This window comes from Rhinolophus ferrumequinum, chromosome 11 (assembly GCF_004115265.2).
Source record: "Rhinolophus ferrumequinum isolate MPI-CBG mRhiFer1 chromosome 11, mRhiFer1_v1.p, whole genome shotgun sequence".
NCBI lineage: Eukaryota > Metazoa > Chordata > Mammalia > Chiroptera > Rhinolophidae > Rhinolophus > Rhinolophus ferrumequinum.
The window spans coordinates 716,073-776,459 of NC_046294.1; the positions used below are offsets into that span (position 1 = coordinate 716,073).

Below are 60,387 nucleotides of genomic sequence, written 5' to 3' on the forward strand. Positions count from 1 at the left end.
AATAAAGATGCAGAAAGAAATGAATGTCTTCAACAATACTCTTGGATAAATCCCAGGATATCATTCACCTTTGCCTTCTGCCTCAGCAAAGGGACATGCGCCATCAGCCTGCTTCCCAGAGTGAGAACGATGGACACCAGCCCACAGTCAGCCCATGACAGACACTTGCAGGCCTTTGCCAGGTGAAGCCTCAGACATTTAAGTAAGTGACTGACACACGAATCATCTGGTGAGCCCAGAACCCATGGCCCTGTCAACAGAGAGAACTAGAGGAGCCATTTCAGAGCCAGCCAACAACAAACCAAGAAAACCAACTGGATCAGGGCAGACAGAAAGATTCATGAGCTATTAGAAAAGAAACATTTCCCCTGAGAGTCAGAGGGGACACAGTTTTGTAAAAGACAGACAAACAAACAAAAATAACAAAAATAAAACAACTGTTACAGGGACATGAAATATATTTTAGAAGTTATCTGTTAATTCAAGTGAAAACAGGAAGTGAAAGATGGATGAAAAAGGTAACAGACTGAGATGACCGAGGCGTGGACCAACATTGGGCAGACGTGACAGAGAAACAAGGGGACGGGTAACATCTGCACTAACAGCACAAACAGCAGGACAGCACGACATAACATTGAATAAGTTGTGCAAGACATGGAACATTCTCTGAGAATAAAGAGGAAAAGGACAGAGATCACGCTGGCGTGAGTGGCTCCTAACAGAACAGCACACCTGCCAGTTAGGATCATAAACTCAGGACAACTGTTTTAACGACTAGAGAGCAGTCACATGGGTGCACCACTTGAGAAAGATGCAGATAAGGCGTGGTCCACATTCAGGGGGCTTCTGCCTGAAGATCTGCTCAGTTTGTGAGCTTGTGGGATAGACCTCAGGCAGAGCAGAGCACGTTCACCATGCTCAGGAGTCAGAGGTCGAAACCCCAGGTTACCTGAGACACTGGAAATTAGGAAGGAAGTTACAGAAAGGATGGAGCCACAGTTATTGGCTGACATCTTAAAAACGGACATAGTAGGTATGAGACTCTAGCTTTGCAGTGGAAAGAAACAGTGGAAGGCTGAAAGACATAAGTGTGGGGCACAGAGTCTGGAGTTCAAGTTGGCCACGTGAGAGCCACCTGATAACCACCTTGGGCTTTCCATCAAAACTCTGTAAGTGCTTCAAGAGGAGGGACCATGTCCCAGGACTAAGTGCAATGCCTGGGAATAACTGAAGCCCGAGGCAAAACTGAAAGAGACCCAGAAAACAAAGTCTAAAAATAATCCTTCTCGGGAGCAAGTCGATCTACAAGTCATTTGACAAAATAAACACTCTCCTGAGGGTGATAACAGAATCTCAAGTCTTTGCTGTGTATCATGCACAAGGTCCAGGGTACAATAAGTCACTGACGTGATTCTGTGACCTACAACCCAGAGGGAGAAGATGACACACACCCACAGATCCATGTGTTGGAATTAGTACAAAACATTGTAAAGTAACCAGTATAAACACGTTAAACAACTTATGGGGGGAAATGGATGTAATGGAAAAGAAGTGGGGGAACTTTAGGAGAGCTGTGGAAACTCTGAAAAACAGCCAAGTGGAAATCCTGAAACTGAAAATAATAAAACAACATCTGAAATAAAATAACCATTAAATGGCTAATGAATGATTATTAACGAATAGTCATTACCACAGAGGGAGGGATTGATGAACTGGAAGACAGGTCAATAGAAATTATCCACACTGAAGAACAAAAAGAAAAGAGTTGTTTAAAAAAGTCACAGTGCCCTGTGAGATAATATTAAGTTGTCTGAGAAGAAGAAGAAAGGAAAAAGAGGGTAGAAAAAAATATCTGAAGAAAAAAATGGCCAAGTGTTTTCAAATTTGACCAAAAATGTCAACTCTTAGTTCCAAGAAACAAAGCCCAAGGAGAATAAATATAAAGAAAATCACACCTATACACACAAACTGCTAAAAAGAAAAAGAAAATCTTTAAGGCAGCCAGGAAAAAAAAATAAAAATTTTATATATATATATATATATATATATATATATATATATATATATACACACACACACACACACACACACACACACACACACACATATATGTGAAACAAATAATAAAATGGATAAATGAAATCATGTAAAATTTATATTAAATGTAAGCAGACTAAACACTCCAATTAAAGGCAGAGATTTTCAGATTGGATACCAAAAAAGCACAACCCAATTCTATGCTGCTCACAAAAGATACATTGTAAATATAAAGATACAGACAAGTTAAAAGTAAAAGGATGGAAAAATGAATGCCATGTGATCAGCAATCATTATGAAGTTAGAGTGGCTATATTAATACCAGACAAAGTAAAGTTCAAGACAGGAATATTACCAGAGATAGAAAGGGAAATTTTAAAATGATAAAAGGGTCAATTCATCAAGAAAGTTAAACAATGTTAAATGTGTACGTAGCTAATAAGAAAGCAAAATAAACAAAGCAAAAATTGATAAAACTTAAGAGAGAAACAGAGACATCCACAAGACTTGGTGAGTTTAACATCTTTTCTCAGTTATTGATAAAGCAAATGAACAGAAATTCAGTAAGGCTGTGGAAAATCTGAAAAACACTACCAACAGACCTAACTGGTGTTTTAAACACTGCAAAAGAACTCCGGAGTACACACCATTTACAAGCCCACCTGGACTGCTCACCAACATAGAACAATGCCAGCTGTCAGCAGTCTCAGTAATCTTCTAAGCATTGAAACATCAAAGTATATTCTCTCACTAAAATAGAAATTAACTAAAAACAAATAACAGTAAGATAGCAAGAAAATCCTGAAATATTTGAAAATCAAGCAGCATAGTGAGTTCTAAATTACCTGCATTCAAAGATGTCACAATCAGAATGGCAGCTAACTTCTCATTAGAAATAATGGTGTCCTAAAGATGATCAAAAGGCATCTTTCCAATGTGGAAATGAAAAACCTTTCTACAGGAAGGATCTACAGGAAAGAATGAAGAGTCCTAGAAATGGTAAATACGGGGGGGTAAATATAAATGAAAACTTTTAAAATTTTTTTCACCACTTTAAAGGACTATGAACTGTTTAAAGCCAAAAAAAAATTAATTGTGGGAGTTTGTGACACATGTAGTAGTTAAATACATACCACAACACCACCAATGATGGGGGTAAATGAAATTAGACTGTTCCGGAGTTCTTACATTTCACATTAAGTGGTGTGATATTAATTCAAGATAGACTGTGATATGTTAAGGGTGAATACGATAATCTAAAGAGAATCCACTAAAAATATATATATATATAGATGAAAGCCTGTTGAGGTATCAAATATCAGGAAGTCCCTGACCTAGGTTAACTGGCTGCTGTGGGCCAGGACGTGCAGCGACGGGAACTCTCAAAACACTACACGTGAGTGTTCAAATGGGCAATAACGTTGGAAAACTGCCTGGAAGTTTCTCATAAAATTAAACATACGCTTAACATAAGACCCAGCAATTCTACTCCTAGACATCTACTCAAAATAAATTTAAAAGTGTTGTGGGGAGAGAGCCAGGAGTGCAGTTTCCAGGCTCTCGGCCTCACGTGGAAAGGTGCTGACTCAGGTAGTAAATGGCCACCAACTGTGATTGGATGGCCATCAGCTGTGGCTAGTTGGCCGTCAGCTGTAACCAGTGAGCCGTTGGCCACTAATGTAACTGCCATGGCTACGCTAGCAGCAAATGGGGGCTAGCAAGAGGATGGTGGCTGAGCTAGCAAGAGCGGATTGCAGTTAGCAAGTGAGGTGGGTTGGCAGAGAAGCGGACGGTAGGTTGTGGATCGTGTGGCTCCTGCTTCCTGTGTCTCCAACCCAGCCGCCAGCGAGACTATAGCAGTATGACTCCCCTATCTATGGTTCCTTTTTGGCCTCAGCATATCCTGCATTCTTATGTGGGGAGTGGGACCAGAGACCCCGCATGACGCCCTGCATGACAAGTGTGTTTACAGGAGAGATCAAAGATGGCAGAGTAGATAAACACTGCCTGAATCATTCCATGAACACATTAAAATTACAACTAAATTATAGAACAATCAACCTGGAGAACCATCTGAAGTCTGGAGAACAGAAGTTTTACAACTAAAGATATAAAGAAGAAGCCACCTTGAGACCAGTAGGAGAGACGGATACACAGAACAGGCTCAAAACCTCTTTGTGGCGGATGAAAATTGGGAGGGATATCTCGGCCACGGAGCTTCCTCCCTGAGGAGTGAGGGACCCCAGCCCCACACCAGGCTCCCCAGCCCAGAGTACTGGTGCCAGGAAGAGAAGCTCCCACAACATCTGGCTGTGAAAAACAGTGGGACTGGGTGGGACAGAAGGTGGGAAACCCAGCTGTCCTCTTAAATGGCCTGCACACAGATTCACTTGCTCTCAGGCACTGACCTTGGGCTCCGACTGAGGGATGGTGACTCGGGGAACGTCAGAGGCATGCCGGGGGCAGACTGAAGTGTGGCTTCAGGGTGTGGGCTGGAGGACAGTTGGCATTTTCCCTGTGAGAGGTCTTCCTTCTGTGCAGCCGGCAGGCGGGCGCCATCTTTCCTCTGTTGAGCCCGCCCCCAACGCCTACACTGCTCTGCCCTGCTGACGCTCTGAGACCCCACCCCACCAACGTCAAACCGCACAAGGCTTTATCAGTGGCTGAACCTTATGGGAGCGGGCAGGTGGCAGCAGGCCTTGGGGTGTCCTGGCTTTTTGTGGAGCTACCCTACACCCAGTACCAGTGGCAGACGCCCTCAGTTCACAGTGTGTCTTCTCCCACACACCTCCAGGCAGGGGCCAAATGCGGTTCACTTTGTAGTTCCTACCAGGTAGCCTCCAGCCACTCACAGGCAGTGGGTGACCTTGGCCTGCACCAGGGCCCCTCCCAAGAGGCCCCAGAACCAACATACTTGGAAGTTGTTTTCAGCTATAGCAGAGCACTGCCTAATTAGCCCCACAAGTGGCGCACACAAAGGGTGGTCTCAACAGGCACCAGAGCCTGCTGGGGCAACTATGTATGGTGTTAGGTGGGTACTGGATTCATTGGGGTGATAGATGGGAGGGGCTTTGGGGGGCAGGGTGAAAAAGGTGAAAGAATTAAGAAGTACAAATTGGTAGTTACAAGATAGTCATGGGGATGTAAATTAAAACACAGGGAACATAGTCAACAATATGGTAATAACTATGCTTAGTGCCAGGTGGGGGCTAGACTAGTCAGGGGGGTCACTTCTTAAATTATATAAATGCCTATCCACTATGCTGTTCACCTGAAATTAATATGAAATAATATTGAATGTCAACTGTATTTGAAAAATTAAAAAGGGGGAGAAAAGGTGAAGGGGACTAGAGGCCCATATTTCCAGGTGTAAAACAAAAATGAGTCATGGGGATGTAACGTAGCTTAGGAAATATAGTCAGTAATATTGTGACAGCGTGGGACAGAGGTTGCTGGACTTCTCACGGTGATCAGTTGATCAGACTTCTCACGGATATCGTTCAAGAATAAAAAGAAAAACGTGATGGACGCACTCCACAGCAGAGATAAATCTCAAACCATGTTGCATGAAAAAGGCCAGACACAAAAGAGTTAATACTTTATGACTCCATCTGTATGAAGCTCCAGAACGGATAGAAGTAAGGTGTAGTGACAGAACTCAGACTAGCAGCTGCCTGAGTCAGGAACAAGGATGGAGTTGGCTGGAAAGGGACACACAGGAGCTTTTTTGGGGTGATGCAAATGTCTGTTGCTTGTGGTGGTGGCTCTGTGGGTATACACATTTGCCCAAACTCACTGACTATTAACATGAAATGAGTTATTTTTATTGTATGTAAATTATATCTCAAAAAAGTCTCTTTTAAAAGAAAATGAAAATATTGATTAGCTGAAAAGAAATCAGGAAAGATGGACAAAGAACCGATGGGTGAAACAGAAAACAAATGGCAAGATGGTAGGTGTAAACCCAGCGGTACCACTTCCATAACAGGATTGAAGATACAAGAAAATACAACACTTATGAGTTGAAGCAAGACTTCAGTCTTGCTTATTCATTTAGCTACTTGAGAATCTCCCCCTTTTCATGGACCAAAGTGCACAAAAACAGACAGAAAAAACAGACAGAATCCTTGCTGTCATGGGGATTAGAGTTTAGCGGGATCATTGTTTTTTGGCCATATAATCTCATGAATCAGTATGTAATTGCAATAGGAACATTATCCTGTGGGAATATTCACGAGGAGGTGACTCAGCCCAAAAGGTGGGGCTCAGCAGCTGGCGTGTGGTCAGTGGGGGGGAGACGGGGGGCTGTGTTCGGACTCAGGAGGCTGCATGTGAAGCCTGAAGTGGGAGGGGACGGCCCTCTGAAGATGATGAAATCAAAGGATTAGGAAGAACACTTCCCATATTCCTTTTCTGGAAACGGAAAGGACAAGAAGACGCACTTCAGCCAATCGAGATAAAATCTCAGTAGAAAATTCAGGAATGGAAGCCGTAATGGACGCCCGGGATGATCTAGTTCAGAGGTCATTTCAGATAATTGTGCCTTAGGGCAACAACATAGACACAAACACCACAAATAATTCTAGAAAGACAACACAAGGGGTGAATTTGTCGTTTCCATACAGAGTGAGCGTTCCAGAACAAAGCCATACTCAGAGGTAGGTCAATAGTGCCAATAGAACTGTAGAGTCAGTGTTGAAAAAAAGATACTCTCTATGATCATTTTTTAAAATTATTCTTTTCTTTTTAAATTTTATTGGGGAGCATTGGGGAACAGTGTGTTTCTCTAGGGCCCATCAGCTCCAAGTCGTTGTCCTTCAATCTAGTCGTGGAGGGCGCAGCTCAGCTCCAAGTCCAGTCGCCGTTTTCAATCTTTAGTTGCAGGGGGTGCAGCCCACCATCCCATGAGGGAATTGAACTGGCAACCTTGTTGTTGAGAGCTCGCACTCTGACCAACTGAGCCATCCGGCCGCCCCTCCAGAAGCTCAGCGGCAGCTCGTTGTCTTCATTCTAGCTGTGGAGAGCGCAGCTCATTGGCTCATGTTGGAATCGAACTGGCAGCCCTGTTGTTCAGAACTTGTGCTCTAACCAACCGAGCCATCCAGCCACCCTCTCTATGATAATTTAAAACAGAGTGAACATCCACAAGAGGAAAAAGGCAAAGCAAACACGAACCAACCGCAAAAAAATAGAAGGCCAAAGGAAAATGCAGCGACGCGTCAGAGTAACTGGAGACCCCTCCCTCAGTTGTGAGAACAAATGCACACTGGACGTCCCTATAAGAATGAAGCTGGAGTTTGGGCTAATGAGAAAAACAAAACCCCAGAGTTATTTACAAGAGATGGGTCTAAAAATTGTGCCACAGGAAAGTTAAAAGTGAGAGACGGTGACACGATACTGGAGAAAACTGAGCAGATGTGAACAGTGGCAAAGGTATCAGTAAAGAAAAGACTAGAATTAAAACAAGAAATCAAATGGGACAAAGGGGGTCATTTAGTACAACTGAAAATTCTGAACGTTATTTATAAAATAAACGCAAGATTCTGAAAGATGGAGAGAAGAAGGCAGGTTGGTTGGAGCATTGGGACCCAAGACGCTGCTTGGTGGTGACTTCCCTGGCTTTTATTTTCGTCTCATATATCCTAGACTCAGGGCCAAAGTGATCAAGAAAGGGGAAGCCTTGCAAAACAGGAAACTTTTAGCTGATAACTTAATAAATGCCCTACTCCAGCCAAACACCACAGCAAACTCTGCCCCAGCCCTCAGACCCTAACGCCCAGCCCCCGGCCCCCAGCCACCAGCCCCTAGCCCCCAGGCACAAGCCCCCAGCTGCCAGACCCCAGCCCCCAGCCCCCAGCCCATGCCCCCAGCTGCCAAAGTCCCTAGGTGTTCTCATGAGGTGGTATCAGAGGCAGGCAGGGAGCGGGATTTCATCTCTGCTGGTGGTAACAAGGCTAACTTCCCCCAGAATGTCAGGGAAGGATGCATGGGGAGCCAGACTCCTACCCCTCCCAGCAATAGCGAGGGGACCCTTGGGTCAGCAGAGGGCTGGATCTCCACATGTGCCCCTTCCCTTGTTGAATTGTGCTAGAGAAAGCCAACTGAACAGGTTTAAATAACACCCAGAGTCTCACGACAAGATCCAAAATCTCAGGTTTCAATAAAATATCGCTCATCATGTCAAGAACCAGGAAGATTTCAAACTGAAGAAAGAAACAACCATTACACTGAAGACAGAGATGTTAGAATTATCCAGAAAGGATTTTTTTTTAAGTGTGTTTTTCCAGGACCCATCAGCTCCAGATCAAGTAGTCAGTTGTTTCAATCTAGTTGTGGAGGGCGCAGCTCACAGTGGCCCATGTGCTGATCGAACCAGCAAACTTGGTGTTAAGAGCATCACGTTCTAACTAACTAAGCGAACCAGCCATCCCTCCAGAAAGGATTTTAAAGCAGAGAGAGAGAGAGAGAGAGAGAGAGAGAGAGAGAGAGAGAGAGAGAAGGGTTCAATTATGAACACATTGAGACAAGTGGGAAAATAGAAAGTCCCAGCAAAGAAATAAAAGATATAAAGGAGAACCAGCAACAATGTTAGAACTGAAAATTACAGTAACTGAAATAAAAACAACTATAACCCTCAATGGATGTGCTCACCAGCAAATGGAGGGAAAGGGTCAGTGCACTGATGATAAGACGATAGAAATTGTCCAAACTGATAAATGGAGAGAAAGTGGACTGAAAAAAAATGAACAGAGCCTCAGAGACCTGAGGGGCTATAACAAAAGATCTAATATGCTCGTCACTAGGGATCTGGAAAAGAAGTAGAAGAGAATGGTCTGAAAAGTACTGAAAGAAAGAAGGGTTGCCAACTTCCCAAATTCAGCAAAAGACCTACAGATTCAAGAAGCAGAGTATGTGAGCTGGAAACAGAAATCTGAGAGGACAAATATACAGATGTATAATTATAGATGAAACTGTAGCGTCAATGTCCCTCTCTTGACAACTGATAGAAAACTGGAGAGAAAATCAACACGGACGTGGGAGAACTTGATACCGTCCGCAGGGTGTGACCAACATTCGCAGGACACATACTCCTCAGTGCCCACAGGACATGTGCCCACATGGACCACACCCCAGGCCAGGGAATGCTCCACAAGTTCAATACAACTGAAATCACATAGCTTGTTCTCTGACAACAAGGGAATCAAATTAGAAACCGATAACAGAAGTTAATAGAAAATGTCCAAATGCTCAGAAACACATTTCTAACCCTAATGCCCACCCACTGGGGGCAGAGCAGAGGACATGGCCGAGGAGAGGGGCCCAGCCCTAGGGCTGAGCAGGAGTGGAGTAGATCACAACAGCGGCCAGTGGAGACCAGGTTTCGGGATGAGCTCCTGGGTGGGAAGGGCGCAGGGGGTCTCAGTGGCCCTGTCTCTGCTCGCTGAACCTCCTCGGCTCGAGGACGTGTGGTCTCGGGTCCCTGCCATCCCTCCATCTGTGCTGCTCTGTCTGTAGCCCAGGGCTCAGAGAGGGTGTCTGTCCTCAGGAGTGGGGCCCAGACGTGCTGGGGGCCTCAGGTGCCCCCAGGGCTCCTGAAAGCTCCCTGCTCAACCTCCGGCCAGAGACCCAGGGTCAGTCTGGGGAGGATGGCAGGGGCCCCCAGCACCCCTCTGTGCACCCCAACTCTACTGAGCAGGTGAGGGCCTGGAGGGCTGGGGAGAGACAGCCACTCAGTGGAAGACTGGGCAGAGGTGGGGACCCCAGTGCAGGGGCCACGGGCCAGGCGCACACTGCAGTGGCACCCGTCATTGTCTGGTGAGCATTCTCTGCCAGGGTCACGGCCTGACGGTCGGGGTCCCTGGCTTTTACGTCCCCGGTCCCTCTGGGTAGACATGGCATTGCCCTGCCCCTCTCGGGCCCGAACACACTGCAGCCTTGTCCTGCTGGTCCTGGGCGGCCGGGGGAGATGGGATGCCAGAGTCCAGGCACCCCGTGGCGCTGGGGGCCTGATTCAGGTGTGCACGGGGCACCCGGGGCTGCTCACCTGCTCATTCCTCAGAGGTTCCAGGTGTGAAAGTGAGCACACAACACGCCCCTGTGTTTGCCAAGTGGGAGCCCCAGGCAGGGCGGTTCCCAGCACTTGGGTTTCTAGACCCACAGTGGGTCCTGGCTCCTGTGCTCTTAGAGCTGGCCCCCGCCCCGCCCGGGACGACTGGCCCCCCAGGCTCAGATCCCTTCTAAGCCATCACTTTTGTGAGCATCCCTAGAAATGTGGCTGGTCTGTACTTTATATGAACCAGGAGCTTGGATGGAAGGGTCCTTGGGGCGAGTCTGGGCTGGGCTGTGGAATCGGAAGGACCCTGAACGGGACACAGGAGAGAGAGCTGCCGACGCCCCCTCAGGTCTGCCAGCACCACATCACGCGGTTTACGGGTATTCTCTCAAGGTGGGGGTGAAATCGTTTGCTTCAATTCTTTTTCCAATTTAAAAAATTGTGGCAAAATACAAGTAACAAAATGTTACCATCTTAACAGTGTTTAAGCCCACAGCTCAGTGGCCCTAAGCATATCACGTTGTTGAGACACCGTCACCTCCAGGACTTCATGGTCCAAACTGAAGCTGTCCCTCCCCGTGAAACACTCATCCCCCTCCCCAGCCCCATGCAGCCATTCAATTCCTGTCTCTACAAATTGACTATTGTAGACCCTCATGGAAGTGAGATCACACACACAGGATTCTCCTTCTGTGTCTGGCTCTTTTCACTCAGCACAGTGTCCTCCAGGTCCGTCCACGCTGTAGCAGGTGTCAGGATGTCCTCCTTTTAAGGCCGGGTGACACTCCAGTGTGCGGAGGGACCGCGGCTTCTGTAACCGTTCCCCCATCCACAGACCCCAGGGTTGTGTCCACCTTCTGGCTGCAGTGAATGCTGCTGCCATGGACGTGGGTGTGCAAATATCTCTTCAAAACCTTGTTTTTAGGGCCGGCCCGGTGGCTCAGGTGGTTAGAGCTCCGTGCTCCTAACTCCGAAGGCTGCTGGTTTGATTCCCACATGGGCCAGTGGGCTCTCAACCACAAGGTTGCCGGTTCAATTCCTTGAGTCCCGCAAGGGATGGTGAGCAGCGCCCCCTGCTACTAAGATTGAACACGGCACCTTGAGCTGAGCTGCCGGTGAGCTCCCGGATGGCTCAGTTGGTTGGAGCGCGTCCTCTCAACCACAAGGTTGCCACTTCCACTCCCACAAGGGATGGTGGGCTGCACCCCCTGCAACTAACAATGGCAACTGGACCTGGAGCTGAGCTGTGCCCTCCACAACTAAGATTGAAAGAACAACTTGACTTGCAAAAAAGGCCTGGAAGTACACACTGTTCCCCAATAAAGTCCTGTTCCCCTTCCCCAATAAAACCTTTTTTTTTTTAAAAAAGTTAAATCTTAAAAAAGAAAAACGAAAAACCTTGTTTTTAGTTCTTTTGGGGATGTGCCCAGAATTAGTGCTTTAATTTTTACCAGTATGATTTCATACTGAGAAAAATACTTTTAAAGGAGCTGATAGTATTAGATAGTCCCCCGTCCATCCCCACTGATGTTCCTTTTGTCCTGGGGTCAGAGGGACAACTTGTGCCCTCATTCCCTGTCAGACCCATGTGCCCTGGGGAGCCACCATGAGGGACGTGCCTCAGCCCCCTCTCCACCCCCCCAGGCTGACTGGACGGTGATTGGTGACTTTCTCTTCCTAATGCAGGCTAAGGACAGCAGTCCCCCACAGCCCAGGGCAGTAAACAACCCACATACGGCTGTGCTTGGGGACTGGCCCCGTGACAATGGCCCCTTAAGGGGCAGAGGAGGGGGGATTCTGAGTGGCACGAGAGCTACTCCCTGACCCCTTGGTCCCACGAGGGACAAAAATGTGCTCAGCTTCAGGCCCCACCCCCCACTGTCACAGACCCTTAGGACTTTGAGGGTCAGGGGTGAGAGGAAACTGGGGGCCATCCCTTGGAGGGGGATCTGGGTCTGCAGATGTGCCCCCGAGTCTGTGAACACCTGCCACTCCAAAATTAACAGCAGATTTAGAGCACTTGGGGGACACTGTGGCCTCCATGAGGCTCTCTGAAGGTGGGTGGGGCCGGGAGCTGGGAGGGTGACTGAAGAAGGAGGTGTGGGGGAGGGGACTGAGGGGCCTTTGTGTTTCCTGAGGTTCAAGGAGTTGAGGAGCGGGTGCAGAGCTTCCAGGAGCCTGAGCCCTGTAGGGGAAGGGACCCCAGCCCAGCGCTGCCCTGGAGGGAGCCGCTGTGGCAGCAGCCCGGCCCTCCCTGGGGACAGGACCTGGTGGGGTGGGCAGAACCCTGGGTCTTAGGGCCTCAGCAGCCAGGCGACCTTGGAGGAATTCTGTTTGCCCAGTGATTCAGAGAATAAACACGCACACGAGAGTTCCCATCAGCACGCCCTGCCGTGAAACCAAATTTACCTCCCCTCCCTTTATCCGCTGCTGGGAGGGCACACCCCGGCCCGTGGGGGTTTCGGCCCCTCAGGCCCGGGGACTGATCCCGCCGTGGACACCCAATGGCTCTCTCTTGCTCCCAAAGCAAAGCAGAAGGGACTAAGGCGCCTTCCTCCTTCTCAGGGAAGTTCCCGGCTTGGAGAGAGTGGCAGCCCACTCAGCCCTCTGTCGACACGGAGGTAATTCCTGTCTCAGGCACACTTCCTCTTCACAGGTGTGGGGGGCCCGGCCCCTCTTCATAATGAAATCAGCACAGGGAGACATGGTGACCCGTCCCCAAACTGCCGGTTCCTCATCTGTGACGTCAGCAGTCAGAGCAGCTGCTTGTTGGTGGGTGGTCCCGACCCACACGTGGGCAGAAGGGTGCCCCCAGGACAGACAGGTGCTGCCCATTTAACTGTCAAGAGAGACGTGGGAGGCACTGCAATTCCAGACACGTTAAAATGTGCAAGAAGCAGTGTTAAGTGACTACCCCTTCTCTCAGATAAGGAAGCAGGAGCCTCAGCTCGCCCAGGCCCAGGGTCTGGGCTGAGGGGTGAGGACCCGCGAGAGAGGTGGGGGCACTTCCCGGGCCCAGACACAGCTCAGAGGACGCTTGGTTGATTCATCACTTTGTCCCTGCATCAAGCGGTGCCATGATCACTTTTCCAGCGGAGCCTGAGGCTCAGAGAATGATGCACTGGCCACTGAACACACAGCTTGTGGGTGCTCGGGTCAGGATACCACCGTTTCCCATAGTCTGGGGACCCAGGCCTGGGTTCGAATCCCGCTGGCCCCGCCCTGGCCAGGAGCCTCCTGCCTGTGTCATCAGCAAAGTGAGGATAACAGTTCCTCCCACACACGGGGTCTCGGGGTTTTAAGGACAGAATTAATCAGACAATGGAAGCCTCCCCAAGGTGTGCCTGGCCTGCCAGATGCTCCCACCAGGGCTGGTTGTGGTAAAGCATCCAAGCAGCTGGCGCCGTATGCAGGGCCGCCAAGACGGGTGGCAATCAGGGGCCGGTGGGGCCTGGGGACAGCCGTCCACCCCACCGTATTTGTGAAGAGTGGGAGCCACATCTGACGGTCCACTTCAGGTGTGTGGCTGGTCCAGGCCTTGCCAGGTCTGGGCAGGTGGCAGGTGTTGACCTCTGGGTTAAAAGTACCCAGAGTAGGGGTGGAATTCAAGACTCTCTCCACCGCCCTCCAGCCCCCTTGAGCAGGAGGCCTGGCCACTCCAGCAGGATGATCTGGGCAAGTGGCTGGATCATGCTGTGCCCACCTCCTTACCCTGGAGGAAGAATGCCAGCCCCACGGAGCCCAGAGGGCAAGGGCCACCTAGCTGCCCCCTTGTCCTGCCCCAAAGCCACAAGGGGCCCGCCAGGACAGAGCCCCACCCTCAGCCTCAGCCTTGTGGGGGAAAGAAAGGCTGGGGAAGCAGCTGGCCGGCCTGAGAGCCGCTGCAGAGAGGGCTCAGAGCCCCCCTTCCGCTCCTGCCGGCCAGAACCGAGTGACCCAACAACCCTATAGGTCCCCAGCGTCAAGACTGCAGCTGTGCCCAGAAGCTGGACCGGAAGTCAGAAGCTGGGGGAGACTCTGCCCTGGAGCAGGAGAGGTGGTGCTACCAGTGTGAGACCCTGGCACGTCAGCCAGAAACAGCCATGCCGGGGTCATGCCGGGGGGGTCTGGCCGGGGTCAGGCCAGGCTCAGGCCAGGGTGAGGCTGGGCTCAGGCCAGGGCCGGGCTGAGCCAGCCCCGTGTTCCTGGCCAGTGTTGGGGGAGCAGGAGTGGGTGGGACACCTTGGTAGCATTGAGTGGGTGGCAGCCCCATGGCTTTGCCTAAGGACAGGAGACCCCCAAGGGAGCTGGGGCTGCTTCATCATCACACTTCTGAAGAGAGAGCTGTGAGGACCCCAGGGCCCTGGCCATGTCTTCTCCCACCCCCGAGAGGGGGCCTCTGGACTGGAGGAGCAGCCACAATGCAGGGACAAGTGGGGTCCCCTCACTCCAGCGCCCAGGCCGTACCCCACCTGCGAGGTCCTTGCCCCCCAAGGAGGCTGGTTCCTGGGCTGGCAGGCATTTCATCCTCGCCTGGTTCAGTGTTGGGCCGGTCACCCACGACAAACAGAACTATCAGGTACCCGCTTCCTGTCCCCAATCAGAGTGGCCGAAGTGAGTCAGAGGCCGGTGATAGCGTGACAGCAAGAGTGACACTCTGGGGTGCAGCCAAGGCCTCCACCCCGTTCCCCACATCCCTCCACTGTCCTCCCGTCTCCATGGCAACACCTGGCAGATCCTGTAGGGCGGACCCCAGCCCTCTCACTGGACTGCAGCCAACCCAGGAGCTTATTGGGTCCAGGTGGAGGGCTGGGCAGCCACAGGGGACCCAGGGGAGCAATGCCTCTTGGGCCGCCACCCTGGGCCAAGCAGGTCCCCACGTGTGCCCCCTGCTCCCTGTACTCAGCCCCCCTGTGAGTCCCCTGCCTGTGTGACCCTCTCTCTGTAAGGATTTTCACGGACCCCCTTTCCAGATGAGAAAACTGAGCTCAGAGCCTCGCCCTTCCCCTGGACCACACGTCCCTGAGAGTAAAGCCCCCCAGAGCTTTAAGGGACACTTTTGCCCCCAATTCAGAGTCCCCACTGGGCTTGGGGAGGTCATGGGGAAGGACCCTAATTTTTGAGGTCAGGTCACAGGCCCCACACCTGTCCTGACTCTGGACCCCCTCCCCATCGGCCCCTCCAGAGCCAGGAGCCTTCAGACATGAGCAGGTGCCAGGCCAGGGTCTCCCGGGGCGTCCAGCCTGGGTTGGACTTTCAGGACGCAGGAGGGCAGCCTGGTGGCCTGTGTCAGGTGGTTCAGGTGGGGCCCCAGGAGGAAGCCCAGCACAACCAGGGCAGTGCCAGGCCCTCCTGGGCAGTGACAGCCACCCTGGACCCCAGCAGTAGCCTGGGCAGCATCCTCGTGGGGGACGTGCCTGTGTAGGGACGTGACAGCCGGGGCCTGGAGCTGCTGGGCTGCCAGCTCTGGGCAGCCGACCACGCTCGCTGCCTGGGTGGGTGAGCCCAGCCTTGGGTGGGTAGGACGTGACCCCTCTGAGGGGCAGGCTGGTGACTCAGAACGGTCAGGGGTTGTGGTGTGGACTCAGACCTGTGCCCCGTGCCGGCAGCGTGGACCCTGGTGGAACTATCACCACCCTGCCTTTCGGGGCCGTGTGGGGGCAGGCCCGTGTCACTCACACGCCCCTTGGCCTGGGTCCTGGCCCCGACTTCAAGCTTCCTCCCAGGCCACCGGTTCCCACCATCTGCTGGACAACCAAGACTGTCCACCCTGCCTACCTCTGGGTGGGGACCGTTCTCAGCCCTGCTCATCACCAGCTGACCTGGTGCCTAGCTCCAAGGCCGGGCGGGGAGCCCCAGCTCTGCCGGTGAGGGTCAGGACGTGTGAAGCAGCAGTCTGTTGGGGGGCCCACTCACTCACCGTATCCACTCCTTTGCCTGCGTGATCACTCATTCCTTCACCTATTCACTCACTCACTCACTCACTCCACTCACTCACCGGCCGACATTCCCGCACACTGTGTGAGGTGCTCTCTCTCTTCCAGGTTCCAGGGCCAGGTCAGGGCATAGGGAAGGGAAGGCTCAGAGACAGAAAACCCGGTGACTAGAGGAGCTTGGGACAGGCCCTAAGAGAGTGGGGAGCACATTCTCAGAACAGCTTTGAGGCCCCTCAGATCCCAGACTCCTCCTCAGCAGGAGGGGGGCCCAGCACAGCGGCTCCCACCCCCTTTGCTGCCACCCCTCCCAGGTAGGGCCTCCTGGTCAGGCCCAGCTTCGTTGGGGATGTGGGGGGCGGTGGGCGGTGTGGCCGCTAGGGAAGGAGAGGCTGAGTGCAGCCTCGGTGCCGTCACCCAGGGCCCTTCGTTCACACCCTGTGGTCTGGGCCAGGTGTCCATTCCTCTCTGGTGCCTTCTGTGCTGGAGCCCAGCAGGGCAAAGATGGCTTCTAGACTGGGGCCAGTTGGCATCACCCCAGCCCGGGGGGCACAGACACTCCCGCCCCTCCCTCAAGGCCAGGCCCACTTGGGAATTGAGCTTGTAGCCGCCTACGGCCTGCGTGGGGCCAGGAGCCGGAGGCATAGCCAGGATCCCAGGCAACACTGGGCTGGGGGCTGCACGGTGGGGAAAGGTCGTGTCCCTGGGAGATGCCACCCTCTGAGCCCCTCTCCAGAGAGGGTGAGCCCAGCCCTGGCAGCCCCGTCAGCAGGGAAGACATTGGTGGCCTTTCTAAGTACCAAGAACTCAGGGGTCTGGCTGCACAGAAGTGTGCCTAGAAAAGTTTGGGGTGTGGGGCCCAGTAGGAGGACACCTGAGGCCCGGAAGCCCTCAGGAAACCAGGCCCCACCTGGCACACACGCCCATCTCTGCCTGTCTCCGGCCGCCAGCCAGCACTAAGCGAGTGCCCACTGTTTACTTGGGTGAGGGGAACCACAGGCCCTGCCCCGCCCACCCACGTAAAGCTGCTGGGGCTGGAGCCAGCTCTGGGGCTACAAAAGGCTCCTGCCGACTCAGGTCCGTCCGCAGAGGCTGCCCTGGGGACTTCTCCCCTCCCTCCACACGATGGGTGTCGGCTGGAGGACGCTGGCCCCGCTCTGGGCCCTGGCTCTTGCCCTGGCCTGCGCCCAGCACACAGGTGAGACTCACTCTGGCTGGCTTTCCCAGGCTGGCCCTGGCCACGACGCGATGCCCCTGCCATTCCCCCATGTCCTGGGTGGGCCCTGGTCCCCTGCGGGGAGCCCAGAGGCTGTCCTGGGCTCTGGACAAGCTGAGTGCGTCCGTGAGCAGCTCCAGCAGCTCAGCCTCCAACCCTCATTCCAGCCGTCCTGCAATTTCCAGCTTGTGGGGTTGGGATGCTGTTCCCAGTGGTGGCAGGGGCCCCTGAGGACCCCAGAAATAAGCCTCACAGGGTCTGCCGGGGCCGACACCACCATCCCTCGGACCCCTGCCCCGGCCCCCTGCACTGAGCCCCACTTGCTCAGTGGCCGGAGCACCCCATCCCCTTTTGGCCCCCAGGTCCCCCAACCTGCTCCAAATTTTCCCACAGAGCCTTGGTGGCCTCCTGACATGCTGTCAGGACCCCTGTGTTTTATCAAGCGACCTTTCAGTAGGCCCTGCCCAGGGCAGCTGCTGCCGCTTTGCCCCCATGTCTGAGCAAGGACAGCAGTGCCTGGCCTGTGGTGGGCACTCAGTGTAAATGAATGAGTGAAGGGTCCCTGGAGACACCCAGTCAGGGCCCAGGGACCCCCAAATGCTCATGGGCCAAGTTATGGGGGTGCTCAAGGAGGGTCGAGGCTCAGCTGTGGGTCTAGGAGACCCTCCCAGCTCCCCGCCCAGTGCAGAGAGAAGCCCCCTCCCCCCTCCATGCACGCCATGTCTCCCCTGCACCCACCCAGGCCAGCACCCTGTCCTCTTCCTGCAGGCGGAGCCCAGGATGGCTCTGTGGAGTCAGCCTATGAGCACCAGGACCTCCCGCTCAACCCCCAGGGGCCCGACGGTGAGTGTCCCCCACTTGTCAGAGCTGCCCCGCCCACCCCAGCTGGCAGACCCTGAGGGCCCACTGGCCTTGGGTCCCTCCCAGCTGGCCCCACTGGGGGCGGGGGACACCCCTGCAAACACGGCCTCAGCTGCTCACTTGGAAGACCCCCATAGGCTGCTTGGTATCACCCCATCGTGCTTCAGAGGCGGCGATGGCTGGAGGGCCAGCTGAGCTCACAGTGACTTCTTTTCTCCCTGTTTAACTCCTGATATGCCGGCCGCACATGTGGCCTCTGGGCCTGGAAGCGGGGCTGGCGGCGGCCTCTCTGGGTATTTCTGTGCCCAGGCTGCCCAGGTGCAGTCCTCGCAGCTCTGGGAGAGGTGGGTGGGCGAGGGGCGCCCTGGCACGGCCAGACGCTGCGTGTCTGGGAGGCTTCGGGGGAAACCTTGCCAACCTCAGCTTGCATTTCCCCAAACCGGCTGTCAGGGAGCTTGCTTGCCCTGATTTCAGCGCCTGAGGGACTGTTTTCAGCACTGGTGACAATTTGGGTACTTTTAAGATTCTGGGTGCAAGGAGTCCCCACGTGCAACAGCCTCCTGGGCCACGTGGCTGTGAGAGCTGAGAGCCCTGGGTGCCTTGGGGCCATCACCGAGAGGAAGTGAAGGGTGGAGGGAAACCGCCTCTGCCCTGAGTGTGTATGGCAGGCAGGGAAGCCGGGCCGGCAGAGTCCAGCTGGCTGGGGAGCCCGGAGCCTTGCTGGGTACAGACACTGCCCACCCCACGGCACTGTGTGTACGGGCAGTAGGGGCGGGGTCTGTGCGTCAACATGCCCCTGCTCCTACAGCCCACCCTGTCCTCGGAGTGACCATCCTCCCGCCTCAGAGGACCACCCCCGTGGTGCGAGGTGAGTGTGACCCCACAGGGCTGGACGGGGTGCCAGCACTGGCCGGTTCCTTGTCCCTCAGACCTGGGGGTGGCCACCTATCTGGGGGACATTGCTGAAGTGTTGGGGAAGGGCCACATTCCCCAGGTATCAGGCAGGACCACCCCAGATACCCGCCCTCGGGCAGCAGCATGTCCCAGACTCAGGTGCGTGGGGGCAGCAGGTGGGGGTGCCCTCAGCAAGGCGGCTGCTCTCCCCACAGCCCTGAACCCGGCACACAATGGGCGGGTGTGCAGCACATGGGGCAACTTCCACTACAAGACCTTCGACGGGGACGTCTTCCGCTTCCCGGGACGCTGCAACTACGTCTTCTCTGCACACTGTGGCGCCACCTACGAGGACTTCAACATCCAGCTCCGCCGTGGCCTGGGCTCCAATGCCACCGTGCTGAGCCGAGTCACCATGAAGCTCAGTGGCGTGGTCGTTGAGCTGACCAAGGACTTTGTCCTGGTCGATGGGCACCCGTGAGTCTGGGCCCCTGGACAGCTGAGGGCATTTCTGGGCAGCCATGGGAGAAACGTGGGGTCCTCCCCGACAGCGGAGCCAGGCCGGGATCTCCCCAGATGCTGTGCTCGACCACTTGCCCCTCCCGGGCCCAGGGCACTTGTGCTTCCCTTGGAAGCATCCCCTTCCTAGAGCTCCAGGGCCCCCTGTCCTTGTCACGCCGGCTGGCACCATCTGTGGCACAGTGAACGCCGGGACCCTTCCTGCCCGAGGTCCGACCTCCTCGCGTGTCCTCGCGTGTCCCTGGTGCCTCAGCCGGGCCCTCTCTCCACAGAATTCAGCTGCCCTTCAGCCGGTCCGGAGTCCTTGTTGAGCACAGCAGCAGCTACTTGAAGGTGGTGGCCAGGCTGGGCCTGGTCTTCATGTGGAACCAAGACGACAGCTTCCTGGTGAGTCTTGGGGGGCGGGGGCACCTGCATCTCGGCAGTGTCCCTACAGAGGGAAGAAAGTGCTCTGGGCAAGGTAGGTGGGAGGGTCAGACCCCGCCCGCATGGCAGGTGAGGGTGGGGGCCCACGGGCGGCTCCTCCAGGCTATAGCCTGCTTGGGTGCGTGCGTGGGCAGGACCCACATCCCAGGTCTCCTCTGAGGAGCCCCCCAGCCCCTCCTTGGGGATGTCAGGCTCCCACACCTCGTCTGTCCTTTCCATCCTGGGCACCCCTGGTGGGCCAGGCATCTGACGTCTCCTTTCATTCCAGCTCGAGCTGGATACCAAATACGCCAACCAGACCTGCGGGCTCTGCGGAGACTTCAACGGTGTCCCCGTCTTCAACGAGTTCCTCTCCCACGGTGAGCCCCGGGCCACGTGCCCGGTCGGCTCCCAGCTCCTTCCGCAGCACTGCCTGCAAGGCTGTCCTCCAGGCTCCCAGTCAGATGTCTCCAACTCGCGTTCCCCGGCAGCCACCTGCCATCCGACCACACGCACACGCACATGCACAGATACGTTTACACAACCCCCATGATCCCATGTGCACACAGGCACACACAGGCACACTCACACAATCCTGGTGTACACACGTGTGCACACCTGCACCATCCCGGCACACTGTACCATCTTGCTCTCAGTGAGGTCGCTCTGGGCCGTGCGCACCCCTGACCACACAGCCTCACCTGAAATTACAGACCCACCTCCAATCAGACCCTGTCACTGCCCTTAGCCCTCAAGTCTTTGCCACAGTGGCCTTTTGTGTGACCTGCTCGATCCCCAGGTCCCTTCTGCCAGGCCATGAAGCCCCACAAGAAGCCACCCCGTAAGGGGCTGCCAGTCACGGGGGACTGAGCCGGCTGAAGCATCCAGAGGCCATGGCCAGGGTGGCCCAGTGCAGGCTCGGCTGGGCCCCGAGGGCCAGCAGGAGCTCAGGGTCACTCTCCAGTCTTCGGGGCCCCGTGCCAGCCCCGGGCCTGTGCAGCCTCAGTTATGGGCCTCAGTCTGTCACCCTGCAGTCCCATGCCCCGTGGGCCCTCACTTCATCTCCAGACCCCTGCACATCCTGTGTAGCCGCTGCTTACCCCGGCAGTGTGGATGGGGGAGGTGGGCATAGCTGGGACACCTCAGGCACTGGGGACGGTGATGAGGCACCAGGAGCGTGCAAACAGCTCAGTGTCGTGCTTCCTGCAGACGTCAAGCTGACCCCCATCGAGTTTGGGAACCTGCAGAAGATGGATGGCCCCACGGAGCAGTGTCAGGACCCCGTGCTCCCTGCACCCCCGATGAACTGCTCCACCGGCAATGTAAGTCCCAGCGTGAACAGCCAATGGGGGTGGGGTGGGGCGGAGGTGGGGGGCTGTGGCCCCAGAGCCCTCCAGAGCCTGGACTCAGCATGGGCTCCTGGCTTTGCCTCAGGGCATCTGCGAGGAGATCCTCAGCGGGAAGCTGTTCCTGGGCTGTAACCCCCTGGTGGACGCCAGCAGCTACGTGGACGCCTGCCGGCAAGACCTCTGCCTCTGCGAGCACACTGACCTAACCAGCTGCATCTGCCACACCCTGGCCGAGTACTCCCGCCAGTGTGCCCACGCTGGGGGGCTGCCCCTGGACTGGCGGGGCCCTGACCTGTGCCGTGAGTGCCCCAACCGCCCGTCCCCGTCACACTGTCCTGTCTGGGCCCAGAGGCAAGGGCAGGATGTGACGTGGGCCCCACCACCTCCTTGCAGCCCAGACGTGTCCCTTCAACATGCAATACCGCGAGTGTGGCTCCCCCTGTGCCGACACCTGCTCCAACCTGGAGCACTCCCAGCTCTGCGAGGACCACTGTGTGGCCGGCTGCTTCTGCCCCAAGGGTGAGACAGCGCCCCACCCCCACCAGCCCCACGAGAATCACAGGGATGCTTCTGAGTCCCCAGGTGGCTGGCACTGCCACACCGGACTCTTGGAAGGGAGGCCCCTCTGACCTGGCTAGTGGTGTCCCTGATTCCCTGGGTCTGAGAAACCCCTGAAGGCAGGGCCATCAGGGGCAGAGGGCCGTCCCCCCACACATGAAGTGGACACAGCCCAGCACCTGCCACACAGCCTGCATACTTCTTCAGGGATGGTGTTTGATGACATCAACCAGACTGGCTGCGTCCCTGTGTCCCAGTGCCCCTGTGTGTACAACGGGGTCACCTACGCTCCAGGGGCCGTCTACTCCACAGACTGCACCAACTGGTAGGACCCCAAGCCTGCCCTCCTGTCCCCCAGAAGTGCCCTGGGACAGCCCCTCTGGGTGCTGTGGCCCAGGCACTGGTCATCCCCTCCCACTGGGGGCCTGGGCATAGGTCAGCACTCTCCAGACGCCGACGGGCCCCAGTCTGTGTGCTGGTACAGGCAGGTCTGGCAGACCTGTCCGTGTGCCGACCTGGAGGCCGGGGGCTGGATGCTTGTGGGCCGGCAGGCACATGGTGTTTCCCTGCTCTCAGCACCTGCTCCGGAGGCCAGTGGAGCTGCCAGGAGGTTCCATGCCCGGGCACCTGCTCGGTGCTGGGAGGCGCCCACTTCTCCACGTTCGACGAGAAGCTGTACACAGTGCATGGGGACTGCAGCTACGTGTTGGCCAAGGTGCGGCCAGGGTCCTCACCGGAGAGCAGCTGTCAGGACCACATCTAGTCCCCACTCCCCTCCGGGCTGCATGTAGCTGGGGTCACCCCGGGGTCCCCGATGCCTAGTCCTCCAGGAAGTGGCCCCAGTTGCCACGGGGTTTCTGGGGTGGGCATGGGGGCGGGGGGCATGGGGTGTGTTGGCCGGAGCGTGAGGACCTGTGTCTGCAGCCCTGTGACAGCAGTGCCTTCACCGTGCTGGCCGAGCTGCGCAGGTGTGGCCTGACGGACAGCGAGACCTGCCTAAGGAGCCTGACGCTAAGTCTGGGTGGGGGCCAGACGGTGAGTGCAGACCCCAGGGGCCTGGGGGAGGGGGCATGTCCCTCACAGCAAGTGACCACTGCCCAAGCCTTGATGCTGACGTGGGCAGCGAGGGCGGGGCTTGGCCCGAGGCTCCGCCCGCCCCACTGGCTGTGTCCACTTCTGTGGGTCTCCATGTGATCGTCCCCAAAGGGACAGCTCAGGGGGCACCAGGGCCTCTGCACCTGCCCCAACCGGCCCAAGAAGGGGGAGGCCTCTTTGTTATAAAATCACTTTGGTTTTTACATGATTAAAAAAATGCACAGTCCTCAGTCCCTGTAGAAAATGGGATGACCACAGGGTCCCGGGGAGACGCAGGTCATCAGCCGCTCCCCGTGAGAGCCCATGCCCAGCTGGCAAGTTCTTGCAGGCACTTATATACCCCCTGGGGGCCTCTGGGGGCACTGACGGAGCCCTGGCCCCCAGCCTGTGACACACATGTGCCGCCCCCCCCCACTCCCAGGTCGTCGTGGTCAAGGCCAGTGGGGAGGTGTTTGTGAACCAGATCTACACCCAGCTTCCCGTCTCGGCAGGTGAGGGCGCCGGCCCAGCACCCCCCATTGTGAGGGCCCCACCCCTAGAATCCTACTGAGACCCTCGTCCCTTGTGTCCACAGCCAACGTCACACTCTTCAGACCCTCGACCTTCTTCATCATCGCCCAGACCAACCTGGGTCTGCAGGTGGACATCCAGCTGGTACCCATCATGCAGGTGTTCGTGAGGCTGGCACCTGAGTTCCGGAGCCTGATGTGTGGTAAGAGGCACTGCCTACCCTGGATGCCCGAGCCCCCCTCGGGGGCCAATGGGGGTTCACGGGCCTCATGCACCCTCCCCCGCCTGCCCAGGTCTTTGCGGGAACTTCAACCAGAACCAGGCCGACGACTTCCGGACCCTCAGCGGCGTGGTGGAGGGCACCGCCGCGGCCTTTGCCAACACCTGGAAGACCCAGGCCGCCTGCCCCAATGTCAAGAACAGCTTCGAGGACCCCTGCTCCCTCAGCGTGGAGAACGGTAGGTGTTCATCCACCTGCTCCCCAGGCTACGGAGGTCCAGGAGTGGCTCCAGCTGTCCACTCGAACTCTGGGGGAGGACGTCAGGTGGTAATCAGGCAAACTGCCAACACGTTATCCTTCCGGCCGGCCCTGGTGAGTTCCGGAAGAAAAGGAACAGGGTACTGCAGGGAGGGCCCTTTGTGTGCTGCTGACCCAGGCAGGGGCGCGTGTCAGGAATTGGGGTAACAGGAGGGGCGTAGCTCCCCTCTGATGCCCACTGTCTGCCCCGCTGACCCCCTCCTCCCATCCACAGAGAAGTTTGCTCAGCACTGGTGCTCATGGCTGACGGACCCGCAAGGCCCGTTCACCCAGTGCCACGCCGCCGTGAACCCTGGCACCTACTACTCGGTAATGCCGCCCCCCCTGCCTCTCTCCGCTGGTCCACGGCAGCCCTCGGGGGTCCGGGAGGCCTGGGTGGTCCCGAGGGTCATGGCAGAGGGGTCTGGGGCCGGTCTCCTGGCTCCAGCCTTATAACAGGCCTGGGGGCCAAAGCAGAGACTTCATAGCCCTGTGGGCCCCAGGGCCCAAATGAGACACCAAGATGCTGTGGAGTCAGGCTGAGTGGGCAGGGCTGGACCCTTAAGGTCACAGAGACAAGGGCCAAGGTCCCCCAGCTCCCAGCCCATCCCAGCCCAGCCAGGGAGCGTGGCCCGAGTGTCTGCACACGCTCTGCTGAGGGAGTGGGGTCCCTGGTGAGGGCTGGGGGGTGGGGGTCCTGCAGGAGACAGGGGACCAGCCGTGTGGGGGACTCTCGCCATGTGTGGGCTGGGGTCCCTGACGGTAACCGGCCGCCCCGTCCCCAGAACTGCCTGTTCGACACGTGCAACTGTGAGAAGAGCGAGGACTGTCTGTGTGCGGCGCTGTCCTCCTACGTGCGGGCCTGTGCGGCCAAGGGCGTGCTGCTCAGCAGCTGGAGGGACGGCGTCTGCAGTGAGTGTGCAGGGCCCGGTGTCCCCAGCAGCTAGAGTACATGCTCCATGGGCCCTTCCCTGCACCGGGCTCAGGAACCAGGGAGCACCCAAGCCAGTGTGGCCCCCAGATTCTGCTGAGGAGGGCGGGCCTGGCAGGACATGGAGCCGGGGGCCGGGGACGCCCAGTGTGTCCTGAGTGCTGTCCCCTCCCTGAAATCCCACAGCGAAGCCCATGGACACCTGTCCCAACTCGATGACCTACCAATACCACATCAGCTCCTGCCAACCCACCTGCCGGGCCCGGAGTGACCAGGATGTCACCTGTGGCGTCAGCTTTGTGCCCGTGGATGGCTGCACCTGCCCTCAGGGCACCTTCCTGGACGACATGGGCAAGTGTGTGCCAGCCATCAGCTGTCCCTGCTACCACGGGGACACCGTGATCCCCAACGGGGAGTCGCTGCATGAGCGTGGGGCTGTCTGGTAAGAGCCCCTGCAGGTGGGCAGGGGGTGGGACGGGGGGGGGCAGACTTTCTGACCGGCATCCCTTCACAGCACCTGCACGCAGGGCACACTGACCTGCATCGGAGGCCCCGCCCCCGCCCCAGGTGAGTTGGGAGAAGCAAGGGCGCCCCCGGTTATCCTCCCGAAGCTTCAGGACTAAAGGCCGGCAAATCAATGTGGCTGCAGGGTGTCGATCAGCCCTCTGGGCTCAACAGGGAGGCACGGGGGTGTGGGCATGCCATGCACACGTGCCACACATCACACACGTGCCCACATGCGCACACACACATGTACACACATGTCCACATGCATGCACATGCACACACACTCACCCTGTCCCAGGGCAGCCGTGGACTCGGTCGGAAGGAAACACATGCGTTGAGTATGCAGCAGTCATGTCCCTCAGAGCAGACCTGGTGGGTGGTGGTGGGGTCCCCTGAACGGCCTCTCCATCCCCAGTCTGCGCCCCCCCCATGGTTTACTCCGACTGCCGCAATGCCACGCCTGGGGACGCCGGAGCTGGCTGCCAGAAGAGCTGCCACACCCTGGACATGGACTGTGTGAGTGCCCCATGGCCCCCATAACCCCTGAGACCCCTGGTGACCCCCCAGTGCCCCCACACCTGCTCGCCCCCCCGGGCACCTGTGGAGATGTCCACCCAGGCTGGTCCCCGGAGGACCCCTGCCCGAGTGTGCTGGGCCCTCTGCCCCTGTGGCCCCCACACAGCCCACCCGGCTGGGCACAGGCCCTGCTGTCTGCCCCAGGGGACCCTCCACTCTCATGCGGGGGCTCTGACTGTTCCTGTCCACTGAGTCATGTCTGCCCGCCCACAGTACAGCCCCCAGTGTGTGCCCGGCTGCGTGTGTCCTGATGGGCTGGTGGCCGACGGTGAAGGTGGCTGCATTGCTTCGGCTGACTGTCCCTGTGTGCACAACGGGGCCAGCTACCAGGCCGGCCAGACCATCCGTGTGGGCTGCAACACCTGGTACGGGGGGCTCGGGGCCCAATCCTGGGGGGAGGCTGCCGCTCCAGCCATCGAGGCCCAAGCCTGGAGACCACCCCCAGTCAGGCACCGGAAAGGCCACCGCGGCCTCTAGGAGGGGGGCCCTGTCCCAGCCCTGCCCTGACCAGCAACGTCCCCTCCTAGCACCTGTAAGAGCAGGATGTGGCAGTGCACGGAGGAGCCCTGCCTGGCCACCTGCGCCGTGTATGGGGACGGTCACTACTTCACCTTCGACGGGCAGCGCTACAGCTTCAATGGGAACTGCGAGTATACACTGGTGCAGGTACGCAGCCCCCGGCCTCCCCAGCCTCCTGCCAGCCGGCATCGCTGCCCCATCCCAGCCTCCTTTCGGGAAGCTCAGCGGGGTCCCCTTGTCCCCACAGGATCACTGTGGTGGGAATGGCAGTGCCCAGGACGCCTTCCGCGTCGTCACTGAGAACGTCCCCTGTGGCACCACGGGGACCACCTGTTCCAAGGCCATCAAGATCTTCCTGGGGGTGAGTGGGGGGCCAGGTGGGAGCTGGGGCACCCCCTTGGGAGGCTCTGGGGAGGCCTAGGAAGGCTGCGTTCCCGTGGCTGAGCCGTGATGGGCACCATAGGGCCGGTAGACCCCCCGCCAGGTGACCTGGAGTCCTCACCAGGCTCTGAGCGACCTCTCCCTGTGCAGAGCTATGAGCTGAAGCTGAGTGACGGGAAAGTGGAAGTGATCGAGAAGGGTGCAGGGCAGGAGGTGCCCTACTCCATCCGCCAGGTGGGCATCTACCTGGTGGTGAACACCGACGCCGGCCTGACGCTGCTGTGGGACAAGAAGACCAGCATCTTCCTGAGACTCGGTCCCGAGTTCAAGGTGGGACCCCGCACCGCCGGCCTGCCTTGCTCCTGACCAAGGGGGTTGGGGGTGTGGGGTGGGGGAGAGAGACAGAGAGACAGAATCATAAAGAGACAGAGGCAGAGAGACAGAGGCAGGATGGGCCCAGGCTCGCTTCCTGGGAGGTGGGCAGCAGGAGACCCTTTGCTGTGGGCGTCTTCGGCATGCCACACGGGCCTCTGCGTGGAGCGGGGCTGTGCACGGGGGGCCTCAGACTCAGGCTTCCTCCTCCTCTTGGGAGATGGATGGGGTCAGAGAGTAGGGGTCAGGGAAGGGGGTTCTGGCCCTCCCTGCACTTTCCCTGAGCTCCCACCCCTCGCTGTGTCTGCAGGGGAGGGTCTGCGGGCTCTGCGGGAACTTTGACGACAACGCCGTCAACGACTTCACCACACGGAGCCGGTCTGTGGTGGGTGACGTGCTGGAGTTTGGCAACAGCTGGAAGTTCTCCCCGTCCTGCCCGGACGCCCCGGCCCCCCGGGACCCCTGCACCGCCAACCCGTCCCGCAAGTCCTGGGCCCAGAAGCAGTGCAGCATCATCACCGGCGCCGCCTTCACCGCCTGTCACGCCCACGTACGTGGGATGTTCCTCTGGGTGCCTGGGAGGAAGGGATGGAAGGCGGGGGACCAGCGTCACTTTGCTGGGGGTGGGGTCACCCTTTAGGACCAGCCTATGCACAGTAGGATGGGTCTGGCCAACCACATGGGGCCATGGATTAGCTGTCCCTGAGCTTCAGGGAAAACAGGCCCAGGCCAGCACCACCACGCCGACCTGATTCCCCCAAGAGCCTGAGGGGTTGGAGTCCCCAGAATCTGAGGCCTCTCCCCCACAGGTGGAGCCAGCCAAGTACTACGAAGCCTGCGTGACTGACGCATGTGCCTGTGACTCGGGGGGTGACTGCGAGTGTTTCTGCACCGCTGTGGCCGCCTACGCCCAGGCCTGCCACGAGGTGGGCGTGTGCGTGTCCTGGCGCACTCCGGACGTCTGCCGTGAGTGCCCTTGCTCACCCATGGGAGGGTTTGAAAGAAAAATGAAATGGGGGGACATGTGGCTGATGGAGAGATGGCAGGCATGATAGAACCTTCTGGAACCGAGGGGTCAGCAGAGATCATTCCCCCTCCCCAGCCTAGCCCAGACAGATCCTGGCCAGAGAGTGGTAGCTGGAGAGCCATGCTGGCCGCGTTCCCCACCCCCGACGGGTGGTGCTGCTGAGAAGCCATGGGGGCCCCACGCTGGCCACCCTTCCCACGGCCCGTCTCGCCCATGGGAATTCTGGGCTCATGCCCTTGGGGGCCACATCCAGGAGGCACAGGGGAAGGAAAGGCATCAGAACAGCCCACAAGACTTGGTCAAAGATGGGGGTGCAGGGGAGCCTGCTGGCCACCTGGTCTTGGGCTGTCCCTCCAAAGCCTCTGCTCCCCGGGGCTGCTGGGAGGCTGGCTCCCGGCTGAGAGCTTGGCCCGCTGAGCCCGTCCCTGCCCCTGCAGCCCTGTTCTGTGACTACTACAACCCCGAGGGCCAGTGTGAGTGGCACTACCAGCCCTGTGGGGCGCCCTGCCTGAGGACCTGCCGGAACCCCCGCGGCCAGTGCCTGCAGGACGCACGAGGCCTGGAAGGTGGGCTGCTGTCCTGCTGGTCTGGGAGGGGCTGTCCTGGGGATCCTGGGACCCTCGGCCAGGCTAGACTCTTCCTGACCTCTTCAGGCGCCTTTGTGGACACAACCTCGTGCTCCCCATGGCATTGTGGGCAAGGCCCGGGGGCAGGGGATGGTGCCAAGGCCGTGGGTGTCAGGGGGCTGGGCAGTCTGTCTGGCTGGGACTCAGGCCTCTCTGGCACGCAGGCTGCTACCCCAACTGCCCGCCAGAGGCCCCCATCTTCGACGAGGACCAGATGCAGTGCGTGGCCACGTGCCCAATCCCGACCCTGCCACCACCCTGCCAAGTCCGGGGCAAGACCTACCTGCCAGGGGCGGTGGTGCCCTCAGATGAGAACTGCCACTCCTGGTGAGTAACCTCCCTGCGAGGAGCCTGGGTGGAGCTCATGGGGGATTTGCCCGGCCCACCACCCTCGGGGCCTCTCCCCACCAGGGCCCAGAGGGGTCCCCGTGGCCTGAATTTCCTGAGGGGTCCGACCAGAGCCTCCCTGTTGCAGGATGGGGGTGCTGGGGCTAAAGGGAAGGGGGTAGCAGGATGGGGCCAGGGTGGGGGGAGGTTGAGCCTGTTTCTACCCAAGGATCCCAGGACAGGTGCCCTGGAGAGGAAGTGGCCATCAGGACGTCAGGGGGGCTCACTGGTCATTGATTGGACGGGGCTCCCTGAGAGGCTGTGACCTCAGTCTCCCCAGGGCACCCCTGTGGGGGTACTCTTGCCCAACCTCCCCTGGCACAGTGGCATGCCCTAGACTCCTAGACTTACCTTCTTCCTTCTGTCACCAGCGTTTGCACCGAGAGTGGCGTGCAGTGCACCTACGACACCGAGGGTGAGAAGCAGATGGCCTTCCTTGGGTCTGGGGTCTGGGGCTCCCCACCCACACCCCACTCCCTTGACGTGTCTGGCCGCTCTGTTCTCCACAGCCTGTGTCTGCACCTACAACGGGCAGCGTTTCCGTCCCGGGGACATCATCTACCACACGACGGACGGAACAGGCGCCTGCATCTCCGCCCACTGTGGGGCCAACGGCACCATCGAGAGGAGGGTCCACACCTGCAGTCCTACCACCTCTGTCCCCCACACCACCTTCTCCTTCTCTACACCCCCAATTGGTAAGGCAGACATGCTGGGGACCGTGAAGGCTTCCCCTCAGCCCGGGAGGGTCAGTCTCGTGGAGCGTCCTGGAAGCACTGACGTTCCCAGTCCTGCTTTCAGGGCTGAGCCTCCCAGCACAGGGCAGGGGCTGCGAGCAAAGGTGCCCAGGCCGGCCCTGACTCACTGCACCAGGCACCCCCAGTCCTCACGCCCTCTTGGGGGCATCCAGAGCCTTAGCAGAGGACCCCAGGAGTGAAGAGTCCCCGGAACTTTGGCTTTCAGGGTTATGTCTGCACATTCTGCTCAGGAAATGCCCAGGGGCACACTTTCCTTCACCGACATCAATTTGCCTATTGATTCAACTGCCGTGTATGGGGCACATCTGGGAACGGGTTGCCCGCTCTCCCCAAGCTCCCATCATAGACCGAAACACACAGGCAGACTGACATGGTGACACCCCCAGGCAGCTGACAGACAGGGCCCAGGGCAGGTGGGTACCTTGAGGACCCCAAGTCAGCACTGGCCCCTGACGCTTGGCTTCTCTGCCTTCTCTGCCCTCAGTCGTGAGCTCAACGGGTCCGCCTGGCACGCACCTCAGCCCCACCACGAGCCGACCGCACACGGACATCCTGAGCAGAGCCCCTTCCACGGCCACGGGCACATGGCCCTGGCCGGCGCCTTCAACCGCCTCCGTCTCTCCCCAGCCTGGCTGTGGGGAGGAATGCCAGTGGTCACTATGGCTGGACATAAGCCATCCAGGACGGGGCATCGACAGTGGTGACTTTGACACACTGGACAACCTCCGTGCCCACGGGTACCAAGTGTGCCAAGCACCGCGGGCGGTGGAGTGCCGAGCCGAGGATGCCCCCGACGTGCCACTCCAAGCCCTAGGGCAACACGTCGAGTGCAGCCCCACGGTGGGGCTGATCTGTTACAACAGGGACCAGGTTTCGGGGCTCTGTGACAACTACCAGATTAGGGTCCTGTGCTGCTCCCCCCGTGCCTGCCCCACCTCCAGTAGTCCAGCCCAGACCACCCCTCCAGAAACTTACAGGACAACCGAAACTGGGCCCACACCAGGGACCACATCTGTGCTGAGAGGAAGCACGGCCTCCCCAGGCCTTGTCACCACAACTGGCCCAACCACTGTCTCTACAAGTCACAAAACACCAGTCCTGCATGTCACTACGCCTGCCCCAGACACCCCTACGCCTGCCTCAGCTACCACGACACCCACCCCAGGCACCACTACGCCTGCCCCAGCTACCACTACGCCTGCCCCAGCTACCACGACACCCACCCCAGGCACCCCTACGCCTGCCCCAGCTACCACGACACCCACCCCAGGCACCCCTACGCCTGCCCCAGCTACCACGACACCCACCCCAGGCACCCCTACGCCTGCCCCAGCTACCATGACACCCACCCCAGCTACCACTATGCCTGCCCCAGGTACCATGACACCCACCCCAGCTACCACTACACCTGTCCCAGCTACCATGACACCCACCCCAGACACCCCTACGCCTGCCCCAGCTACCACTATGCCTGCCCCAGGTACCATGACACCCACCCCAGCTACCACTACACCTGTCCCAGCTACCACGACACCCACCCCAGGCACCACTACGCCTGCTCCAGGTACCACGACACCCACCCCAGCTACCACTACGCCTGCTCCAGGTACCACGACACCCACCCCAGCTACCACTATGCCTGTCCCAGGTACCTCCACAACCATGAAAGCAACTCTCTCCACCCCTAGCCCAACGCCAGTTTCAACGACAGCTTCAACCATAACCTCTGTGTCTACCACCACCCCGGAGCCACCCTCACCTGAGCCCAGTGAGGTCTCCTGTTTAAAAAAGTCATGCAGCTGGACTGACTGGATCGAGAGCAGCTATCCTGGGCCTGACATAAACAGCGGAGATTTTGACACTTTTCAGAATTTGAGATCCAAAGGGTATAAATTCTGTGAAAGGCCCAGCAAGGTAGAGTGCAGGGCAGAGCGCTTCCCCAACACGCCACTGGCGGAGCTGGAGCAGGATGTGCTCTGCAGCGACACGGTGGGACTCATATGCCTGAACAGGAACCAGCTGCCCCCCATCTGCTACAACTACCAAATCCGGATCCAGTGCTGTGAGTGGGTGGACACGTGCAGAGGCAGGACCACCCTGCCCGCAACATCTGAGGCCACACACTCGACCTCACATGAAACCAGAACCCAAACAAGCGCCACCAGGACCACTGCAGTCCCCTGGACCTCCACACGACACAGCAGTGCCAGCTCAGCACATGTGTCCCCATCTACCAGGATCAAACCCAGCACACATGTTGTCACCCCACCCAGGACCACCACCTGCCAGCCACAGTGCACGTGGACCAACTGGTTCGACGTGGACTTCCCATCGCCCGGGCCCCACGGAGGAGACCTGGAAACATACAGCAACATTGTCAGAAGTGGAGAGAGAATCTGCCGCCGGCCCGAGTACATCACTCACCTGGAGTGCCGAGCCGAGAACCACCCCGACGTCAGCATCGAGAGGCTGGGCCAGGTGGTGGAGTGCAACCCCGACGTGGGCCTGGTGTGCCACAACCGGGACCAGACGGGCAGGTTCCAGATGTGCCTCAACTACGAGATCCGTGTGCTGTGCTGCGAGCCCCGAGAAGGCTGCCCTACCTTCCAACCTGTCACAGTACCCAGCACCCCAAGTGTGAGGATCACCAGCCCTACTGAGACCACCTTCCACATGGGCACATCCAGGACAACCTCTGTGCCGAAAACCAGGACAACCTCTGTGCCAGAGACCAGCACAACCTCTGTACAGAAAAGCACAGCAACCTCTGTGCCGAAAACCAGTGCAACCTCTGTGCCAAAAACCAGCACAACCTCTGTGCCGAAAACCAGCGCAACCTCTGTGCCGAAAACCAGTGCAACCTCTGTGCCAAAAACCAGCACAACCTCTGTGCCGAAAACCAGTGCAACCTCTGTGCCAAAAACCAGCACAACCTCTGTGCAGAAAACCAGTGCAACCTCAGCTCCTACAACCAGCACCACCTCGGCAGCCACAACCACCACAACCCCTGTTCCTACAGCTGAGACAACCCACCCCACACCTGGGACCACGACCTGCCAGCCACAGTGCACCTGGACCAACTGGTTCGACGTGGACTTCCCGTCTCCCGGGCCCCACGGAGGAGACCTGGAAACATACAGCAACATTGTCAGAAGTGGAGAGAGAATCTGCCGCCGGCCCGAGTACATCACTCACCTGGAGTGCCGAGCCGAGAACCACCCTGACGTCAGCATCGAGAGGCTGGGCCAGGTGGTGGAGTGCAACCCCGACGTGGGCCTGGTGTGCCACAACCGGGACCAGACGGGCAGGTTCCAGATGTGCCTCAACTACGAGGTCCGTGTGCTGTGCTGCGAGCCCCGAGAAGGCTGCCCTACCTTCCAACCTGTCACAGTACCCAGCATGCCAAGTGTGAGGATCACCAGTCCTACTGAGACCACCTTCCACATGGGCACATCCAGGACAACCTCTGTGCCGAAAACCAGGACAACCTCTGTGCCAGAGACCAGCACAACCTCTGTACAGAAAAGCACAGCAACCTCTGTGCCGAAAACCAGTGCAACCTCTGTGCCAAAAACCAGCACAACCTCTGTGCCGAAAACCAGTGCAACCTCTGTGCCAAAAACCAGCACAACCTCTGTGCCGAAAACCAGTGCAACCTCTGTGCCAAAAACCAGCACAACCTCTGCGCAGAAAACCAGTGCAACCTCAGCTCCTACAACCAGCACCACCTCGGCAGCCACAACCACCACAACCCCTGTTCCTACAGCTGAGACAACCCACCCCACACCTGGGACCACGACCTGCCAGCCACAGTGCACCTGGACCAACTGGTTCGACGTGGACTTCCCGTCTCCCGGGCCCCACGGAGGAGACCTGGAAACATACAGCAACATTGTCAGAAGTGGAGAGAGAATCTGCCGCCGGCCCGAGTACATCACTCACCTGGAGTGCCGAGCCGAGAACCACCCTGATGTCAGCATCGAGAAGCTGGGCCAGGTGGTGGAGTGCAACCCCGACGTGGGCCTGGTGTGCCACAACCGGGACCAGACGGGCAGGTTCCAGATGTGCCTCAACTACGAGGTCCGTGTGCTGTGCTGCGAGCCCCGAGAAGGCTGCCCTACCTTCCAACCTGTCACAGTACCCAGCACCCCAAGTGTGAGGATCACCAGTCCTACTGAGACCACCTTCCACATGGGCACATCCAGGACAACCTCTGTGCCGAAAACCAGCCCAACCTCAGCTCCTACAACCAGCACCACCTCGGCAGCCACAACCACCACAGCCCCTGTTTCTATAGCTGAGACCACCCACCCCACACCTGGGACCACGACCTGCCAGCCACAGTGCACCTGGACCAACTGGTTCGACGTGGACTTCCCGTCTCCCGGGCCCCACGGAGGAGACCTGGAAACATACAGCAACATTGTCAGAAGTGGAGAGAGAATCTGCCGCCGGCCCGAGTACATCACTCACCTGGAGTGCCGAGCCGAGAACCACCCCGACGTCAGCATCGAGAAGCTGGGCCAGGTGGTGGAGTGCAACCCCGACGTGGGCCTGGTGTGCCACAACCGGGACCAGACGGGCAGGTTCCAGATGTGCCTCAACTACGAGATCCGTGTGCTGTGCTGCGAGCCCCGAGAAGGCTGCCCTCTGACCTCCGTGACCCCCACAGCAGAGTCTGCCTCCACGATTCCTACCGTGACGTGGGCAGCGCCGTCCACCCCCATATGCTACTGCAGCGTGTCTGACCAGCTCTACCCTGCAGGTATGTGAAGTCTGCCTGGTGGGGTGTGTGCTGCCTGTCACTGATATCCCATCCACAGAAAGCCATGGAGTGAAGGGCAGGTGCCTTGTCTCTGTGACAGGGCTAGCTGTGGTCACAGGAGCGCCACAGCCATCTTTGAGGATCTATTCCCCTGACATCTGGCAGGAAGGCCACCTACCACTCCAGCCCGAGTGGACCACAGGCCGCCCAGGGCTGCTCCCCACTGTGGGCCTTCCCGCATGGCTCCACTGACGGCTCTTGTCCCTGTCCCGCAGGATCCATCATATACCAACAGACAGACCTGGCTGGCCACTGCTATTACGCTGTGTGCAGCCTGGACTGCCATGTGGTCAGGCAGACCGGCCAGGCCTGCCCCAGCAGCGCGCCGCCTCCCACCACGGCGACCTCCCCGCCTGGGTCCTCCCCTTCGGCCCCCGTGCCCGTCACTCAGGAGGGATGCCCAAATGCCGTCCCGCCAAGAATGGTAACCTCCCCCTTCCTGCCCTTCTTGAGGGCTCGGTGGCTAGTGCGGCCACCCCAGCCTCCTTCCAATTAGGCTGTGGCTTCATCTGGGCGACTCCCAGGCCTGTGCAAGCTGCACACTGGGAAGTGGCCCAAAGGGGGTGCCTGCTCGGTAGCCGGGAGTGTGGGGCCCGAAGTTGACTCTGCTGGTTGTGGGTGGCAGGGGGCCAGAGTGGGTGGTCAGTGCTGTGGGCACAGCTGGACAGCCAGGGAGGGTGTGTGGGGTCAGGGCAGAGGCCCGGGAGCAGAGTCGGGGGAACCACATGTGGGGACAGTATGGAAATTAGCAGCGAGGGGAGGGCACCTTCATACCCCCAGAGGCCCGCCCAGCCATCTGGCACTTGGTGGGTAGGGAGGCCTGGCACGAATGCTGGTCCCACAGGCACCATCCCCACCCCCGTTTCCCTGCTGGCCTCTCTCTTGGGAGACTGACGACTGACAGCAGCATTATGAGTCCTGAGCACCCAGGGGTGGCCTGTGGGGGCGGGGCCTGCAGCTGTCTTTGCTTCCACAGAAAGGAGAGACCTGGGCCATGCCCAACTGCTCTCAGGCCACCTGTGAGGGCAACAACGTCATCACCCTGCAGCCGCGCCCGTGCCCGCAGTTGCAGGAGCCAACCTGCGCCAACGGCTACCCCGCCCTGAAGGTGGCAGACGAGGACGGCTGTTGCATGCATTACCAGTGCCAGTGTGAGCCGGGGTGCCAGGCTGGGCGGCCGGGCTGTGCAAAGGCGGTGGGAATTGGGTTAGATGCCAGAAAGTACTTCGCACGGTGTGGCAGTGGATGGGTGGTACCAGGCTCCAACAGGGGTGCTCAGTGCACTGCTGCCCGAGCCCCAGAACCCTGGGAGCAGCTGGAGGAGGCGGGGGCTCTGGCCCCCACTCTGAGGCCCCATTGGTTCTGAGCGGGTGCTGGGCGTGCGGGTCCCAGTGACGGGTCTGGTCAGAGTCCTGGGTCCTCTGGGCCCCCCACTGAGGCCCGTGCTCGCACCGCAGGCGTGTGCAGCGGCTGGGGTGACCCCCACTACATCACCTTTGACGGCACCTACTACACGTTCCTGGACAACTGCACCTACGTGCTGGTGCAGCAGGTGGTGCCCGTGTACGGCCACCTGCGCGTGCTCATCAACAACTACTTCTGTGACGCTGAGGACGGGCTGTCCTGCCCGCAGTCCATCATTGTCGAGTACCAGCAGGACCGTGTCACGCTGACCCGCAAGCCAGTGCGAGGGCAGATGACCAATGAGGTGCGGACACGCCGGCCGGGCAGCTGCTAGCGGGCAGGGCAAGGGGGTGCAGGCGGGGCCGATGGCACGTCCTCCTGTCCCCCTCGCTGTGTCCGCGTCTAGATCGTCTTCAACAGCAAAGTGGTGAGCCCCGGCTTCCAGAAACGTGGCATCGTTATCTCCCAAGTCGGCATCAAGATGTACGTGACCATCCCCGAGATTGGCGTCCAGGTCATGTTCAGCGGCCTCATCTTCTCGGTGCAGGTGCCCTTCAGCAAGTTCGCCAACAACACGGAGGGGCAGTGCGGTGAGCCCCAGCCCTGGCCGCCACCTGGCCATTGTCACTGTGGGTCCACTGTGAGGAGGGCCGGCCTTGGGCAAGCTCACGGGGGGTGCTCTGCATGGTGAGGCCGCCTGCACGGCTCGGGGCCTCCAGGGTCTTCAGCTTTCTGGCTGCACCAAGAATGAGCCAGCGTCCCAGCCCAGAGACCCACACCTGTCCGTGCTCCTGGGGGAAAGGGAAGCACAGGGAGGTCAGAGGGCTGGGCCAGGTCCCTCAGCTCACCCATCAAGTACAGCCTGGGGACACTGACCCACGGCAGGGTGGGCATGGTTGTGTTCTCCCCAGCTGTCTGACTCTTGCCACCCTGCCCCAGGCACCTGCACCAATGACCAAAAGGACGAGTGTCGCCTCCCTGGGGGAGCAGTGGTGACCTCCTGCTCTGACATGTCCGGCCACTGGAAGGTGACCGATCCCAACCAGCCATCCTGCTACGGGCCTCCCCCGACACCCACTGCAGTCGGGCCCACGACCCCGCCTGCCCCATGCCCGCCCTCGCCAATCTGCCAGCTGATCCTGAGCGAGTAAGATTCTGGGGGCAGTTGGGGAGGGGAGGCTGGGGAGAAGTGGGCCTGCAGGGGGCTCCCGAGGGAGGAGACCAGTGGACAGGAGAGCGCCCATGGGACTGACCGGCCCCTGTGTTGGTCACCAGTGGCCATCGTGGGCTCCAAGCAGAGCCAATGCTGCCGTCCTGCCAGGCACAGGGCTTGGTGTGGCTGGCGAGCATGTGCGCCTCGGGCATATGAGGGGCTGGGCAGATGTTGTCCCTGGGTTTGCAGGCAGAGGATGGGGGAGCCCAGGGGAGAGTTTGCAGGAGGAATGGCCATTGTGGTCAGGTGGCCTGGAGCCCAGGGTGCTTGGAGCTCAGGTGGGCCCAGCGACCCTCCTGGCCCTTCTCCAGGGAAGGCCTGAGCCTGGCTGCTGGGTGCAGGGCTGCCCCACGACCCGTGTGTCCCTGTGCTGCAGGGTCTTCGAGATGTGCCATGCCGTGATCCCCCCCGGGCCGTACTACCAAGGCTGTGTCTTCGACCAGTGCCACATGACCACCAGCTCGGACGTGGTGTGCTCCAGCCTGGAGCTGTACGCCTCGCTCTGTGCGTCCCACGGCGTGTGCATTGACTGGAGGGGCCAGACCAACCACACGTGCCGTGAGTGCCCGCCGGGGGTGGGCTTCCTGGGGAGAAGGCTGACCCCAAGGCAGAACGCGCTTGGTTCCTGGAGAGATAGGAGGGCCCCTGGGCCGGGGTGCAGGGTGGGGTGGGCTCTGACAGGCTGGGCTACGCAGGGCATGCAGGGACGGGGCCTAAGGGGTGTCTTGCAGGCTGCAGGCCCCCCCAGCAGGTGTCTGGTGCTCAGCACTTACCTGGGGCCTGGCGTGGCTCCTGGCTGGCGCACGCGGCCTCAGGTTGGCTTCTCCCTCCACACAGCCTTCACCTGCCCGGCTGACAAGGTTTACCGGCCCTGCGGCCCCTCCAACCCCCCCACCTGCTATGGCAGCGACAGCACCAGCCTTGTGTAAGTGCTGCCCTCCCTCCCAGACCCCAGAGCCCCTCAGATGGCCTCCCCCACCCTGGAGAGCACAGGGGTCAGGCCAACCGTCTGCTCCCCGCAGGGCCCTTGAGGATGCCGGCCCTGTCACAGAGGGTTGCTTCTGTCCAGAGGACATGACACTTTTCAGCACGACCATGGACATCTGCGTGCCCACAGGCTGTCCCAGTATGTCCCATGGCCAGCTGGGCTTGGGGCTGGTGGGTTGTTCCTTCCACCCGAACGCCTTCTCAGCTGGACCCCGGGGCTTTCAGTTGTGGGGTCCACGGGTCCTGCCCTGAAGGACGGGGGTGTGGCTGCCCAACTGTGACCTTGTTCTCCCTCCCTCCAGGGTGCATGGGGCCCCACGGGGAGCCTGTGGAGGTGAGTGTGACTCTGGCAGGTCAGGAGGGGGCAGGGCTTCCCCGGCAGAGCGGGTGCCCTGGAGCAGTGTGTGGGTGCTGGCCCCAAGGCTGGCCACGCCTGTCCTCCACTGGGACGTCCTCCTTCTCTGCTAAGACACCGTGAAGGCAGAGGCCAGCCACCAGCACAGCTGTCTCCCATCTGCCCCAGGCCCCCAGGGCCTCAGGCAGCACCCGCACTTTGGAAGCCCTTTCCCTCGGGTTCCCCTGCGCCCCCTGCTGGCTGAGGCCAGTCCAGGACCAGGCTCACATGTGCCTCCCTTGCAGCCGGGCCACACTGTCCACATCGACTGCCAGGAGTGCACCTGTGACGGCAGCACTCGGAGTCTGAGCTGCCGGCGGCAGCCCTGCCCCCTGCCCCCCACCTGCCCCGAGCCCGGATCCGTGCCTGTGCCTGTGGCCCCACAGGCAGGCCAGTGCTGTCCCCAGTACCACTGCGGTGAGCCCCGTGCTGGGGGGACGGGGGTGGGGCTCTGGCTGCTGTCCTCATGTCTGCTGAGGGTCCCACACGCACTGCATTGGCTCACTGCCGGCCTGCTTCGCCTGTGAGGGGCAGGTGGTGCTGGCACCGGGGGGGCCACAGCCGAGGAGAACGGGCCAGCACCTTCCCCTGCTGCAGTCTCATCTGGTGACTCCAGCAGGAGCGCTGGGAGGGCAGGAGCTTTCCTGCACCCAGGTTGACTAGAAGCCTCACCCCTTGGGTGACTGGTGCCCCCTGGAGAGCCTGCCACCCACCCCCTGGGCAGTCAGCACACGAGGAGACCCCCGGGGATGACACAGGCCCCTGAGTGCCTCCTTCCCGCCCTCCGCAGCCTGCAACGCCAGCTACTGCCCGCCACCTGCAGACTGTCCTGAGGGCTCCCACCAGGTCCTGACCTACAAAGAGGGGGCCTGCTGCCCCAGCCAAAAGTGCAGTAAGTGTGCCAGCCCAGTGGTCCTGAGGCAGCCAGCTACTTCCCGGCCCCCTCGCCAGCCTTGCTAGGGGGAAAGCTAGGGCTTGTGGTCCTGTGGACGGGACACTCTAGTGATGGGGTGGGCACCTGTGTGCCCAGGAGGCTGGCAGTAGTGAGAATGGAGGGAGGCGGGCGGCGCGGGAGGAGTGGGTGTGCAGACCTGTCTGTCTCCTGAACAGGCTGGACCGTCTGCAGTGTGAATGGCACCTTGTACCAGGTAAGGACCAGCCAGAGGTCGGGACAGGTCAGGGCCCCGAGGCACAGGAGACTCAGCATGCCCTACCCCTGCCGGCTTGTCCCCTAGAATGTGTCTCCCCGCTGTGCGAGGGTCCCGTGGCTCAGGTGGGCACTATACCTGCCAGTGTGGCTGAGGCCTGAGGCTGGGCCGGGCTCAGACCACCCGCCCTCTGTTCTGAACACAATGAGGGCTGCCCCAGCCGTCGTTTCTCCCAGCTGGGCCCTTGAGAACATAGGACCTCCACGGAGGCTCAGCCTTGGGGCTCTGCCACTGAGGGTCACCCTGGGGAGGACAGGTCAGCCAGGCTTGGAGAGAATGTCGGGAAGGCAGGGGCACCAGGCCTGGCCCCAGCCCACTGACGCTGCCACCCTACTCTGCCCAGCCTGGGGCCGTGGTCTCCTCAAGCCCATGTGAAACGTGCAGATGCGAGGTGCTCGGCGGTGCCCAGTCGGACAGGTTCATGATCAGCTGTGAGACCCAGACCTGCAACACTCACTGCCCCGTGGTGAGTGCCCGCCGCCCCCACTGCTCTGAGCCTCTGGGCAGTGCCGGGCAGCTGAGGCTCAGGCTACACACCTACCCCTCCCCCACAGGGCTTCGAGTACCAGGCGCAGAGCGGGCAGTGCTGTGGGCTGTGTGTGCAGGTGGCCTGTGTCATGAACACCAGTGACACTGCTGCCCACCTCTTCTATGTGAGTACACGCAGGTCCTGGGGGTGGGGTGGGGGGGTCACAGGCTCGCGACAGGCTGAGGACGAAGCCAGCCTCCCAGGAACCCCAGGGACGCCCACGCTCAGGGTGAGGCCCACCCCTCCCTGTGGGGTGCCCTGTAGGCAGAGTGACAGCGGGGGACTGAGCGGGCAGGACCCTGGTGCACCAGGGCCCGTGGGGAGCTGTCATTGCAAAGCATGCTCCTGGCAGAGGCCCTGGGGGACCCTGCCGCAGGCTGGGGACACACGCAGTGCTGTCCTCTGCTAGAGGGAAGTGCCTTGGGGAGGTGCACTCACCCTGCTGGCCTGGGCCTCCTTGCAGCCTGGTGAGTCCTGGTCAGACCCTGGAAACCCCTGTGTGACACACGAGTGTGAGAAGCACCAGGATGGGCTTGTGGTGGTGACCACGAAGCAGGCATGCCCCCCACTCCGCTGTCCTGCGGTGAGTTCCAGGAGCCCAGGGTGGACAGGGTTAGGGAGCTGCGGTCAGCCCCACATGAAATGCCAGCAGGGCGCTACCCTCCTGCGTGGGGCACTGTCCACTCCTGTGTGTGCTTGGCCTGGCGTCCTCGGTTCCCCATTTATAGTGGCTGCTCCCACACTAGTGACATCCCCCCTTTTTTGGCACAGGACCAGGCTCGGCTGAGCGACGATGGTTGCTGCCTCCTCTGTCCCCAGCCTCAGCCCCAGAACCGTGAGTGGCCGTGGCCGTGGCCGTGCCCGTGGGGGCGGGGGGAGGCCCTGGGAGCGCCTGGCTGATGCTGACCTCTGCACTGCCTCACACGCTCCCCCCAGAGTCCACGTGCGCTGTCTACTACCAGCAGCAGGTCATCCAGCTACAGGGCTGCAGCTCCATGGAGCCCGTGCGCCTTGCATACTGCCAGGGCAACTGTGGGGACACCACCTCCATGTACGTGAGCCCCAGGGCTGGCAGGCCCGCATGTTGTGCAGGGTGCACTTGGCCCGGTGTGGGCGGGCGAGGGTGGGACAGGGAGGCGAAGTAGCTGAGGGGGCGGGGCCAGCAGGGGTCCTCAGGTGGGCGGAGACCCAGGGCCTTGTCCTCTTTGCAGTCATGCTTTTCTGTCTCCTGAGACCCCAGACTCACTGAGCCCTTGGTGACTTACTGGGGCCAGTGAGGGCCCATGTGTGCCCTTCCCCACCCGCGGGGGTATTCACACCACCCAATCGGCACGTGAGCCAAGCCGCCTCTGAGACTTGTGGTCGTGACGATGCCGTCCGCCTGCCGTCATTGGCCCCTGGCTGGCCGCAGGTCTTTGCTGGGGGTCTGTGGTGGGCTCGGGCGGCGTGAGCCCTGGCGCTGAGCGGCCTTCCCTGCAGGTACTCGCTGGAAGCCAACGCGGTTCAGCACAGGTGCAGCTGCTGCCAGGAGCTGCGAGCCTCGCTGCGCAATGTGACCCTCAGCTGTGCCGATGGCTCCCGCCGCGCCTTCAGCTACACCCAGGTGGAGGAGTGCGGCTGCGTGGGCCTGCAGTGCGACCCCCACGGTGACCCCGAGCGCGGCCACTGGAGCAGGGGGGCCCGCGCCCCGCCACTCGCCTGAGAGACAGCCTCCCTCCCAGACAGACAGCTGAATTCCCTGCAGCCCAGCTTCCCAGGCCAGGACCCTGAGCCCTGGTCCCGGTGGCCCAAGTCCAGGATGCATGGTCACCCACCTCTTCCCTCTCCAGTGTCCAGCCTGGGAGGGCGGGCAGGTGGGCGCTCCTCCCAGACTTAAGCATTGGGTGGGGTCTTATCAATGACTGTCACCTGGACGTGCAGTGGGCAGCTCGGCCGGCCACCGGGAGGCATAGCCTCATCCTACCTCCACCCTGGGCCTCAGGAAAGGGCCAGCGGTGCCATAAATACACTTGGAGCATTTTGCAACTCCCGACTCTGTGTGATTTTTAAGCCTGTTCATGAAACGCAGGAGTGGGGCGGGGCAGCCCTGGGCCACTAGGGCTCCCACCCCAGGCTGTCGGCCTCAAGGGCTCCTCTGTTGGTGGGACTGCAGCCATCCATTCTGGGGACAGAGGGAGGGAGGGAGGCCCACGTGGCCGCCCAGGGCTTCAGGACACGTTTGTCCGCCCGCTGACCACATCAGGCACTAGAGGGTCTCACCCTTCTAGGGGAGGGCTCCATCTTCTCCCCACACAGCATCCAGACGTTCCCATCACACGGAGCCGAGCCGGGTGTTTGTGTGTGCGTGTGTGCGAGTGTGTAGCGTGCATGCGTGTGCACATACAAGCACTCTGAGACCAATCCACTGCAGAGGGGTGGACATGGCCTCAGAGTCCTGTCACTCTCCTCATTTGACCTGCAACCCCCAACCTTGTTCTGAGAATGTCCACATTCGTAAAGCTTATCCTTGGAGGCCCCAGGGGAGGCCCCCAGACACCCCCAGCGACATGCTGGCCTCAGGCTGGTCCCAACCCCACAGTGGGGTGGGCAGGGCTAGCCCTGAGCTCCAAGGTCCGGAGGCTGAGCAGGCAGGGTGGGGTGTGGAGGGGGCCCACCGCCTACACAGGGCCAGTGAAGGGCGCAAAGAAGGGTGGGGGCAGGGAAGCCTGAGGCCTGGACACAGGCGCTTCCTGTACAGGAATGCTGGGAGTCCCGAGTTGGCGGGGGGAGGGCACCCAGAGCGAACGAACCAACAGAGCCAGGCACCAGCCAGCTGACCCCCGCAGTCATTGCTGGCACTCAGGCTGAGCAGGATGCTGACAGGACAGGAGGCTGGCAGGCTGGACAGTGCTGCCCTCCGGGGGTATTCTGGGGCTCAGGGTCCTATGGACACCGGGTGGGGGCGGAGTGGCCAGGCGTAGATTCAGGGCAGAGGGCGTGTGTCATGCAAAATGTCAGGCGGGGTCTCTGGTCCCGCTCCCCACATAGGAACGCAGGACATGGTGAGGCCAAAAAGGAACAACCACAAAGCCATAGATAGGGGAGTCATACCGTTACAGTCTCGCTGGCGGCTGGGTTGGAGACACAGGAAGCAGGAGCCACACGATCCGCAACCTGCCATCCACTTTTCTCTGCCAACCAACCTCACTTGCTAACTGCAATCCGTAATCCACACTCCACCACGCCACTACACCACACTACACCACCCTCTGCTAGCTCAGCCGCGGCAGTTCTATCAGTGGCTAATGGCTAACCGGTAACAGCCGATGGCCAACTAGTCACAGCTGATGGCCGTCTACTACCCGAGCCAGCACCTTTCCACGTGAGGCCGAGAGCCTGGAAAATGCTTTCTGGGTCTCTGTTTCCACACTGTGCCTAAGCACATGTCCTCTGTGACAGCAAGAGGGGTCCCTCCCCTCATCTCACAAAGGGAAACCGAGGCCTGGGAACACAGATTGGTGGAGGTCAGCAGCCAGGACACAGGAAGCTGGTCCCATGTCCTTTTGTCTGGTGGGCAGTTTTCCCATCCGGGCTCCTGGAATTCGACACCCAGGGCCTGCACCTGGCACCGCCTCAGTTACAGGAACCAGGCCTGGCCTGGGGTGGGTCTGGGGCCGAGGCGGGACTGGGGCCAGGCACCAAACTTCCATCTCCAGGGTTCGGCCACCACGCCTCCGGCTCAGGCCTGGGGCTCAGGATGCCGGGTCAAGGGCCCCTCCAGCCAGCCCACTCCTGGCATGGCAGGGCTGAGCCCCGTGGGGAAGGGCCTGCCCAGGGCCACAGGGCCCTGGAGGCTGACCGTATACAGTGTGCCCACCCGGCCAGCCCTGCCCCTCCCACCCTGTGCACCCCGCCTCCTGAGCCCAGGCCTGAGCTGGAGGGGTGGGGGCCGTGCATCTCACATGGCTGTGTGCCCTGGCCACGTGGGCAGCTGAGCGACCTCAGAGCTTCAGGCCTCCTGTCAGTGGACAGGCGGGGAGCTGAGGGGCTCCTGGGACCCTGGGTGGCCAGGCAGAAACAGGCTAGCAGCTGGTGGGGCAGCTGTGACAGGAGAGGGCCACAAGGCAGCAGGAAGTGCTGGGCCCTCGGCTTCTGGGAGTCGCTGCCCGAGGGACGGGCTGACCCCACAGCCTCTCGGGCGGGACCTCATGGACGTCACTGCCCCCCCGAGCGGATCAGGTGACTGAGAGAGCCACCGCTTCCTCTTGTGTGAAATGGAGGCCATGGGTGACTAATCCACACCCCCTGGGGAGCACACAACTTCCCTGCCTGGAACCCCGGCCCAGGGGCAGGAAGTAACCGGATAGCGGGTCGCTGCCCGCCCACCATGGCCACCGCAACCGCTGGCCAGGTTATGCAAGTTGTCCTTTCCGGAAAGAGCTACAAAGCTGGGCGTGGCCCACTGAGGTCACCACACTGCTTTGCCGGCTGGGGTGGCTCCTCCAGACTGAGAACTGCCCCCCCCACCATGGGACACCGGAGGGGTGGGGGCCGACTTGTCACCACTGGGGTGGGGGCACTTGGCCAGAAGAGACCCCAGAAAACCAGGGTTGGCCTGGGCAGCTCACCGCCCCGCCTCCTGCGGCCCCTGGAGTCTGGCAGGGTTGTGGGAGAGGAGAACGTCCATTAGGGGACTGGGTAAGACACTCGTGGTCTGACCGGGAAGGGGTATCCCACCCTCAGGCTTGGGGGCCCAGGTTGGGGTGCAGATACTGGGGGGCTCCTGGAGATGGCGAAGGAGGGGAACACAGAACACTGGGGAGCCTATGACCAGGGCGGGCAGGTTGAGTCCCCGCCTCCTGACCTTTGCTCCCGGCACGCGCACCCCACCCAGGGACACACAGAACTGCAGACTCCCACCCTGGCCCCCACTCTCCGGGGAAGGCTGCTTGGTCTGAGGCCAGAGCTGGGGTCCCCGTGGGAGGCCTGGCTGTGGGCACACAGGACACAGCTCTGGCCTCCTCAGCCACAGGCCTAGGCCCTGGGCAGCGGGCTGGCTTCTCAGACAGACCAGGGGTCTTGGGTCCCTGCCTGGCCCAGGGGCACAGCACTGGGCACAGTGACCTCAGGGATGGCCAGCTAAATTCTGGGAGCAGAGACCCAAGAAGAATGATTTTTGGGGACAGAGTGAGGACTTCTGTACTTGGGGAAAAGGCAGGAGGGCAGCTGGCAAGTACCGGCCACTCACCCTGGGCACAGCACCTGCTGGATGCTGGACGCACGGCCCCTGCTCTCGGGGTGTGTCCAGTGGTCAGGACGGCCTTCCAGGTGGGCAAGAAAGTGAGGCACATTGTGCTGGTCCCTGCACGAGACCTGGACATACCTCAGCCCAGTGACTCACCTGTGGCAGGAAACTGCAGAGGCCACCTGCAGACAAAGCCCAGGGCAGTCAGTGGTGGCACCACCAGGACCAGTGACAGCCCAGCAGGGTGGCCAGACCCAAGGGCAGCCCCAAAATCATCAGGGTACCCCACACCCTCGACACCACTGGAAATGTCACCGAATGCAGTCACTTCTCCAGCAGTGTCAGGGCCGTGCTGTGACCCAGTGGGAATGGCCACACTCTGGGAGGGGCTGGGGGTCAGGACACGGAGCCGGACCCTGATGGACGGAGGGGAGATGCACATCTGGGAGGCAGCACGGCTCCAACCCTGCTGCCTGGGGTGCGTTCTTCCAGGAAGCTGGCAATGTCATCACACGGGCGTCAAAGGCCCTCAAATACCAGGTCAATTGTGACTAGGACGGAGGGCATGGAGGGAGCTGCCCAGGCAGCATGGGTTTCCCACCAAACCAGGAAGGACAGCAGCCATCTCGGGGCCAGAGCCTGGCGCACCCCAGGAGCCACTGTGCCGTGGGCGAGCCAGTGCTCAGGGCCTGGCTGTGTCTGGTTCGCAGCTCGGGGCGCCCACAGCACAAGCAGACAGGACAGATCATTGGGAAGGAGACGCCGGGGAATGAAGCAGACAAGGGGGCAAGAAAAGCTGGCTGAGGGCAGGAGTCTGGGGGAGGACGTCCGGGCAGGGCGCAGGGTCGGAGGTCGGAACCTTCAGTGGCCCGAGGTGGCCTCGAGGGGAGATGGAAAGGTGGCCAGGCCAGGCCCAGCGAGGACCAGGCTTTAACTCTGAGTGAGGTGGTGGGGGTCGGCCTTGTCCTTCAGTCCTGCTGCTGGGTGGAGGGGGTGACAGAAGAAGCAGAAGACCAGTGGGGGGGGTCGGAGGGGGCGGCAGGAGGGTGAGGAGGGGTGGGAGCTAAAGTGACCAAGTCTTGATGGACTGGGGGGTGAATGGACAGGGCCACTCCATCGGGGAAAGGAGAGGCACCCTGACCTGCAATGGGGCAGCTGCGGGAGGATTCGGGGACCACGGGAGCGTAATTGGGTCCCGCCAGCTGTTTGAACACTAGACGCAGGTGATGTCCAGCGGGGAGGTGGACGTGTGGGTTGGATGCAGCTCACAGCCTTCAGTTGGGGGGAGCACCGATGGAGTCAGTGCAGACTGGAGAGCGGGCAGGGGAGGGCGCGTGCTCAGCCTGAGGGGCAGGCAGGCTGGACGCAGAGTAGGAGGGGCTCCTGTGTGGGCCTCGTCCAGCTCTGGACTCTGGACAACTCTGGACCTGGGAGGGGAGGACTGGAAGCCATGGGCTGAATGCCCTGTATGCAGCCCCAAAAGCGTTAGTGACATAAACCAGTTTCTGTCCACTGGGTGCTTGGACAGGGTGGCCTGGAGGGGACAGGCCAGGAGAAGGTATTTGCAGCACCTATGACTGACGTAAGGACCCTCTCTGCAATGGTGGCTTCTTACCGCTCATGAAATCCACCGAGAGGGTCACACCAGGCTTTACTTCTTTACCAAATGGAATAAAAGTAAAATGTAAAGTGTTGCCATTACAGAGCCCACGTGTCCCGGGTCCCAGTGGAAAACGTATTTATGAGCGAAGTTCCAAGGAGCTTGGATGTGACCTGGAGTATGCCCAGAGCTGCAAATCGACACTGACCTGACATGCACACAAAGGACACAGTTAGGCCGTGGGGACCAGCCCCCAAGACTCAGGACCCCCACCTCACCCGGTGCCCATACCCCTGGGGCCTCAGAGGCCCAGTGGGGGGCTGACGGGGCAGGGATGGCAGGAAGGACCTCAACACAGATCACAGCTGTATGCAAACCCACCCCACCCCAAGGCAAGCAGCCCACCAGGGCTCAGGGAACTTGGTGCCACTTGCGGAGAGTAGGTGACCAAGATCACACCCCCATCCACAGGCCACGAGCGGTCTCCCTCCCCCTCTCCCCGGTGCCAAGCTCTGGGCCACCCTGTTCTGTGAACATCGCAGGCCCCCAAGCAATGAAGGGGCAGAAGGAACACACTTGGGGGCCCCAGCCTGTCAGCGGATGTGGTCCACCTTCAGGGGCTGCATTTGAGCAGGACACAGCACACTAGGGGAGTCAGCCCAGGTGCAGAGCCAGGTGGCCTCAGGTGAGAGCAGGGGCCCCAGGTGCAGAGCCAGGTGGCCTCAGGTGAGAGCCAGGTGGCCCCAGGTGCAGACCTAGGTGGACCAGGTGCAGAGCCAGGTGGCCCCAGGTGAGAGCAGGGGCCCCAGGTGCAGAGACAGGTGGCCTCATGTGAGAGCCAGGTGGCCCCAGGTGAGAGCAGGGGCCCCAGGTGCAGAGCTAGGTGGACCAGGTGCAGAGCCAGGTGGCCCCAGGTGAGAGCAGGGGCCCCAGGTGCAGAGACAGGTGGCCCCAGGTGCAGAGCCAGGTGGCCCAGGTGAAAGCAGTGGCCCCACATCTCCCATCCTCAGACTCAGTCTTGTGTGCCCCAGGTGGAGCCCCCAGTGGGGGACTTCCTGCCCTGTGTCCAGATTCAGACCCGTTCCTGAACCCCCACGCCAGCCTGGGGGCAGCTCCTGCCCAACGGGTCTCAGCGGGAAGCCGGGGCTGGGGCTCCCTCTCTGGGGTGGGGCCTGGATCCCCCCCCTGGACAGGTCTCTCATCCAGCAGCCACGCTCTGTCCCCAGCTGACACCGACAGCACGCGCAGGTGGCGGGACCTGCCCTGGGTCCTGAGCCCACCGAGGCGGGCACACAGGCCTGTGCCCTGCGCACGAAGCCCCCACCTCTGCTCCCAGGGACGCCGCAGACAGCTGTCACTGAGGCGGTGTCCACGTCTCCAGCTGGGCCTCGGGGAACCAAGTCTCTCCAGCACCCGCTCAGCTGGTTTCCAGCTTGTTTCTGGAGAAGCGAGGGCAGGGAGCACCGCTGGCATGTGGGTGTGTGCGTCACCGCACGGTCCTGGCCTGGTGTGCACGAAGGATGGGGGCACCCTGGGGACACGGGACAGGGCTGCTGAGCCCGGGAGAAGCCCCCCCGCCGGGCACAGGGCTTCGCTCTGACCTCCGCCCACCCCCTCCACACACACTGTGCGCCCCTCGGGCCTTGGTTGGGCACCCTGTGCCCCACTATATGCCGACCCTCCCGGAGCAGGGTCGTAGGTCAGAGTTCAGGCTCACCGATGGCTGACCTGACGGCAGCTCTAACTTGGCCTGTGGTCTCGTGGCCCAGCCTCTGGGGTGTTTACACTGTCCCCCAGGCTGTTTGCTCCACACACTTTCCCAGGGGACAAGGGAACCCATCAGCCTCCTCAAGGAAATGCAACATGATGAAATGGGGGAGCTGGGGATGACACCTGGGCCTGTGCCCCCAGGACAGGCAGGCGCATGGGGATACCTGCTACTCCACACGCTCCCCCCCCACCCGCCTGGGGCATAGCCAGGACCAGGATGGCATGGCCCAGAGCAGTGGGGTGTCCCTGGTCTGCGTCTCCCAGTCACTGGTCACTGCTGGGGCCCCGACGCCAAGGCAGGGGGTGGGGCCTGGGTGTGGATGCCCAGCCACCCTGGTCTCCCTCGGTACCAGGTACCTGTCAGTACTGGTGGGGAGGGAGGTGGCCCTGGGCCATGAGGGGCCACGTCTGGGCCCCTCTGCCAACTTTGTGGGTACTGAGTCAACACTGGGGTTCCTGGAGGGAAGGGAGGGCCTGTTTGTCCACTGACACTTGGTTAATCTTTCCCATTGACCCAGGACACTGAGGCCCCTGCCACTGTTTGCTCTGCCATGTGCTGATTTAATCCTGAGCAAATGTGGGCTTAGGGGCCTGCCTCTGACCTTCTCCTCTGTCCACACCCGCCCCGCCCATGCGGGGGCCAATCTGGGTCACACTGGGCCATACCTGTCCCCACCGACCTGGCCCCGCCCCCCGTGGGGGAGAGCCCCAGAAGACTTCACAAACCTAGCCCTGTATGGGGGTGCTCCTTCTCCAGGAGATTCACCAGGGATGAGGGCAGAGGAGGGGGAAGGAAGAGGAGGAGGGGAGAGGGGGAGCGGGAGGCACCCCTTGCACCTGCCTTCGGACCTGCCACATCACGGAGTCCCTGGAACCACACCACCCCTGTCTACCTACTGACCATTCAGGCTGACTCTGCCCGGAAGACAGTGGCTGCCCCTACCCTGCTCTCCCTTGTTTCCTCACTCTCCCCTTGACTTCCCCTCTCCTTGTTTCCCCTTCCCCACCTCCCTTTCCCACTTCTCTCCCTTTCCCTTCCCCCACGGTGTCCATATCCATGTCCAGCTGAGGTCCCCCACTGGCCTCCCTCTAGTTCATTCTGCAAATCACAGCCAGGATAGAACTTTAGGGAGAACTTTTTGAGTTGCTATGAGTTCAAAGTTATGGAAAAGTTGCAGAAATAGTAAAAAGAGGTCCTGTCTGCCCTTTACCAGATTCCTGCAGGTTATATTCTGCTCCCTCTGCTTTGCGTTTGTTCACGCTCAGGTGCGTACTCTCTCTCTCTCTCTCTCTCTCTGTATCTACATATTTTTTCAGAACCACTTAAGTTTTTTTTTATTCTCCCCTTTCTTCTGCCTCCCCCCACCACCACTCCATTTTAAGCTATTGTTTCTCAGTCTAATTGTGTAGGACACAGCTCCCTGGCCCACGCTGGTATTATGAGACTTGCGCTCTCCCCAACCCCGGCTGAGGCAGTCGGTTGCTCGTCACTGGTCGGCTGCTCCCAGCAGCTCACGGCAGCTCTCGCCGGCTCCCGGCAGCTCACGATGGCTGCTGGCCACTCACACTGGCCCATGGCAACACAAAGCAGCCCATGGCAGCTCACACTGGCTGTCGGCCACTCAGGGCACACGATAGCCCACGGCAGTCCACAGCAGCCCAGCTTGAGAGAGAGCCGTTGTTCACAATATTAGCTATAGAGGGTGCAGCTTACTGGCCCATGTGGGAATCGAACCAGCAACCTCAGCGTTAGGTGCACGGCATTCCAACCACCTGAGACACCGGACCAGCCCCAGAACCACTTAAGTTTAAGAAACATGCCCCTTCACCCTTAAATAGGTATGTCTGTGTGTGTCCTAGAAACAGGACAGGGGTCACACTCAGTTGAGTCAAGAATGATACATCACCCTCTAAACCACAGTCCTCAGTTAGCCAGCCCCTGTTGTCCAGACCATGTCCATTTCTCCCAGTCCAGGATTTGAGCCAGGACACATGTCACATGAGCATGGTCTCTTTAGTTTCTTTTGATCTAGAATCTGTCCTCAGCCTTTCTCTGTGTTTCTTGACCATGACCTTTTTGAGGAGAGCAGGCCAGTTATGTTGCACAGAACCCCCAAATCTGGGTCTGTCCACAGTTTCCTCAGGCTCAGGTTGGTGCAAGTGCTTTAGCAGGAACAACTGTGTCCTTCTCGGTGCATCATAGCTGGAGTCAAGTGATGTCAACTGAACCCATCACTTGGCTCAGGGAGTGTCTACTGGGAAGTAACCATTTTCCCCTCGAAATTAAAAAGGGTCTTGGGGGATATGCTTGGGGACCATGACAGTGTTCCACTGCCCCTCAGCCTGTCACCACTAGTGTCAGGATCTGTCGAGGGTTTTCTAATCACTCCCACTCCTCTTGGTTGGCATCCTGTTGTAGGAAGAGCTTTCTCTTCTCTCCCATTTATTTATTTTTTATTTATTCATTTATATTGGTAGTCTCATGAACTTGTATTTTCAGAATAAATCTTTTTAAAAATATAAATCAATCAGCAACATGCTGGACTGGGAGGGTCTAAGCTCTCATTTTCCATAGAAACATTGAAAACAATAAGGAGAAACTGTCTGAACCAAGATTGCCAGAGCTACAGAAGACAAAGCTTTATAGCAACCAAGCCAACTTACAGTAAAGAAAAAGCCATCTTCAAAGACCATCTAAAGTCTGGAGAAGTTGAAGTCAGACTCTTTGGAAAATTAAGACACTCAAAAGCAGCCATGTATACATGTGAATTTAGAAAGCCACACTCAGCCCAGCCACCCTGAGCTGATCCCCAGGCTCAGAGCGAGTATACCAAGTGTTGAAGGACTGCCTCAGCACAGGGCCAGGCTGTAAAAACAGGGAAAGCTCCTGATATTCAAGGAAATTGTCAAAACATTAGTTGAGCATGAGCTAAGGAATGGAGACATCAGTGATCACACACAACATGGAATAGTCTTTGTAAAATTTGTTTGGAAAACTCTCAAAACAAATGGACCACTATAGCCTTCAACAATAACAACAGCAACGAGAAAGAAAGAAAGAAAGAAGGAAGGAAGGAAGGAAGGAAGGAAGGAAGGAAGGAAGGAAGGAAGGAAGGAAGCAGAAGGGGAAGGATAGAGAGAGAGATAGAGAGAGAGAGAGAGAGAGAGCTAAGATAGAGAGATAGGATAAGAACTGCGAAGCAAGAAAGGAAAGAAAGAAAGAAGAAAGAAAGAAGAAACGAGAAAGAAAAGAGGTCAGGCACAAATAAAGGACGGACCGAAGGAAGAAAGGAAAGACAAGGAACAGCAACCACTGGAGAATGGGGAGAATGTGATTTCCCAGAGTTTACCATATTATAATAGTGAATGCTCCAGTTTTCAACAAAAAAATCACAAGACTTACAATGAAACAAGAAAATATGGCTCATTCAAAAGAGAAAAATAAATGTACAAAAATCATCCCTGAGGAAGTCCAGATATCAGTCTTACTAGACAAAGACTTTAAAACAACTGTCTAAACTATTCTCAAAGAGCTAAGAAAAACATGAACAACAACAAAAAAGGAAATTAGGAAAGTTATGCATGTACAAAATGAGATATTAAGAAAGAGATGGAAATTTTAAAAACAACAACAACAAAACAAAACAAAACCCCAAAAAACCAACATAAATTCTGGAGCTGAAAAGAACTGAAATGGAAAATTCACCAGAGGGGTTCAACAACAGACTTGAACAGGCAGAAAAAAAATTCAACAAACTTGAAGACAGGACAATTGAAGTAATCAAGTTTGAGAAGCAGAAAAACAAAAAGAGTAAAGTGGTTAGAGCCTAAGAAACTTGTGGGAAACCATCAAATGTGTCAACATATGCATGACGAGAGTTCTAGCAGAGAAGAGAAATGGGGCAGAAATATTATTTGAAGAAATAATGGCTGAAAACTCCCAAGAAGCAAATAGGATAAACCCAAAGAGATCCTTACTGAATACATTATAACCAAACTGTTGAAAGACAAAGAGAAAATCTTAAAAGCACCAAGAGAGAAGCAAATTGTCACACACATGACATCCTCAATAAGATTATTAGCGAATTTATCATCAGAAACCTTGAAAGCCAGAAAGGCAGTGGGTGACATATTTGAAGTACTGAAAGAAAACAACAGTCAATAGAGAATTCTGTATCTGGCAAAACTTTCCTTCAAAAAGGAGAGAGAAATCAAGACATTTCCAGGTAAACAAAAGCTGAAGGATTTCATTACAACTCGACCTACTCTACAAGAAATGCTTTCAGGTTGAAATGAAAGAACATTAGACAGTAAATAAAATCTGTATGAAGAAATAAAGATTTCCAGTAAAGCTAAATATGTAGGCAAATGTTAAAGCCACTATGATTGTAATTTTTGGTTGTGACTCCACTTTTTATTTTCTATGTGATTTAAAAACTAATGCATAAAAATAATTATAAATCTATGTTAAATTATAAATCTAAGATGTAATTTGTCTTAATAACATAAGAAGGAAATGGAGCTATGTAGGAGTAGAATTTTGTTTGCATTTGAAGTTAAGTGGGTATCAGTTCAAATTAGACTGTTATAACTTTAGGGTGTTATATGTAATCCCACGGTAACCACAAGGAGAATATCTGTAGAATACACACATAAAGAAATGAGGAGGAAATCAAAATGTTATCACTACAAGAAATCAATTAAACACAAAAGAAAGCAGTAATGGAGGAAATGAGGAACAAAAAAGCTCGATAATATACATAACCAAATAGAAAAATGGCAGCGGTAAGTCTGTCCTTACCAGTAACGATTTCAAATGTAATTGAATCTAAATTCTCCACTCAAATGGCAGAGATTGGCAGAACTGATTTAAAAAAACCATAATCCAACTGTATGCTGTCCACAAGAGATTCACTTTAGAACTAAAGACACATATAAGTTGAAAGTGAAATGTTGGAAAAAGAACTTCCATACAAATAGTAACCAAAAGAGGGCTGGCATGGCTACACTAATACCAGACAAAATAGACTTTAAGTTTAAAAAGGTTACAAGAGAAACAAAAGGGATATTATTTATTGATAAAAGAGTCAATTCAACAGGAAAATATAACAATTTTAAACATATAGCCCCAAAATATATGAAGAAAACATTGACAGAAGTGAAGGGAGAGATAGATTGTTCCACAGTGATAGTTGGAGACTTCAATACCACATTTTCAATAATGAATAGAATGACCAGACAGAAGATCAATAAGGAAACAGAGGATTTGAACAACACTATAAACCAATTATACCTAACATACATATAAAGAACACTCCACCTAACGACAGCAGAATACACATTTTTTTCTCAAGGGCACATGGAACATTCTTCATGATAAACTGTATGTTATGCTCCAAAATAAGTTTTAATAAATTTTAAAAGATTAGAATCATGCAAAGTATCTTTACCAACCACCGAGGAACGAGGCTACAAGTCAATAATAGCGGTAAAACTGTTACATTTACAAACAGATGGAAATTAACAGCGTACGCTTAAACAACCAATAGGTCAAAGAAGAAATTAGGAAATACTTAGAATTGAATGAAAACAAAACACAACATACCAAAACTTAATGAGATTCACCAAAGGAAGAGCTAAAGGGAAAAATTTTGTAACTAAATACCTATATTAAAAAAAGAAAGATCTTAAATAAATAACTGCATACCTAAGGAACTATAAAAATAAGAGAAAACTAAACCTAAAACCAGCAGAAGAAGGGAAGTAATATGTTTAGAGCAGAGGTAAATAAAATAGAGAATATAAAAGCAGTAGAGAAGGCCAACAAAACCAAAAGTTGGTTCTTTGAAAGGTCAACAAAACTGACGAAACTTTAGCTGGATGAACTAAGAAAAAAAGAGAGAAGACTCAAGTTTCTAAAATCAGAAATGAAAAGGACATTACTATTGATTTTACAGAGATACCTATAACTACAAAAGAACATTATGAATAATTTTATGCCAACAAATTTGATTACCTAGAATAAATGGACAAATTCATAAAAGCACAATCAAACAAAACTGACTCATGAAGAAACAAATTGAATAGACTAGTAACAAGTAACTAATAATGGGATTGAATCAGGAATCAAAACCCTCCCAACAAAGAAAAGCCCAGGAAGAGGGCTTCACTGGTGAAATCTATCAAACACTTAAAGGATAATTATTATAATACAAATATTTGTCAAACTCTGCCAAGAAACTGTAGAAGAGAGAACAGTTTCTAACTCATTCTAGGAGGGCATCATTACCCTGACACCAAAGTGAGACAGAGACTCAAAAGAAAACTAGAGACTAATATCCCTTCTGAATATTGACGAAAAAATACTCAACAAAATAGTAGCACACCAATTAAGATGCTTATGAAAGGGATTATACACCATGGCCAAGTGGGTTTTATTGCTGGGATGCAAGGATGGTTCAACATACAAAAATCAACCAATCACCACATTCATAGATGAAGGGAGGAAAAAATCCACGTGATTATTTTAATCGATTCAGAAAAAGAATTTGCCAAAATTCAACGCCCTCTCACCATAAAAACACTCAACAAAATGAGAATAGAAAGAAACTACCTCCACATAATAAACGCCATGTAAGAAAAACCCACAGTAAACATAATACTCAATGGTGAACGTTGAAAGCTTTTCCTCTAAGATCAGCAACAAGGCAAGGATGCCCGCTCTCACCACTTCTATTCAACATAGTCCTGGAAGTTCTAGCCACAGGAATCACGGAAGAAAGGGAAATAAAAGGCAACCAGGTTGGGAATGAAAAAGTAGAACTATCCCTAGTCACAGGTGTCGTGATCTCATATATAGAAAACTCTAGAAGTTCCACCAAAGAACTATCCACGCTTCCTATGGTCTGAATGTGTGCCCCCCAAATCCTCATCCCAAAGGTAATGATATAAGGAGGTGGCGTTTTTGGGAGGTGCTTAAATCATGAAAGTGTAGCTGCCGTGAATAGGATTAATGCCTCTTGCAAGAGGCTCCAGAGAGATTCCCCAGCCCCTGTTGACTTTGCAAGAAGTCAACCCAGAAGAGGGCATTCACTAAAGCTCGACCATGCTAGCACCCTGACTTTGGATTTCCAGCCTCAGAACTGTGAGAAAGAAATTTCTGTTGTTTATAAGCTACTGAGTCTTGGTATTTTGATACAGCAGCCCGGACAGATTAAGACCGAGTTAATAAATGAATTTGTCAAGTTGTTATACACTAGCAATGAACAACCTGAAAAGGAAATTAAGAAAACAATTCCATTTACAGTAGCATCAACAATAACAAATAGTTAGGAATAAATTGAACCAAAGAGGCAAAAAAACTTGTACAGTGAAGACAACAAAATATTGCTGGAAGAGTAAATTAAAGAATACATAAATAAGTAGAAAGATATCCCATATTCATGGATTTGAGGAGTAAATATTGATAAGAAAACAATATTATCCAAAGCGAGATCTATAGATTTAATATAATCTCTATCAAAATTCCAATGGTGTTTTGTTTGTTTGTTTTTGCAGAAATAGAAAAATCCATTCTAAAATTCATACAAAATCTCAAGGGGTGTTGAACAGCCCAAATATTCTTGATGAAGAAGAACAAAGTTGGAGGACTCACACTTCTTGATTTCAAAACTTGGTACAAAGCTACAGTAATTAAAACACTGTGGACGGGCATAAGGACAGATGCAGAGACCAAGGGAATAGACTAGAAGCTGCAGAAATAAGCGGAGCTGTGTGTGGCCAATGGGCTTTTGACAAGGGTGCCAGACGAACCAATGGGGAAAGGACAGTCTTTTCAACAAATGGTTCTGGGAAAACCAGATATCTACCTGCTGAAGAGTGAAGTTGGACTCTTACCTCACATCATATATGAAAATTAATTCAAAATAGATCAGAGACCTAAACATAAGAACTAAAACTAAAAAAACTCTTTTAAAAATAGGGGGAAATCTTCGTGGTGTTGTATGTGGCAATGATTTCTTGGATATGATGCCCAAAGCCCAGGCAAGAAAAGAAAAAACAGATAAATTGGACTGTGCAAAAATTAAAATCCTTTGTGCAGCAAAGGACACTGTCAAAGAGTTCCAAGGCAGCCACAGAATGGAAAAAATATTTGAAAACAGATAACAAATTAATATTCACAATAGTAAGAACTAAAACTTAACAAGAAAAAAAAAAAAAGCAAACAACCCAACTCAAAAATGGGCAAAGAACCTGAACAGACATTTCTCCTGAGAAGATATGCAAACAGCCAATAAACACAAGAAATGGTTCTCAACCTCACTGATCATTAAGGAAATGAAATTCAAGTCCACAATGGGGTACCTCTTCACACCCATTAGGATGGCTACTATTAAAAAAAAAGGAAAAGAGCCAGTGTTGCTGAGGATGAGGAAAAACTGGAAGCTTTGTGCATTGTTGGTGGGAATGGAAAATGCTGTAGTTGTAGAAAATAGTTTGGTGAGTCCTGAGACTGGCGATATGAGCCAGCCATTGCACTCCTAGGCATATACCCAAAGGCACTGAAAGTGGGGACTCACTCAAATACTTGTGCACCACGTTCATAGCAGCACCGTTCACAATAGGCAAAATGTAGACCCGAGTGTCCGTGGACAGAGGGATGCATGCACAGAACATCCCTCCATGCTGGAGTGTCACTCAGGCTTAAGAAGGAGGACACTCTGACACACCTGCTGCAACGTGGATGGACCTGGAGGACACGAAGCTCAGTGAATAAGCCAGATGCGGAGGGTAAATCCTGGGTGATTCCACTTCTGTGAGGTCCCCACAGCAGTCAGATTTATGGAGGGAGGACGTAGATGGTGGGGCCGGGGGCCGGGGGAGGGGGACAGAGTCTCTGGGAAGACGGGAAGGTTCTAGAGATGGATGGTGGTGATGGTTGCACAACGTGAATGTACTTAATACCACTTAATGTACACTTAAATGGTCATTTCTATATGTTCATTTTACTACGAAACACCATCCCCTAGGGTTTCATTCTTTGAATGTTCTAATCCCCCCAAACTCAGAACCCAATCTCCTCCCCTCACCAGACCTTGCCCACCCTGCTCCAGCTGCCCTGCCCCCCATGCCCCCGTCTCAGCCACACCAGGTGCCTTCAGACCCTCCAATCGGCCACACTCACCCCTGCCCCCGGGCCTTTGCACCTGCTGGGCCTCTCGGTAGAGTTGCCCCCCTGAGTTGCAGGAGACGCCTCCTCCCCTCCCTTCAGCTCATCTATCCTCCCCAGCCCACACAGCTACCATGCTCTCTGGGCTCCTGCAAGGGTCTCGCCCTAAACAGTCACAATTTTGTGAGCTCTGAGGGGCGGGGACTTTGTTCTGCTTGTCCCGTGGAACCCTCAGTGGCCAGGGCAGTGCCACCCTGGGATCATCAGCATTTGCTGGAAGGAAGAAAGGTAGGAGGGAGAGAGAGGGAGAGGAAACAGGCAAGGGAAGGGATCTGTGTGAAGACCAGGAAAAAGTAGGAGAAGACGTTGTGGGGTGGGGTCACGGCCTTTTCATGGGCTGGGGCCCACGGGGGGAGGCAGGAAGGTCTCCACACTCTTGCAGCCTGGGCAGGGTCAGGGCGATGGGCCAGGCCCTTCTCACAGGGGAGCAGCTCTGGGGACTAGGCTGCCCAGATGCAGTGTGACCTGCAGGGCTGTCACAGCCACCTCTCTGCACCCCACAACTCGGCATGGGGTGAAGGTGCACAGTAATGTCTGTCAGTGGACAAGCCAAGGCCTGGGGGGCCACCATGGCCCAACGTGTCCACCATCTGTTTCTTCTGGAAACACCCTGAGTGTGTTTGGGGCGGGGGCGGAGCTCAGCCTCCCCAAAGCCCAGGGTCTGGGCCACCCAGCCCTGGACCTGCCTGGCTCATAGCCACTGGTCATCACTGTGTGCCTCAGCTCCCGGGCCCTCGGGATGTAGACCAGGGCTGCTGGGACCCCCATGCTTCCCACCCTCTGAGTCCACGCAGCCCTCTGGGGAGCAGGAGGCAACATGTGTAAACGCCCCCTCCCCAGGACAGCCCCGGGCAGGCTCCGAGCTGACCTCGAGTCACACGCCTGTCACTCCCTGGCTATGCCTGACGCTTCTGGACCCTCAAAGGGTCCAGTGGCCAAGGGGGAGCTGGGCAAACAGCCAGCACTCAATAAATGCCTGAGGCTTGAGGTTTCCAGGGACCCTTGTCCTGGTCTGCAGTGCCATGGTGGGAGGCGGGGACGCGGGGAGCTGCGAAAGGAACCCCTGTACACCAGGGCTGAGGGGTGGGCTCTTTATTCACTCCTGGGATCGTGTGTGCCTCTGGCTCCGTGTGGCCCAGGGGGGTTCCCCTGCACAGTGCAAGCCCGAGGCAGACAGCTTCCTGGCACGGTCTCTGGCGGGGCCCTCCCCGAGCTGCAGGAGGCCGCTGGCCCAGGCCCCCCTTCCTGGCAGCCCGCTCCCCTGCCCTTCCTTTATCTTCTGTTCTCGGCTCCCTCAACTGTGAAGGGGTAAACTCACTGAGCAAACAGGCTGGGCCCGAGACGCATCCGGGATGTCTCAGCAGCCGCGACCCTGCCGCCCCGACCGCCTGCCCAGGACAGAGGTCTCATTCAGTGCATTGCTGAGTGCCTACTGTGTGCGGGCAGTGAACAGATGGGCACGGCCCCTGCCTGCATGGAGCTCACCTTCTGGGCCGGGGGTGGGCAGGGACGGACATGAACACGAAACCATGAAGAGAAACGTACATTCGAGGCCCCAGACTGAGGTGCCCAGGCTGCTTGCATGCTGGAGGCGAGGGGCTGCCCTGAGTGGGGCTGGTGGGCATCTGTGGGCCACGGGGTGCTGGCTGCGTCAGGCTCGCCCAGCCACCAAGTGGGTACAGATTGAGAGCTGGAGCCCTCGGGGGGCGGGCATGACGGGCGAGGCCTGGCAATGGGGCTTCAGGCCGAGGGAGCCCTCCTCCCTGAGGCCTCAGCAGGGTCCAGAGACCCTCAGCTTCCTTCCTTCTGGTGAAGGCGAGCGCCTCTACAGCCAGCGGCCCAGACAGTGCACACCCCACCCGCTCAGGGACAAATGCCATGGCACGGCTGAGCACTGGCTGTTTTCGTGGAGCGAGGCAGGCAGGCTCGGCCGGGGCCCGGGCACCGGAGGGCCAAGCAGGGGCCCCAGCCCCCAGGCCTGTCCTGCGAGGCCC

The 60,387-nt window shown here is 57.4% G+C and overlaps 1 protein-coding gene across 1 annotated transcript; it reads left to right on the forward strand.

Moving 5' to 3' along the window:
* The first annotated feature begins 17,104 nt into the window (after positions 1–17,104).
* On the forward strand, positions 17,105–42,595 carry MUC5AC (mucin 5AC, oligomeric mucus/gel-forming). Its single transcript, XM_033119744.1, has 50 exons — positions 17,105–17,200; positions 17,987–18,061; positions 18,888–18,947; positions 19,189–19,450; positions 19,765–19,879; positions 20,187–20,277; positions 21,107–21,219; positions 21,332–21,545; positions 21,640–21,765; positions 22,012–22,129; positions 22,381–22,519; positions 22,729–22,839; positions 23,321–23,390; positions 23,474–23,611; positions 23,703–23,867; positions 24,162–24,256; positions 24,712–24,838; positions 25,044–25,299; positions 25,372–25,424; positions 25,780–25,880; positions 26,154–26,305; positions 26,468–26,606; positions 26,707–26,820; positions 26,991–27,170; positions 27,523–27,762; positions 28,022–28,178; positions 28,677–28,805; positions 29,030–29,192; positions 29,624–29,667; positions 29,762–29,950; positions 30,495–30,992; positions 31,491–34,775; positions 35,051–35,259; positions 35,812–35,986; positions 36,293–36,543; positions 36,646–36,829; positions 37,179–37,386; positions 37,829–38,010; positions 38,290–38,377; positions 38,475–38,578; positions 38,742–38,773; positions 39,079–39,250; positions 39,624–39,725; positions 39,944–39,981; positions 40,385–40,507; positions 40,596–40,694; positions 41,034–41,153; positions 41,342–41,405; positions 41,507–41,621; positions 42,050–42,595. The coding sequence occupies exons 1-50, from the start codon at positions 17,128–17,130 to the stop codon at positions 42,270–42,272; spliced, it is 10,281 nt and encodes a 3,426-aa protein (XP_032975635.1). The 5' UTR covers positions 17,105–17,127; the 3' UTR covers positions 42,273–42,595.
* The last annotated feature ends 17,792 nt before the right edge of the window (positions 42,596–60,387 follow it).

Excerpts from the sequence above, each read along its gene's own strand:
- MUC5AC (XM_033119744.1), top strand. The coding sequence starts at position 17,128 with ATGGGTGTCGGCTGGAGGACGCTGGCCCCGCTCTGGGCCCTGGCTCTT. Across the intron at positions 26,821-26,990 it reads CCATCAAGATCTTCCTGGGG|AGCTATGAGCTGAAGCTGAG; the intron begins GTGAGTGGGGGG and ends CTCCCTGTGCAG. Across the intron at positions 40,695-41,033 it reads CTGCTGCCCACCTCTTCTAT|CCTGGTGAGTCCTGGTCAGA; the intron begins GTGAGTACACGC and ends GCCTCCTTGCAG.